This window comes from Chroicocephalus ridibundus, chromosome 1 (assembly GCF_963924245.1).
Source record: "Chroicocephalus ridibundus chromosome 1, bChrRid1.1, whole genome shotgun sequence".
NCBI lineage: Eukaryota > Metazoa > Chordata > Aves > Charadriiformes > Laridae > Chroicocephalus > Chroicocephalus ridibundus.
The window spans coordinates 126,576,181-126,648,269 of NC_086284.1; the positions used below are offsets into that span (position 1 = coordinate 126,576,181).

At 42.7% G+C, this 72,089-nt stretch overlaps 1 protein-coding gene across 1 annotated transcript; it reads right to left on the reverse strand.

Moving 5' to 3' along the window:
- Positions 1 to 19,920: 19,920 nt before the first annotated feature.
- On the reverse strand, positions 19,921 to 48,163 carry DPT (dermatopontin). The gene is made up of 4 exons (XM_063350799.1): positions 47,825 to 48,163; positions 38,058 to 38,183; positions 26,999 to 27,106; positions 19,921 to 21,322 (listed from the first exon to the last, which is right to left on the reverse strand). The coding sequence occupies exons 1-4, from the start codon at positions 48,121 to 48,123 to the stop codon at positions 21,256 to 21,258; spliced, it is 600 nt and encodes a 199-aa protein (XP_063206869.1). The 5' UTR covers positions 48,124 to 48,163; the 3' UTR covers positions 19,921 to 21,255.
- Positions 48,164 to 72,089: the final 23,926 nt, after the last annotated feature.

The following is a 72,089-nucleotide window of genomic DNA, read 5'->3' on the forward strand; positions in this document are numbered from 1 at the left end:
TTCCAACTCTGAAGTTTCTGTGATTCTGTGATTCTATATTAGCCAAGATAGGATAAATCAGGACATTGTTAAAAGGTCCTAGATACGATTGTCAGGGTAGGTAATTTTCAGGTGAAGATACTCACCTTCCTCAGCCCTGACACAGCCTTTACTGACCTAGATTTGCTAGGTAATCAGGCTAGTTCTCTGGCTTCTTCAATGGCTTTCGGCTGGGCGGAGAAGGGTGTGAGAGAGCCATCCTTCTATGGCAGGTGAACGTGGTGCTATTGTAGTTTGCAGACTGGCATTTAGGATGCATTCTGAGTCCTGTGTGCATTGTAGTTTTGAAAAATGGTATAAATATTTACAGACTGTGCTTCCTTCTAACTCTCCAAACGGACTTCTTCATGAGAGAGAAAACTGGATATTATGTGCTTCCCACGCAACCAGCAGGATATAAACTGGGTTTTGACCCTGTGATGATTGAGCCTGTCAGATTCAGAGGTTTGTGGACAGCCATGACATGGCCTTCATTTAAAAAAAGAGCTGCGGAGCTGTGACTGTGTCATATAATGCAGGACTGCAGACTACACTGATCAGTGCTGGTAGAAAGGCTTAATTTGCTGGTAATTGTGTGCTTGAGTTTGCAAAGCCAGCATTTGGGGAAGGAAGGGAGCATTATTTTTGTTTTGAGAGACTCCATCTTTCATCTGGAATTAAAGAAAGGCAATAAATGTTGAATGAGAAAGTACCATATTTAGTGAATCTCTGCTCCGGGACAGAAACAATGGCTTCTGAGTTGATTAGAAATGTTGTATGTGTATTCTCAGTGGTTGTATTCTTATTGCTTAACAGAGGGGTTTACTACAGTTTCAGTATATAACTAAATAGGCAGGTGTGGCTGTGAAGTGTTCAGTGGTTTGGTCAGGCTTCCCCTTAAGTTAGATGATGAGCACAAATGAGCAGGAAAGGTTTTGCTTGGGCAAATAACCCTTGGCCTTCTATGCTTCCCGGGCAGCATCCTTACAATACTGACTTGTGCCCTCTGAGAGGAATTAGATTTAAATCATCAGCTGGTTTCTACAGCCACCAAGCATCACATCAGACTATACCAGATTTTGGCCACTGTGAAACTGGACCACATTTAAATTGGTCATGTGGACCCGAAACGTTATCAGTCGTGTTACAAACCCCGTGAATCGCTCGTCGCCACAGATAGGTTTACCCAGTTCTCTTCTCATCTTTGCAAGTGCTTTCCCTCAGTTTAATTTCAGTTTGTATACCAATAGTAACTGTTACTAATTTCTGTTTTATTTATTTTTCATGCCCTCTTCGTTTTGTTTCATCTCTACTGTAGCTGCTTCTTTATCATTATAAAGTGATCAAGCAGGTTGACACTCTTACAGTAAACTAGAAGATACAAGGGAAAAAATGAGTGCAGAGGTACCACCAAAATTTTGACCCACGGGTAACTCTGCTAACAGTTAGCAGTTTCCAGTTTCGTGAGATCAGTTCTTAACCTGAAAATCATTCTGACCTATTGTTTTATATAAAGATTTATTATGAATAGGGAACAAACTGGGTGACTCTTCCCTTGTGCATCCACAAACACCTACACGCTTTTATAATTTATCTCTTCTTCCCTTTTTTAAACTAGAATAATGAGAGAAAAGCCCAAGTGAGAATTATGGCTTGGCAGAAATTTAGATTAGTTTATGTTGAAATAATTTGATGTTGTTACGATGTAAAAACAGTTCTTTGCTCCTGCATCAGAAAGAGCCATATAAATCATCATCTTTTACCCAATTACTTCCCTAATTTTCTTCCTTGATGAAAGGATGTGACTGATGATTGTCATAAGTTAGTTAAATTTATTTGCAGTGTGCTGAGAGAATGTAATAGGATGCATGGGCAAGTGACAAGGTTTAGTGGCTGACTAAGCCATTAGCTATTTTTAATGACCTGCTTGGCCTGTAACGGTACCTGAGGCAAGAGTAATTGCTTTTCCCCACAGCAGAAGGCTAGGGGCGGCTTCCCCTGCTGAGACCCTGTAAAACAAGGTATTTTAAAAGTCTGTATGATTTTGAGAGGCCATGTGACTGCAACGCAACTTTTCCAGACAGTGATTTTTCCCCATGTGATTAGGCTGAAGCCCACCTTTCACAGCAAGCATTATGGGAAGATATTTCCACAAAATAGATTACCGGTTTGGCTCCCAAAATGTGGGACTGTCAAAATACGGGAGTTCAACATGTGAAAATAAGAAAATATCAGAAAGCTACGCATTCTCTATCTTCATTGTCAACACCTGTAGCTAGAGAGCTGTCTTGGCCACCCAAGAAGGAAGAAGAAAGGATCACAGTGGTCTTCACTGCCAGGTGACTGACCTACTACTATTTGGGAGAACCCCACTGATGAAAAATCTGTACAAATACCTTCTCTGTTGGCTACTTTTTGCAGCTGAGGTGAAATTCCTGCAAAGTTCAGAAAAGAAGATAACAGATCAAAAGTAGCTCATCATTTCTGTTTTGTAAGGATCTTGCTTTTCCTGTTCTTTTCTCTTTTTATTTTGAAGGAAAATGTTTCTGGTGGCAGCATGCGGAGTGTGTGTATTTGACATTGGCCCTGGTAACACTCCCCGTTCTTTAAAACCTAAATCTGCAGTTCATCTGTTCCAGATGTTTCATGTGTTTCTTCATTTAAGAAAGCTATCTGAAACTGCTACCTTGTAAGGTGTCAACTTTGTTTAGTAAAGCTACTTTGATCTGAAATAAGTAGGTAAACTTCTTTGTAGGTGATTAGATTAAGAAGAGGATATAGGATAAGAAGAAAATAATTCCTTCTGTTGCCAGCTGCATGATCTGCTCTGGCTGTTGATAACTAAGCCAGATAGCTGTAATGTCATTAGCAACCAATCTGCTGATCTGCAAGGACAGGTTCAGTTGTGAGCAAGATTTTGTCATTCGGTGCTAATGAAACCAGTTAACAGTTTTCACTGCTATGGTGGGTTTCTTTTAAATTAATGTAATCTTGCTTATTTATTTTATTCAGGTCTATGAAAATTAGGGAGCACTGATTTACTCCTTCCAAAAGCCTCATGGGCTGGAAAAGTGTGAGGAGGTGAGGCTCTTGAGTTTATATGAGTTTACACTGAGTTTACATATTACCTACACACTTTGAAGTGTTATTCTTGCAACCTTTCAAGAAACAAGTATCATCGATGTTATATGTGACATTTTTGAAATAAATTATCTTTGCAACTGAGTATGATGCCACCAAATGTACTAAGCAAAACTATATGCTGGTTGTTCCTAAATGGACTGTGGTCACGCCTTGCACACCCAATAGGAATTAGTCATGGATTGGACTAGGCACAAGTAAATACATGAGAGACAAGAATATGAAAAGGAAGCTCCTGTGTTGAAGAGCTTGTAGCATTCACATGTGAATAAATGCAAAAAGGTAGAGGCTCTGGTACAGTTTAGACACAGGAGTGTATTAGGTTCTGCAGAAAGTGATCTGTTCTTTCACAGAGCTTTTCATTGGGTGCTAGATGGGCTTGTAACTTAAATTTAAATTCAGGAATTGTAGCCAACTTTCAAATCACCCATGTGCTGCCTTTCTCTAAATCCCAGACTTCCTGTAAAATAGAAGAGAGTTAGCAGCAGTTTGACTATTCAGCGTATCATTTGTCTTTGAAAGTGCAAGAGAGACCATCCATTGAAACAGCTGCAACATATCATGTCACACAGCTTCTCTAAGAGATCCCCCCCAGACAATCCAATACCTACCCTCCTCTTTTTGCCACTACTTTTCTGGGAAATAATATACTAGATCAGTTAGATCCAATATCTCATAGAAACTGAAGCACATTGCAAATTGATGAGTAATGAGATTTCTTTTAGTATAAACTCACCTTTAATAGAGACAGGGAATAAATTGTAATTGCAGGCCAGAGCTTTATAGTTGATTGGGAGTTATCAGGCTTTTTTTGAAATATGTCTTTTTATCCCAATAAAGATTTTTAACAGGTGCATTAGCTTTCATTTTGATCTACACGTGTCATAATTTCTTGATGTTTGTTGAAAATGTCCAAATAAAGGAAGAAAAACAGGCCAGAAAGTTGTTTTGTTTCATGAAAGATTGGATCCTTTTTTTTTTTTGTAACAACACAGGCACTGTTGTGTTTGCAGACATGAGAAGGCTCTTCCGTGCTGGTTAGCCAGGGAGGGTGTTTGAATGCTGGAGAGGAAGCTATGAACCTCATACGTGAGTGAGCTTGTTCTGTAGCACTGCTGTGAAAGAAGAGGGAAGTTTTCTCGGGCCTCGGCCTGTCAGCCTGTGACATGAGGGACTTGCAGCAGCCCTGTTGTCTTGCTGCAGTGTGTGCCGGTACAAATGGGTGAGTTCTTCTCTGGAAGAACTGCCAGCCCATGGTGCACAAGATAACAGGGTGTCAGTTTGGGGAATACGTAATCTCTAAACAAGCGCTGTTCCTGGTTGTGTGAACACCAGTGCAGCTCTATACTCTGTTCATAGCTACTATTATACATGTCTTTTTTTTTTTTTTTTGTAGTAATTGATGGACAATTATGGTTGAAAGACCTATAGCTGGGAGGCGAGTGCCTGTTGGGGGATCAGCTGATGGCCTGCTGGCATTACCATCAGATTTGCCCAGCTGCTTTGCTTTTTCTGAAAATTGGACAACATGCTCTGATACTAGGTTACAGGGCAGCACATGAGAACCACCTTCAGGGATATGCCAAGGAGAAACAGGGATGATGTGCACTGTGTGTTGCCTTCATAGTCTTTTTGAAATAAATCCATTATGCAAATAAAGGAAACGTGCCTTAGGGGAGAGCGAGCAGGATTCTTGTCACAGTCTATGGCACTAATTCAGTATGATCCCAGGTAAATCCTTTCCCCTCGCTTAGACTAATTTTCAGGAGCTGTAGAATCAGCCATAGAATAATATTTGCTTCTGTTATCATGCGCTGTTAGTGACTGGGAAATGCTTTGAGGTCTATAGGCAAATGGCACCAGATTTATGAATACAATGTGCTGCATAACATACTGTTGTATTTGAAAGGGGTAGATGAAAAAGGGCTGATTATAGAGCCCTTTGAAGTTTATGTTAAAGTTTTCAAAGATTTCTGTGGGCTCTGGATCAGAAAATCAGTGTGGAGGGAAGGGTGGGAGAGAAAAATCTTATGCAAGGTCATCATCTACTAGTTTTTAAACAAGGAAGCAAGCTGGTGAACTTTTGATTGATTGCCCTTTATGCTGGTCCTCAGAAATAAGGAAGGCGAGGGAAACGTTGTTGAGATCCCATTGATGTGCAGCCAGTTTTGGAACGGATCATGGAAACTCTCTGCATCAGCGCTGTCTGAATTTCTCTGTCTGAATTTCTGTCTGCAAATGATGATCCACACTGATGAACGCACCCATAAAAATGGAAAGAACACTCTATGCTGCAGCCCTGCTCAGCAAATCCTCTCACAAATCGACCCTCCAGCTACTCAGAGTCACATTGCCTGGATTATTTCAAGGGTCAGTGCCCGGGTGAGGAATGTGACATCTTGGATCATTTATGTAACCACCTAATCATGTAACAGGTGAGCAGGGAGCCCGTGTACAGTGTAAACAAATCCCTTTGCCATTTTCCCCCTCATTGTCAGGCAAATTCTGATGAAGAAAACATGCGAAGCTGAAGCCAGGGAATCAAGGCTTGGAGCCTGCTTGGAGCTTCCAGAGGAAGTGCTTCAGTGAGGGCACTTTCCGATGTGTTTCAAGTGAAGACTAAAATATTTCCCCCGCCTCCACTCCCTCGTTCGTTAGTTCACTTCTGTGCCACCTTGGCTGCGTGCCGGAGATACTTGTGCTCTGAGGAAGAGAGAGGATGGTTGACTCCGCAGCACGTGGCTTGGCGCCAGGAGCTGTAGTTTGTGTGGAAATTGTTATTTGGTCCCTGATCAAGTTACGGTGACTTGGTTTCTCTTCTGTGAGCGATGCATTATAGAAGAGGCTGTGTTCATTTGGTACTTCCTGAAGGTGGAGATAGGTGTCTTCATTGCCTCTGCCACAAACTTCTGACCTGGGATCCAGTTAAGCACTGGCTGCAGACAGTGGAAAGGTGCCCCTGACTGCACTTAGTCCGTGATGAGCGTGCACAGCAGCTGATAATCACCAGCTTTTCTCCCCCAGTGAATTTGTGGAAAAGAAGAGCTTCTGCATCCACTTACCATCATCAAAAATGAACATTTATAATGGGCACCTCTTAATTGTTCAAGACCGTCAATTTACTCAGCTGGGACACCCCATAGATTCTGGCATTTGTTTTACATCTTTTGCAGCTTTCTCTCCATTTAAATGCAGCATACCTAGGAAACTCAACCTGATCTTTAAAAAAGAAAGGCATTTCTCAAGGTTTACTAGGGCTCTACTGTAGCTATCATCAGTAAGAATATTTAATAACTAGTTAAACTTTCTTGAGGGAAATACGTATGTGTATGGAGAGGCATTGCTTGATGCCAGATGAATATTTTCAGCCAAGTTTTGTAAGTTGCTTGATTGTTTTACGTGTGCTTTCTCTGGCAAGCACACAGTTACAGGCAGCATTGTGCATATTTTATGGTACATAGTAAATATTTTATTAGCATTATTAGTCAGGTTAAAGGGAAAGAGTAGAGAATTAATAGCTTAGGTTAAGCTGATCTCAGAAGGCATATAACTCTTGTAGCTAATATATTTGCCACATTTCCTAGTTGGTGACCAAATTGTCTTCTATCTGCACAGCACTTTGCCACTCTGCTGGACGGTTTCCCACTGTGCGTGTGGTATTTATAATTAATGTGTCCATTAAATCGGCATCCTTCAATGGGTCTTCATGTTCCCTGGGTTTTCCCTGTGCAATGAGCATCTCATGTCTTGTCTATCTGGGTGTTATTTTTATATTCGAGGAAGATAAAGAACAAAAGAAGCAGCAGTGCTCTGATGCTGAGACAGTCACAGTGGGCAGGAGGTCTTGCTCTGTGTGTGTGCCTCCCTAACTCATTTTATGCTCTGTACATGTATACATCAGAATCATAGCAACTCCTGTAAATTAACACAGCTTCATATGCTGTCACCACACAGACGCTGATCTAAAGCCTGAGGAATTCCTGGGGAGTTGGTTTGTCTGCTGAGATAGTCTTTATTATCTAGGAGAGAGTCAGGAGAAGGAGAGTATCAGAAGCAAGTAGGTGTGTAGGAGGGGTTTCTCCCAGCTAGTCACAAGCAGACAGTACTCACGGAGGCTACACAGGACCAAGGCAGAGGGAGGGAGACTTCTGTCAGACAGAAGTCTTTTGCACCTCTTTAGGAGATCCGGAGGTGGATCTTCTTTGTGTAACACTTATTGAAAGTGCCCATGGAAGTACAGGAATCTCAGAAGGAGAGATACTTCACTGAGAGTCGATGACAAACATAGAGAATTGTGAAAGTTTTCTCATGTCCGGCCCTCTTTGAAACACCCCAAGTACAGGCCTTCAGCACTCAAGCACTTAAAACATCCAAGCTGTTTGCAGGAACTGTCCATATGTTTTACTGCTAAGCAACTGAGATTTTCTTTTTTGCTTCCTTTAGTCTGTGCTAACACGTCTTTACTGGAAACACAGTGGTGAGAGAGTGGAAACAATTTAACAGGATTTGCAAAGAAGGGAATGATGCTGTACTAAACCTGACTCACAGTAAACCCACTAAGCCCCGTGGAAAGCCCTCATTATGGCTTCAGGACCTTAGCTTAGTGTTGAAAAATATGCCCATAATAGCTCAAAAGTGAGGCAATTTCTGCCTTACGGAGGATTTTCCATTGAGAATTCCTGTGCGTGGTCTGACAGCGTCTGATGTACTTAGCCTACTGTATGAAGGCTGCCTCGATCACCACTCTGTGCTGTGCTTTCCATTTGCTCGCTTCTGGACACGGTCCAGTGTCCTTGACGTCCCTCCATTGATTTCAAGTTGCACTGGATTAAGCCCAGCAGTCGCCTAAGCATATGCATTTCATGGTTGTTTGTGGGTTATGTTTTGGAGGTTACAAGGGTACTGACTATTATAAATATCTTTATAGTTTGGCCTTATAAAAATGCAGTGCCTTTACCGTGTTCTCATACCTTTATTATTATCATTATTGTGTTACCCCTTTTAACCACTCTGCGGTTTAAAAGTGGAAAAACCTTCCATTACAAAAACATAGCAGCTTCCTCCACAGAAGAGTATGATTTAATGTCAAGTCATTAGCTGTGGAGCATTTGGACTTGATTTGTGAACATTCACCCTAATCCCCTAGCCAATGCGAGTTCCAGCAGGTGGGTCTTGGTTCACACCGCTCCTCACTTGAAGTTTCTTTAAGCCCTGTAGCCTGTAAAAAGCTGTGCTAACTAGAACAGCGACTATGTCCATATGTTACTAGCTATCTATGGAGGCAAGTTTTGAGAACACAGCGCTAAAAAGGGTTCACATTTTCTTGGCTACTGTATCGAGCAGCTTTATGTCAACATCTTCAAGTTACATCTAGCCTTGACCTTCAGTGTCTGCCTTGGGACTTTCCAGAGTGAGATTCTTTAAATGAACAGTATGAAAATCTTGGAGCCCAGAGTCCAGTTTCTTTTGTGTGGGCTACCACAGGAGATGCACATGCAATTGCAGTATGTTTTTAAAGAGCCAGTTCCGCAAAGTGCCCAGTTAGGTGCCTCGGCATTTCCTTTCAAGCCCCACCCTGCAGCTGTTTCAGTCAGAGATGCCTGTTTTCTATATGTGTATGAACCTTCCAGGAAAATCCTGACTAATTTATGCTGCTGGCCACAAACCCAGCTGCTCAGTTTCAGTTGGCTGCAACCTTAAAACCCAACAGGGTTCTCGGGCATCTTTGACCTGCAAGGCCCAATTGTGTAGGCATTCCCCAGGCCAGCGGTCTGGTTCAGACTGTGCACAAGACAGAAGTGGTTAAGCTTCACTAGGGTGTAGGTTGAACTGGCTTGAGGTCTCTCCACTGCCTGATTTAGAATAAGAATTTGCCTTCAGATTTTCCACTTGCTGGAGAGTATTAGGCTGCCTTGTCTTCTGGCCTACATTCCTTGTTTTGCTGAAGCTCGTCTCCATTGCATGAAAAACTTAATATTTTTTAAAGGAAATTGCTTTTTACAGTTGAAAATGTGAGCGGATCAAGTTACTCTTCTCTTCTTTGGGGGCTCAGTGAATGATAACAGTGTTTGTGCTGTTGTGGGCTTGCACAAGAAGTTATTTTCTTCTGACGTGAGTAGAGGCAGTAGGCAAAACAGACCTAGGTCTGGGAGGAGGTTAAGGGGTGGTTAACTTCGCCCAGTATCATAATCATGGAAGTCTCCCTGTGTTGAACGGGGGCAAAAGCATGTACACACATACGCATGTGAAGTTCACTACTTTCTGTTAGCCTTCCCCACCTGGGAGACCTTTCTTCCTTTATAGGAAGAGCCACATTGTTTAAGGGACTGTATGAGTGCGTGAGAAAGGTTTTCATCCACCAAATCAGCACTAGTAAGAAACTGTAATTAAGCAATAGCATACTGTAGCATCCTTCCCTGATGGAGGGATTTGGTTTTCCCCGTCTGAGTAAAACTGGTATGTTGTTGACTGTTTAAAGCATGCATATGCCAACTTCAGCCACTCTTACTCCTTGGAATGAGAGGTGCAAGGTAAGACAAAATAGAAGAAAAAAGGAAAATAAAAATGATTTATTATGGTGGTTTTGAGTTAGAGAAATCTATTCTTACACCCTGTGAAGAATGTAAAATGAAGTATATGAAATCACTTGGGTTGTAATAACACAACAATGCAAGTGGATCACAGCGTGCACTCTTCCTGAACATAAAATATATGCCTTATACTCTAATATGAAACTGGTAGATCTTGTCAGGGGGAATATGCCTGCCAGCTCCTTAGATCAGTGTCTGTAAAGCCTTTTAATCCAAGCCTCACTTTGATCCTTTAAGAACCTTTTCCCTCCTTGCTGCAGTGAAGGTGTGCGGCGATGGCTGGGGAAAGCGACTTTTGCACCATGTGTGTTACCTACAGCACTTTAACAGTTGGTATCCCACGGATGAGGAGTGCAGCCCTAGTAACTTAGGGGCAGCAGAGTAGCTCCACAGCTCTGTCCTGAAAGACCCTAGCCCAGAAAATAGGTAGCTGGCATGGCTTAAAAAGATGATGCCTGCCTAGACCACTGGTGCGCCTTACCTGCTCAGCAGAGTGATTCCTGAAGGGTGTGGACAGCCAAGTCGAATTAATGACTGTCTCATTGACACCATCTGCATGTGGAAGCTGGCCTATAGCAGCAAAAGGCAAAGTAAGTCGCTGGCCATGTGAGTTGTTGCACACTGCCACTCCCAGAAGAACCAGCCGTATTTGATGGGTTAGAAATGGTCCCCTGAGTGGGGAACTTAGTATTGTTTGGTGCATTGTAATGGTGGTGATCATGCTGACTGGGAAGCTGCCATGCTGCTGTGTTAGTTCTGGAGGGACCTGTAGGGCAGCAGAGCCCTGAGGAGCTGGGCACAATGCTCTTGGCATCGGTGTGCCAGGCAAGCACAAAATGCCAGAGTGTGGAGCCAGAGCTATCACACTGTGATTCATCTGATCTGTTGTATTTAGAGCTGTCTCCCTGCTTTCTCATCACAGTATCTTAAAGCCTCACTGTTGTCATTGCATTTATTTGTGCATGATGCCAATGATGATTGCTCTCCCTTTTTTACATTGAGAGATGAGATGAGATGCAAAGAGACACAGGGCATGTTTCATATGTCTAAGTTACATATGAAACAAAGCACAGTCTTAGTGTTAACCAGCTATCACTGAATTAGGCAAGTCGTGTTAGCTGAAGTATGTGCTTAGATTAATTAGCAGCCTGGGCACAATGAAAGTATTGCATTGAAAATGTGTTAGCATCTCTGTGTGAGGCTTTTAGGAGTATCATCCTGCTAAAAGCTCAGAGTGATCTCCAGCCTTGTTCTGCAATGTGGCGTGGGAGCATAACCCGAGTGACCTACTCTGCTCACATGGAGAGTGGATGGCCAAGCAGAGGAACTGGACTTGAGCCTCTCAAGTCCCTGGCTAGCACTTTAAGCACTGAACACTCTTTCCATGGAGACTATTCACAGTGTGACTGTTCACAGTGACTTATAAGAGGGTTTTTCATGGGACTAATCACATCTCAGTCCTGCTGTGGATGCTTATTCCCAGAACTAGCTTATTTTGTGCAGGTTTCTTTCTTACATCCATTCCTTCCCCTTTTCTTTTTGCTGTGAAACAGTCGCTGGTATGACTCAGACATCTTTTTGCCTTGCACAACGTTCAAGACACAAATTGGAGCATGTTCCTCTAAACAGAATAACGTATTTGTTCCCTCAATTGAAGGACTTAGCAGGAATCAGTTAAAAGCCTTTGCCCAGGTAAAGCCTGGAAGATGACACAGGTGATTCTGCACTTTCAACCTGAAAGCCCCCTAAGAAACGGGCAGTTGTAATTATTTTTTGCTGGAATTATCTTCAGGTTTGTTATCCTGTACCCACACAAGCACTCTTTAAGTTTTTAAGATTTCAGACAATTGACTGCTCCACTAGCAAAGCCTTATAATGAATATTCCTTCTTAATTTGTTTTTAATTGGAGTTTTCGCACTTCATCAGTGTAACATTTAAAGAAAACATTAGCGCTCTTCCTACTGTCAAGTTGACTGCACATGGTTTTAGGGTATGTATTTATTCTCTCCTTCTCCCTTTCAGACCTTATGTTATTTTAGGCACGTGCCTGGCTCTGGTATTCAAATCTATGGCTGAACTTGTTGTGGGGTATGGGGGACCATGTCCATTGTACTAATCTGGTGCTTATAATGAGGCAGATGTCACCTTCTTATACTTTCCCATCCCCTATCAATCTCAATTTCTAAGATTTTTTTTTCATTGTCCGTGTGGAAGTCAGGAAAGTACAGTATCTCATTACAGGTGAGGCATGAAGAACACTGGGGCTTTGTCTGCGTTGTACACTGCAGGGAGTAGCACCTAGCAACACCCAAGCAAATGCTAAGCAAACTAGCTGAGATACAGAAATATACCGAATTATGATGGAATGGGCCATGGTGGGCTAATTTACCTTCCTCCTCTAGAAGAGTGTCAAATAGCATTAGGCTTTGTATCAGGAAGATCCAGGTCTCAGCAGAAAGGAAGAGCCAATAGTAGAAAATAGCCTGTTTTCTGATGACAGCTATCTCTGCAGCACTAGCTATTTTTTATAGTTTTAATTAACACAACAGGAGAAGCATGATAAAATACTTAATGCCAAGCTCAGTCCAACTGGAATTAGACTGCTCTAGCAAGTTAATTTCAAGATGCACCACACTGCAGTCTGCTCTCTGTTATGTCTAAGACCCTTAGTGACAAAGGAAAATTCAGAACCAGCATGAGAGCTGAAGCATGTCTTCCATGGCCCATCCTTCTCAGTCAGGGCGTTTGGCTCTGAAAGCATTTATATCTTGATTTTCTCTAGTTCTGGTCATCACACACTGCTTCATTACCGTCTTGGCTTATTTAGCATGGTCCTCCAAGCAACAGACTCAAGGCTGAGTCTCAATTTTTTAATAGAGCAGGCAGGGGAATAATATATATTAGTCACTTGCTCTTCCTTTCTTTTTGCTTGATCACAAGAGTTAATTCATTGCTGCTGTAAACTTTCATCTCACAAAGATGTAACAACAGCTCATTATCTTTGCAGATATTCATACAGCACATTATGGAAATATGTTATTAGCTTTATTGAATACATATATAGAACTTAAGTGTTGTGGTACAAGTGAATGTATCTGACTTTGTAGAACCAGAGTTGTTTAAATCTAACTCAAGTAATGAGATCAACAGGCACAACAAATGAAGAACAAGTGCACACATACACTGTTCAACTAATTTGATATCCTTCTATGATAAAGTCACCTGCCTAGTGGATGAAGGGAATGTGGTGGACGTAGTGGGGGTGTTGGTTGACAGCAGGCTCGGTATGAGTCAGCAGCATTCCCTGGCAGCCAAGAGGGCAAACCGCATCCTGGGGTGCGTTAAAGCATAACCAGCTGGTCAAAAGAGGCGATTATCCTGCTGAATTTAGCATTGGTGCGGCCTCACCTTGAATACTGTGTGCAGTTCTGGGCCCTATAATTTAAGAAGGATGTGAAGGTACTTGAATGTGCCCAGAGGAGGGCAACAAAGCTGGTGAAAGGGCTGAAGGAATGTCCTGTGAGGAATGGCTAAGGACTTTGGGTTTGTCTAGTTCGGAGAAAAAGGGGCTGAGAGGTGACCTCATTGCTCTCTACAGCTTCCTGAGGAGGGGCAGTAGAGAGGGAGGTGCTGAGCTCTTCTCCCTGGTATCCTCTGACAGGATGAGTGGGAATGGTTGAAAGCTGCACTCCTCTCCTCTCCTCTCCTCTCCTCTCCTCTCCTCTCCTCTCCTCTCCTCTCCTCTCCTCTCCTCTCCTCTCCTCTCCTCTCCTCTCCTCTCCTCTCCTCTCCTCTCCTCTCCTCTCCTCTCCTCTCCTCTCCTCTCCTCTCCTCTCCTCTCCTCAGCTCCTAATGTGTTAAGGTTGTTTTTTAACAACATGTGGAGATGCCACTGGATTGTGTTTAAATATCTGAAATTCCATATGGTGTCAATGATTTCAGTGTTGATGTTAATGGTTTTTGTTGTTTAGTCATTACAATTGTTACTACGGTGTGAGGGGAAAGAGGGTGAAATTGGCATCTCAGATGGCTTGACAGGAGCCAGGTCAAACTAGTTACATTGTGGAGCGGCTTGTGGCACACAGCACTGTTCAGGCAGAGCACAGAGGCTGGATGGAGACGTTGGTGCTGAGATTCCTTGCCCCTGGGCGAGCAGTGTGGCCACATCCTCAACTCACACTGAGCAGGAGAAGTTCTGCTATTGCTGAGGAATCCAACCCATTTGTACTAGCCAGGGGACCAGGTGGCAAATTCAGTACAACAGAGTAAAATAATGACTTCAAGTCATGACATACATTTCTTGCTAGTAATCCCGTGAATGTGCTGTATCTGTATGAAGTGGGTGCAGAGTGCCGGTGCGCTCTCAGTCACCATTTCAGATGAATGCCATGGTGATCTATGTAGTTACTGTAGCTGGTGAACAGCACTTCATTACTCAAAGCCTTTTTTTCTCCTGCCTGCTTTGTTAAATAATGCAGAGAGTAACTGCAAATGATAGCTCAGGTTATTGGCCTGTGAATTCAATATTTGCTGTGCTGCAGTGTTAAGTGCAGAGTCTGTGATGTGTATGTCATAGTTCCCACCTGCAGCAAAGGCAGACGTCAGACAGAGGCACCTGGGAAGTGGGTAATGTTGAACCAGCAGAAGAGCAAACTACCGATCATGCTGCTAAAAAGGTTCAGGTTTAGCATTTCTAAGTGGTAGAGAAGGATGTTTGTATCAATCTTGTCTCATCTAGTTCTCTCCCTCGACTGTAATTAAAGAAATTGGAGTAGGTGACTTTTTCCAACCCGGTGCAGCACATTCAGCAAATAAAATCCTTGGAAAAATCTTTTCTTCATGCTACAGTCCAGTCTGTGAGCTGTAACAAGTGCAAGCCTACTACAATTTATATAACTATTTGATTGCTGATCTTAAGTTTATGGTCACGCGTCAGTTTCTAGCAGAAAAGTTATGGCAACTAGCATTACTATTGCCCTTTGTTGCTTGCCTCAGCAGTACAGCTGTTGGTGAATGAGCCACGGACACTCCTCTATTCTGGACCCCAAAGAGGTCCATCCAGGGAAGGTCAGAAATACGTGGCAGAAAAGTGCCCTGTCTGTTATGTGGTTAAGAGTTTCTCCAAAGCCACCTCAGATTTTTCACCAGTGCAAAATTTACTCTGAATAGGTAAAATCAAGGTAAAGAAAGAAAGGAACTTCCCTTGTAAGATCACAATCAAATTTATTATAGCCCTATTGCTTCACATTTTATTAAACCTGCTCCCCTGCCTGGTGCCAGCTTAGGACTGGGAAAGATATGTGAGCTTTCTCCATGTGAGATGGCTCTATTTCCTTACAAAAGGAATAGTGCAAATCTTATAAAAATTGGTGGACAGGCTTCTACCATTATCAGTGGGCTTTGAACCAGGACTTTGGGCAGAGAGGATGTATATATGAAATTACACTATAATACACTGTTTTAAGTGTTGTCTTTTATCATTTTTATGGTGCTACGTGCAGTTAGTTTGTATGTGACTTGACAGGCCAGGCAGGCAGAGAAGGTTGCTGCCCCAAAATCGTTCAGTGGCTGTAAGGATAATATGAACACGAGAGAGATAGTGAAAGCACAGGAACAGACAGTTGCAGTGCAAAATCATGTGAAACCAGAGGAAGAGAAGCTTTACTGTGAAAATGATAGAGGGGAAGCTAGTTGCTTGTCTCCCCGGTTATAGTACCCTGTCTTGGGGCTACCAAGGTGAGACCCACAAAAGACCATCTTAGATGCTTTACAAGGCCATGTTCCCTGCCTTCCAAATGAAAACAGAAGTAAGGTTTGAGGAGTAAAAAAACACCTGTGAGCTTGCCTGGATGGAAACCAGTGAATGGGAATCACACTCACCCCTGGACGTAGCTGTAGCAGCTGTTAGATTTCAGTGGTAGGCAAAAGCACTTAATTTTGCATGACTTGTGTAATTATGGCAGTGTTTTTGCTGATGAATATATCCATTTCCAAGTCAAAGTTTGTTCACTTTAAGATGGGTCTGAACCCAAGCCAAAGTCTTAAGTAACTTCAAACTTTTAAGTAACTTGAGCAATGTGTTTATCTTAGCTGAAGCAAAACGTTGTATGCAGTCTCACACAACCATTGAAAGCTAGAAGTTCAGTTCTGGGGCTACGTGTTGTGCCAAAGGCCCATTTTCTTTAGTTTGCTGAGAATTTATTTGCTTTTGTTTTTTTCTTGCCTCTTTCTTCATCTGTGATCACACCTCCTCCTTATACTCACACTTCATTGTTATTATTCCTTCTGTTCTCATCTCTCTGTTTTCTTTGGTCAAGGGTTAAGAGCTCCCAACACAGATTAGAAGAATTATATCAACATTATCAGTTGGTTCTGCTTCACTTGGCAAATCCTCTGCTTTTCGAGGATGGCATTTTGATATACTGTGCTGGCTTTTTTCATTGCAAAGTTATTTGGGAAGCTTTCTCCAAATTCTTCAAATTTTGGTGGTATTAAATTATCCTAGTCATCTCAACTCCTAAGATTGAGGAGCATGGATTTATTTTAAGAAATTACATAATGGCATATTCTTTAGGTGGCTTGATGTCTCTCTCTCATTGTTTTCATTTAAGTTCTTGTCATTCCCATTGGTTTTCTCTCAGATAGAGCCATCTCTTGTGCATCTGCGTCTTCTGTGTTCTGCACATTTTGGGCTGATCTTTTTAGGACCAGGTTCTGCAGTGTGATGATTTGTCTGGTTCTGGCAAGACCTGAATAATTTGATCCTGCATGTAAACTAAAGCTCACATCCTGCAAAAATGTAGCTGTCCTTTTTTTTTTTGCATACTGTGATTTATCCTATTGACATGGCTTTAATTCTAAGCTCAGCAAAACTTCTCTTGATTCTTCTTAAATGGTTTAAAGATAACCTAAGGCAGAGTGTGTCCCACTCTTCATGAGGTTAAGTCAGTTTGATTTTTCAAGCAGAATAGAATAGAATAGAATAGAATAGAATAGAATAGACCATTTCAGTTGGAAGGGACCTACAATGATCATCTAGTCCAACTGCCTGACCAATTCAGGGCTTTTGTGTCTGAGGAAGTATGAACAGAATATGCAGTGCCTTGTCCATCCCTGCACACTCCTAGATTGATTCCCTCTAACTCAAGGTCCAGTTTTTCCAGTCTTCCTTGTAGAGGTGCATCGGCTAAGCTAAGATCCTGAAAAGTATTTAGAAGCCTGACTCTTGCTTAAGATTGCAACTCCACTGATTTTGGATACGACTGAAATCAATGCTGTTCACAAGCATTTCACAATCCAGATTCACAATCCAGTTCACAAGCTGGATACGACTGAAATCAATGCTGTTCAGGTATGGAGCTCAGAAAGACAGAGCCAAGCCTTCTGGCTCTGACCCACAAGCACTTGTGCATGTCTTTCATTTTCAGCGTGTGTGCAGCCCTGCTGCCTTTTCTAAACTTCTGGATGCATAGGTCCAGATTACTATGCAGAGCATCAGCCACACACATACTAGTACCCTGAAATAGTGAGGAATAAGGTAGCAGTCCCCTGTGTAACTACTGTGTCTTGAAAAGTAAATCTAGGCACAAGCGATGTTTTATGTTTGATAATGTGTTATTAGCAGAACTCCTCCTGCCTACGGTTCACGCCAACAACTCTGGCACAAAGTGCCGCTACCAGTGGTGTTCATACTCCCTGTTTGAAAACAGTACTATGGCCTTAGATGCAGGCCAGTACAGTAACATGTTGCTGATGTGATAAGCATGCACTTGAAATAAAGTTTAAAACCAGAAAATGATTCAATGGCTATGAGTCAAAGGTCAAATCGATGTAAGTTTTCCTAAGAGCCAACTGATCTTCTGCCAGGTCTTCTGCTTCATCCACAGACTGGTTTCCCTTCAGCTGTGTTGGCATCTCCCAGCCATGACTCTCTGCCAGGTTTATCTCATATTACAAAATCCTGAACACTGGACTGGAAGAGGTTGAAAGGTCTCTCGTGATTTTACAGGAAATGTGCCTCATTTCAACATGGCTATGGGTTTGCTGTTTCTTTTTTTAATTGGTCCTGTATTGCTAAGTCTGATATACTTATCTTTAGTCTCATAGTAATTGATGTCCTGTAAAACTATTCCCAGCTCTCATTGTCAAGTGATTAAACAAGAATCTCAGCCTTCACTTAAAAACCTCATTTCTAGGCTCAGTGTTGTTGATAAGTGATTGAAAAATACCAAAAGTGAAAAATGTTGAAAAATGTTGAAAGTGCTTATATAGTCTGCAAACTGAGAAATCAGAATACACGAAAAAAAGTAGAGCTCTTTTTTTCTACAAAAGTCCCATGGTTTTTAAGTTAGTCCTGAGATTTGGGAGGAAAAGCAGTCAAGTCCTTCTCTTTTTGACTCTTTGGGGTTGATAGGATTGTCTGTGTTTTCTCCAATTACTCAAGCCTCTTCAAGAGGAGTGGATCAAATGGAGGACGTGGGTTTGGCTTAGCACCAGCCTTCACTGAGTGTCAGGTTAAAGGAGACCCACAAAGGGAGTCAGTGTTGGTGTTTCTCTTCCCCAGCCACCCCACCTTTTCTTGTTCACCTTTCTATTTAGAGTTAGAAAAGCTCAAAAGCTTCTCCTTTTTTTTTGAAGTTTGCTGTATTTCCCTTTCTGAATGCGAAGACTACCCTGCCCTAATTTATCTAAAAAAATCACTGACAGCACTGACAGTATGCCATCTGCAGCCCTTGTAGCATGACTGGGGCAATGCTCAGCATTTATGAAAGAGTGCTTTTCTCTCAGATATTTGAATTCAAACCATACTGTTGTTATTTATTAAATAAATAAGACTTTTTTTTCCTGGTGTTTTATTTATTAAAAAATAAGAGGTAATTTAAAATGTTAGGCCTATATGGGACTTCAGATCAGGGGTGACTTATTCCATATAGTACAAGTGTGGGTGGAGTGCTTCTGTGCGACACAATACGTGAGAATCAAGAAGAGCTGTGGGCTTACCCTACCAGGCATCTGCGCTCGGGTACGCTTGGTCTGAATAGGCACAACTCTGTTCATTTCCCTGCAATGGCATCTGATTTGTGTTAGCAGGAGTGAAAGGTGGTTCAGATGCGGTCAGGTGTCCTAAGCAGGTTGAAAGGCTCTCTCTTCCAGAATGGCTTTAGGAAAGTCAAATCAGACTTGATCGGATTTTGAAGACAGTGAACTTCTCCAAGGCAGGCTTTTCATCACCTTGCTCTGTGCTGAGGAATTTGGGCTGGAACCTTATCAGCTTTGGAGCAATGTCTTCCCACACGCAAAGATTACCTAAAGGTTAGCAGTGGATGCTGCAACTTAGATAAAAACTTAGGTAAAAACTAAGTTCAGTTCCTAGCTTTGCTAACTAGCTGTCCTAGGACTTCACAGGAACCACTCTTTCTCTGCCTCAGTTCTGCTTTTTGGGGTTTTTTTTGGTCCACATCCCATTTCTGCCTTTCCCCGAGATACATTCTGTTTCCCACCCACGCCTTTCCTCATCTGAGAATTACTTAACTTTCTGAAGAGGAGTCCTGTGAAATGTATCCTACACAGATGCACTGCTAGGGTGGAGCTGGGAATAGAGCATGGGTGGAAGGAAGTGACTGGGACAAGGACGAGGATGAAAGGTGGCATATGGGACAATATGACACTGCAGTTACAGTGAACAAGAGAGCAGAACTGCTCCTTTCCGGGGCTGATATAAATCAGCCTAAGCTGATCTTGCACTGTCCCCTCAGAGGCCTCCGTGAGCCCATGGTGTGCACACAGCCTAAATAGTCAAGATAAAGTTCTGTGGGAGATGGGTGTCCATCTAGAGCCAGTTTTCCCAGAGATGACCCTTCTGTGCCTAATTATAGTGCGTGGCCTTCTCTATCTACTCCTTGGCATGCGTGCCTTCTCCTCTGGTGCTCTCCTGTTTGGAGCTCTCTTGGCTTCCTTTGTCTACCAGTGTCAGCTAATAAGCTTCTCCAGTTTCCCTAGGCGTCTTGATTGATTTCTCTTTCCCACTTTTATACTAACATGTCCTAGCAGCTGGCTCTCACAGAAACTCCCTAATTACCATCATGGTCTCTGAGGATGAAAGAAGGTTTCTTTGCGTGCAAATTAATAAGCTAGTGTAAGTAAAATCAAGAAACAACAAGGCTACAGCAATGCAAAACCTATTATTCTTTTATTGGACAAGTGCAGTTTTAATGCTCACACTTGAGGGTATGCTAGTAAATATGTTAAAAATGCTTGGAACATGGAAACTGACTGGCTGACACCAGTGTTCCCCATGAAGCTTTACAACCTTAAATTGGTCCACGAGGTCCATCACGGCCCTTGAGCCAGCACTGCTGAAGTCACTGCTAAGTTTACCATTGACTTCATCAGCTGAGAAAATGAGCCCTAAATTCTGGTTTGTTCAAGAGCAAAAATCCTACCTCCGATCTTCCTGAAAGAGACCAATAGTCTGTCTTGTTGAATTACATCTGCACAAGTGCTGTGCAGGCTTGAAGCATGATCAGCTTATTCTTTACAGGGAACGAGATCTGCAAGTTGGAGGAACTGAGGTCACCTAAGCCATTAGCTTTATTTGTCTATTCTAAGCCAAGAATATATTACCAAGGACAGATGGATGTTGTACAGGCACCCATAGTGGAAACACAATCCACCTGAGAATTAGACTCCTGACAAGTGCTGAGAGTGCGAGTGGCCTGACCTACTCCTGGGTTTGCCCAGGGTAGAGCTTCTGGCTTATTATGTCATTAGAAGCTTTTAAGACAATATAAAAGAGACTCTCAATAAAGCTGGAATAGTCTTCTGTTTTTATTGATGGATCTACTCTCATTTTAGTCACGTATTGACATCTTCCAGTGTTGTAAATACCTGGAATTCCTCTGTGCAGGAGGACCTTTGTTGCAATGGAGTTATGCTGGGGGGCTGTAACAGGTAATGTCAGATGCAGTACGTCAGACACCTCCTGATGCCGCTTTCAGCACACTTTCGGCTACTAAATGCTGAGAAGCTGGTAGGGATCACTGGGTTGGTTCCAAGTACAAAGCAGAGACAGGAAAGTCTAGTGGATGTTGGAGAGCTTATAGTATGTTTCCACCTCATTCGGAGTGACTGTGCTGGGAAGCAGTTTATACAAAGTTGCTACGTGCAAGTAAGTTGTATGTGTTCAGAATGGCTATATGTATATATAAAAAAGGCAACTGCATATGCCATAGATTTGTGTATCATAAACATGTATGTCAAAAGCAATTTTATTTGGGGGATACAACTGCCAGTGGAGCTTGAAGGAATCCTCCAGAATCACTGTTGCATGCTTGTGGACTGGCAATTTGTTTAATAGCTCCAGAGGGAAAGAACTGTATTTTCAGCAGACAGCTGATAAGTCTTGGTACCTTTTTTGTGAGCCTAATTGCCCTTCTCCCATAATCACTGACCCTCATCTCACCCTGTCTGTCCCCAAGCTTTCCAAGTTGGGTACACTTGATCTTTTTAAACATTTTGAAACGGGCAGTCATATTCTGTCATCCTGCAGACAATGAATTTCCACTGACGATCCCTGCAAGGGAGACGAGAGAGAGATATTAGCAAGCCAGAATTGCAGAGGGTAAGACTATACAAGTAAGAATAACTTTACATCAGGTATTGTGGCAACAAAAACATCTGTCTGCCATTAGCTGACTTTCCTCTGAGTGCTTTCCGTTTTTATGGGCTGGAAGGAGATTAAATATGTCCGATAGCCCATGGCAGGGGGGTTGGAACTAGATGATCTTTAAGAGCCCTTCCAACTGTAGCCATTCTATGATTCTATTATAGTTATAATTCTTTCACACTGCCTTACAAGGTTAGAAAATCATCTCCCTGAATAATTAGGTCTCTGAGTATCCTTCAGAAAACAATTAGCCTTGATGGTGATCAATCCTAAATTGACTTTAAATCAGTGATCAAGAGAAAAAGGACGGTTCTGTCAAAAATTATTGTCATGTGATATATTGCTCAGGAACGTGTACAAAGTAAAATGTGTGGGTGATTTTCAAGCTATTTCTAAGTGGGGAGTTATCCATACAGCAGAATTCACTGTTCTTTTTTTTTATTTTATCTTCCACTACTAGGTCTTCTAGCTAGTGTCCTTTATTAAAGATGTGAAGGAATCAATAGTGAGAGAAATTAAATTAACTTCTCATCCTTGATCTCCACAAGCCACATGCGAGTCAGAGAAATGTTTAGGAGTGTAAAGAGAGTTTATGCTCTTCCTGGTTTGTGAGTAATTGGATGTCTGTATTCTCTCTCAGGAGAGTGATACAATACCTACTAACAATTTTTAGTACGAAGCATGGCTGAAGCAGCAGGATTCAACAGTGGAGGCCAGTGATTTAGCGACCAATAGCTGCAATAGGCTGCAAATTTCCCCCTTAGCTTATTGTGCATCAAATTTTCCCTTGACAAAAAGGCATGAACTCAGAGGAGCAAATACTGTCCTGCTGTGGAGCAAATGTTCAATTTAGGCTGTTTGGTATTGGCTAACAGGAGTTTAGATCTAAAGTACAGTCCTCGTAGATGGCAGCCATCTTTTAAATTGGTAACAGGTACTACTCAGAGAGGTTTCCGACAGTTTGAATTCTGATGATAGTTATCTCCTAAACCTGAGGCATGGGACAAGTAATGCTGCTGGAGTGGTTCAATAGGAGCTGGCTTTATAAGACACGTGCACAGCCCTGGTTTTCTGGTGGCCAGCTCCAGTGAGGAAACTGGTGCAGAACCTACTGCCTCTTAGGGATGTGACGAGACACCTGAGCCCAGATTTTGGTATTAATTGCTCTTATATGGTTTTATTGGCTGGGTGACTCTATCGTGGAATAAGAATAATTTGACTCTTAAGCTCTGTGTAGGTATAAAGCGTCTAATTTCAGCTTTCATTAACTGAGGTTTTTTAATTGGCAATTTACTATGCTACTTCACCAGTTTATGCTGAGTTTCGTTTGGAATTGGGTCTGTCTCATACTCATCAGCAAATCTGCGTTTAGTTATATAGTGTTTATTTTTGGTTTTCTTTAGGCCTTTGCTAGATGGTTTGTAATTGTAATTGCCTCATAAAACTGTTACCAAAGGTTAATGAAATGCAAGATTCATTTTTAGGTTTATTTTAGAAAGTCCTCATTTGGACTATGTGCGTGCTCTTCAAAGACAGTTATTACTCTTTTGGTCACTGAGCTACCCAGAGAGACACAAAAAAAAAAAAAGACTACAAGATTATATGGGTCAAAATTAAGGTCTGCTAAACTAGCACCCATTGTCAGAAAGACTTTTAGCTCAAAAGCTGAGGTCAAGTAGTTTTTCTAAAACGGAATATTGTAAAGTTAAAAGTCAAGCTATTTCAAATAAATGTATTTTAGTCACCTGAATGAATAACATGCTTTAAAATATTAGAACAGAATTATTTCTGAAGTTGTAATTTAAGCCTGAACTTGCAGAAACTTTAGCATATATGCATGGAGTTGATGGCCAATAGGTTTATGCATTTAGTATCTTGATTTATCTTTTTTTGCATTACTTCTGTTTGAAGCTAAACATATATATTCAACTTTTCAGGATGCAGGCAACTACCTTGCACCATTGGTGCTGTGTGTTTAATTCAGTAGTTATCAGCCTGTTTCTGTTTGTAGATCCCTTACAAGTTTTCCAGTAGAGGTGCAGATCCCTCAGGAATTGCCCTATGTGGAATATTGTAGAATATATATGAACTTGTCTTGTCAGATCCTTAACACCGGTTTATAGCCCCCTCCCCCTCCCAGTTGATAATGTCATGCATTTTCCTTGACTTCGGGAGTCAATATTGAATTGTCACTTTTACTCGCCAGCTGTCATGTGCTGTCAGAATTAAATTTTTGTTTCTATCGGGAAAATATCTTTTATCTTCAAATATTGCTGAATAATCTGTTTCCAATTCAGTTTAAAAATTCTATGAATTCCTATTCATATTGAGTTTGACAAAATCCTCTTTCTTTGGTCATATGAAACTTATTAGGGACCTAAAATACCCTATAATTTAGCTCAGCTGAGCTCGGTAGCTATCTGGCTTGTCCAGCCATTTCAAATATACTTACTGCTAGGGCACCTGGGTGTTGATCTGTCTTTCAATGATGGATGTCTGAGCAGTTAAGAAATTACTGGCTATGCAGATCACCCAAACAAATGGAGCAGAGAACAGTTTTGTAAAAGAAATGAGCTTATGACAGTCTGCATGTGCTATTTTTATACTACGCACTGAAGGGCAAGCTGTGGCACCTACCAAGCACGTCTGGTAATCCCCACATCCCGGTCCAAGCTACTCGCCACAGGTTGGGCTGTGAATGCCCCAGTGGTGCTCTCTGGACTCGAGAGAGCGATCCAACCAGACCACAGCCCTGTAACAAGGCTTCACGAGGGAGCCATGCTGTCATCACTTAGCATGTGTCAGAGCTCAGGCTGAAGCTATTTTGAAGCTCTTTTGAATTTATTTATTTTTTTTTAATTTTGGAAGGTATTTTTCCAGGGGTTTACAATGTGCATGTCTATGTGGGCAGTTTCAGTTGTTTACAACCTGCTTCACATACCCCATGTCTATCTCTGAAACCTGACTGTATCAGTCTGTCTAACAAAAGGTACTGTCTTTCCCTGCAAATACTCCCTTACTTATGTCCGTAGGTCAGCCTGTCTGCATCAGCATTATCACCATGCTCTCAAATGTGCTCCCAGAGATACTTCAAGCCTCTACTAATTCTTTCCAGCTGCTTTTTTCTTGCTTTATAGGCAATTGTTTTCTCCTTTTGACCAATTTAAAATGGGACTGAAAAATGTAAATATTAACCCTTTCTAAAATCTGCTCTCCACAGATGAGTGCTTAAAACCTCTGGTATGAACAGCAGCTCCTTCTTTTATTCCTGATACGCAGGCATGGAAACTTGCAGAGTGATTACAGAAGAGGAGGTGGGGATGCCACCTTTCTAATCTTTCTGCAGCTTTTGCCAGAGGCATCACGTGCTCTCAAATATCTGTGCATCAGCAGTGACCCCAGTGATGCAATGTCTTAGGGAGTAGGAAGGGAGGATGTGATTTCTGCAAGTTTATTCAGAAAGTCTAAAAATACCTAACTGAAGTGATTAGGAAAGCTTAAACTAAAATACCTTCAAAGGCTTTTTTTGTGCCTCTCGTTAGCTCAAGAACATTGCCCATCACAGGCTAAATAGTATGGACACAAGTTTAATATGCTTGAGAATGAAAAGCAGTCTCAAAATCTACAGCATGTTTACATAGACAAGCTGCATGTGTGTGTGCTGCTGGCAGACTGGGACTGGGAATAGCTTTTTTCGCTCCTATCCTGCCTCAACCAGCTGCAAAGAACCACTTAGGATGACAAACTTTGCCAACTTTTGCAAGTATACCACTCAGGAGAGTTACTGCATGAATCTGAATTACGAACAGGCATAGCAGGAATTTTTTTCACTTGTTATGTGAAGCAACACAAGTTGGTTTTAGTCATTCTGGAAGCTGGGGGCCAGGAAGTTCATTGGCACAGAAAAGTTTCCGAGATTGCAGTTCATAAAATGTTTTCTGTATGGTTTTCATCTGCTGCTATTGCAGGTTCATCTGTGGTATCACAGCAGTGGTAGGACAAAGGCGTTGGTGGCTTCTTCCCTTTCCAGGTACTGTGGTGCTATAACCTGTGAAGACCTGTACTCCCGATGTGTATCCCCATGGTGCTGCCTCCACTCCTGGCCAGTCCCTGCACTGCTACCCTGTTCTGAAGGCTGTGTTAAGCCTTCAGCAGTCACAGACAGAAATCTGCTCAGAGGTATCATTTACCTCAACTGCTCTGTTTTCCAGGCTCGCCCTTGTGATTCCTTACTTTACCCTGGTCCGCATTTGATGGTGGCTGGAATACAGCTGCAAGGGAGCACGCTGTCTGCATTATCTCTTCTACTTTCTGCCGTGGCCGTCAGGAACAAGGATTGAGAATAGCACTGGAGAATATTTAAGAGAAAAACCCAAAAGAAGGATGTCCCTTGCAACCTTGTAAATTCTTTATCCAAAGGGATAAGTAGATAACTTTGAGTCAATTAACTGTGATAGTTACGCTTCCGCTTGTAGGAATAATTTGCAGACATGGGTTCCATTTGTTAATAAACAGGCTAATGAATTTTAGCCAGAAAATTACAGTTATGGACCTGCAGCAGTTTGACAGTGTGTTATCATTTCAGGAAAAGTCTTCTTATTTTAGGTAATCTTTTGGCTGAGGGGATCCTCAGTGAAGTCCGGCAAGCTGAGTGCATCACAGTGGCAAAAGCACCTCAGCTCCTTTGAGCATTCTTAGAGACAGCTTGAATTGATGGTGTGTTTAAACTCCTCCTCTCTTCTCTTTCCCCTTCCCCTCTAGCCCGTCTTGGCAATGATAGGCCAGTGCAGCGCTCCTTGCCCTGCTGACTCTGCTGAGTTTGATAACAAATGCTTTAATATACTGGGCTGAGGTGTCTGAGAAAAAACATCAGCAAAGAAATAACTCACAGTCGATGTATTAGAGGTCAGCTTGAGAGGAAAGAATCAAGATCCAACTACAACTTCACTAGCCATAGGGCCTGGTCAAGTAATGACCAGGACTGATCAAGAAAATGTAATGAACTCATTTTCTGGAAAGGCTATAATGTGCACTGCATTGCCTTAATTCCCAGTGTGGCCTCAAATATGTCAGAATTGTGTTGCAATGGATTGGGCAGTTTACAGCATTCAGATTGCAATTTGTATGGTCTTATCTTTGCATGCTGGCACGTTCCCCACTTCTCTGCAAAGAAAAGTGGGCCAAGATAAGTCCCTTATCCCCTCAAAGAACAGCGTGTTCCAGGCTGAGTTTTTACTGGGTTGGTTAGATAAAAGATGCTCTAACTAGAGGTAGGTGAGAAACAATATTGAAGATTGGTTAAGCTTTGTGGAGTTCAGTTTTAGCCAAGCCTACCATTGCCATATTTTTCACTACTTGGATGGACATGGCAGATGATCCCCTTGTGCATGAAGATGCCCTTTTCCTGATACACCACGCTGGACAATTAGCCACATGCACAGTGAACTTTGGTCCTCATAAGTACTAGCCTGATGCTGAGTACCACAGCAGATGATGCGTAGCCATGCACACATCATCTTTGGGAGAAACAGAAAAGGAAAACCATTTTTTTTTAATTGCTAGTGAAACAGATGAAAACCAAACCTGTCCACAGCAGAGAAAGTTGTGGTTGCCCCACGGATGTAATAGTCATAAGTGTACATCATCATGTCCATGTCTTCTCCATAGTGTCCCGGATATTCTGTTGTTAACCTTTACATTAAGGAAAAAGAAGATAAAATAATTCACCATCTCATAGAAAAGTGCAGTTGACTGAATGCAACTCAAAATAGTAGATTTTTCCTGTTTCTTTGAAAGTTCTTGTTTCTTAATAGCGCCACAGATGCAGTCTGACCTATAAGACTGCATTTCTCTTCTGTGCAATTAATTAATGTAGCTATTTGAATAAATTTCAGTAAGTTTAGAAGTGTTAAGAGCAAGTTGGAGTATTATATGCATATACATCTGCAGCTCTGGGATAAAAGCAGCCTGAACAAGAGTGTAAAACCTGTCTTCTACTTATGCCTTTATTGCAGAGAGTTGCTCCGGCCTCTTGTCAGTCTGTTTGGTTTGCTGCTGTAGAGTTCTGTAAATGTTGCCAAGTCAAATAGCTACAAGCATTTATCCATTTATGAATTACATTAAATGAATGTAGCAATTAATCCATTTCTCTCTGTTCTTTCCACTTTCTGCCTAGTTTGTAATGTAAAAATATTGGCCTGGACAATGTTTATGCAGTCTATTTTATCTAAGAAGTTCAAAGTGCTTCTGCATTTATTAGTCAAATTATGGTTACTGCTTCCCTGGGAAATAGGCGAGTAATACTGTACTTGGTTTTATAGACATTTTGCAGATAATGAACAGATGCAGGAAGGGGCTGGGACCTTGACCAATACTTTATGTCAACATTATGTTAGAGGTCAGGAATGGAAACCTGGCACTCAGTCTTTCCCTGTATTACACCATTTTACGTGGGAGTTACTAGTGGAGTTGTGTCAGATTCACTACGAAGCAGCACAGGGAAGAATCAGGTTCCCTGTAAGGGAGGTGCTGGCCCCGTGGAAATGAACAGCTCAACTCCCGTTGATACTAACAGGGTTAAGATGCTGTTACTGAAATCCTGACAATGGTTTTTCAGACTTAATTTAGCCCTGTAGCGGTACTTGAATGATGCTTGAAGGTGATCCTGGCACATCCCAGCCAAGCACTCAAGTGCATGTTTACTTTTTGTTAAATCTGTGGGGGTTGAGCACAAGCTTAAATATTTTACTTCCTAAGAATTTAATTATTGGGATGGTCTTAAGTTTTTAAAATGAAATGCTTTGAGGTTATTTGGAGCCCAAACCAGTAACTGTTGTAATATTCAGAAACTGAAAGTTTACATGAAAACTGAGGGACCTGGAATATTAGGCTGCTATCTCCTAGAGCTACTTACTAAAACAAAAAATCCCCTGGAATCGCCACACTCTCCATATATTTTATATGTATTTTTGATCACTTCATTTACCCTGTTCTTATACTGTTACATCGTCTTTGTAAAAGCAGATGTGACTTAATTGCAGGTCATTTTCAGCTTTTGAAAATGGAAGAAAAACATCATTTAATTGGAACATCATTCCTAACAAATCATTATTCCTTGATGGATGAAAAATGGGACTGAGTGTGAAACTCAAGCATGGCCTTATAAGATCCCTAAGTCTCAACAGTCAATGTCTTTGAATGTATCTTGTTCTGTGTCTCCTGTCCTTTGGCCAGGGTAATCATCAAGCAAATTATTAGTTGTAGTACAAGAACACCCATGCCCAAGTGGTTTTGAGAGGCAGGAGATGAGGCCTGGTCAGAGCTCCCGTTGTCAGAGCTCTGAACAAGGGCCCGTGGATTCGCAGAGCCTTCACAGCGCTGTGCTGATGATAAGAAATGAACAGCAGTATTTCATGGGTCACGCAGACAGCTGCTACAGGCTAGGAGAAATAGAAAAAAACATGTACACTGGCAGTTGTTAGGATGGGTAAATAGGTAGTCTCATCAGTATGCTCTGCAAGTGGGAAAATTAGAGCCACAGTTTTCAGTCCAGCCCCCCTGAAAGTCCAAAGTGAGACCACTGTGGATTTTAAGGGAACTGGCTCTGACCCAAAGAGAATAAATACAAATATTATAAAAAGCTGTTTCTCCTGACTTCTCACCAGTTAGCTGATGTTTTTTCCTAGACCAAAGATTATCACCTGAACGTGTTTCTGTCAAACCATGGCAAACCTAATTTATCTGTGACTTTGATTGAAGGCTGATGTTATAATTTTTTCTTTCAGGATATCTCTCCTTGTGCTCCCAAATATATATTTATTTGTCATTGTCAGACAGCTTACAGCTCAGATTTTAATACTTTTTTACCTAGATAATCTATGACTTGAATCTCTAATACACTTTTATGTCCCCATAAAAGAGCCTTAATGTGAGCATAAGCTGGTTCTTCAGTGTAGCCAACTTGCTGAAAGCCCTCCAGTTTGCAAAGACATGCTTTCAGGGCCACTCCATGCCCAGAGCTGTGATGAGAACTAGAACATCACAAACCCTGACCTCTGCTTCCTCGTCTGTATTTTATCCATTTTCTTTACACAGAAATTAAGGCCTTGAGAAGGACTTTTTTGCATGCCTGAGCCTCCCAACAGTGAAGCCATGGATCTGAATCTGGGAACTTGAGAGTATTTCTGGATCTGTAGCCAGAGGCCAAGAGAAACTGGGGCTACATATATGCTAGTAAATTAAACAACACCAGATAAGGTTTCTGGGCACTTTAACTTGATTGCCTAGACATGTAAATTATTAGGACAATCCCAGGGAGAGTTTTAGCCTAGACCAACTAGCACAGTCTCAGCAGATACCTCAAAGACACAGTTAGTGAGTTAGCAGGTCGGTAGGTACCATTCCTAACAGGCATATTGTGGATACCCTGTTTTGGAGGGTAAGAAAGTTTAATAGTGTGGTTGCTTACTCTGCTAGAGGACAGTCTCCATATTTAGTTTACTAATTTGTAGCCTGCATCTCTGATACCTCATCTTCGAAGATTCCTGGGTCACAGGAGGTTTTTAAAACTTGTGGCATGAAGACTAGCTATGGACCAGGATTTAATTTTGCATCCCCCCATCAGCTGCAGGTTTTGGGGCTTTTTTGGGCTATTATTATGAGAAAACACTAAGGCATGTGTTTATATATGTTCCACCAAATGTGTTTCATAACATCTGTTTGGCATTCAACAAGGAAAATGTTCTGTAATCTTGACCAGCACTATGTGCTGGGCAGATGAGACTGTGCAAAACACAAGGTTAAAAAACTGTTTTCAGCTATACTCAGAGACAAAACTGAAAGTCAGTTCTTTGAACTTGTTTCACAAGCCTTTCAGTTAAAAAGTAAATCTGATGACAAGCTCCTGAATTACTGGGAAGGGTCTCACAGACCTTTTGCAGAGGCAGGCAATGTTATTTTGAAGTGAATGGATGCAGTAGGGAGCCTTCATTTAGCTTCCCTCTCTGTTCTTTCTGCCTGCTGTCATCTCCCCCTCCCTCTCTACTAAGTTCTTCACATAACCATTTGGCCTCTTAAGGCTCCTCCACTAAGAAATGTTTGAAAAGCCAATATATGCAATTACTGAAAGTAAATGATACAGAGACTTGAGCTGCTCTGAAATTTGTCTTGTTACATAGACAGTTGCCTACTGAGTGCTTTTGTTCTGGAGAGAAAAATTATAAATAGTGCTATGACAGCAATGTTCAAGTTCACTTGGGTCTGTGTGGTCTGTCTGTCTATTCAGTTCCCTTTGATGTTTGCTGTACTCGTTTATGAAACTGTTCCCTTAAGCCCATGCATCTCAAGGTCATCCGGATTGCACTGTATTCTTTGGAAGGAAGTGCATTTGGTTGTCCATATAGCAGGGCTCTGTGGTGTTACCCAGCTCTTACCTATTATCCCTGGTTTTGGAATCCTGGGTATAAGTTGCATAAAACGTATCTGCACTGAGAGATGCTGTAGTGTTTAATACATAGGGATATTCAGTACTTGATTTTCTTGTCATGAAGGGGAGAAAGGTTGTTGAACTCAGCCATTAAGGCTCTTCTCAAAGTGGTCTGCCCAGCACAGGACAGTGGTTCCCTCAGCATTTGTTGTAGCTTGGTGTGTAGTGTTATTGTCAAGTGCTTAACTGAAAATATTGAGCATTTTACTCTGTAACGCCTATCAACTGAGTATCAACTGTGAACCACCTACCGTGGTACCATTTGTAAGTCGTGTGGCAGTGTATGGCTTATACCTGAGAGAAGTCATGAAACAAGTGAGAAAGACTTTTTTCCCTAGTTGCTGAAGGTTTGCCTGTCCACGGGAGTCTGGACTCCAAGGAGTCCAAGCCCAGGGGCAAGACCCTTTTGGGAAGAGCCATCCACAAGTAGCCTGCATGAGGGCCCCATAAGCACTTCTGGCATTGATCTCTTAGCAAAGAAGACCAGGCTAGGAGGACAGTGAAAAGCTTGGGAATTGCCAAGTGTTGAGACAAAGTTGCTACTGCCGTTTGAGGTGATCTAAGGCCTCTAAGACCAAGCTGTGGTGCGTGTGGTGCCTGAGAAGCTACATGAGGGAAAGCCGTAGAAGAGAGGCTTGCAAAGCAGCTGTGAGAAGACCTGTGTTATACTGATTGTGGGGCCTAGGCACCAAGTAGTTTGGTGCCAGATGAACTCTGAGGAGACAGAGAATCTGCGTAGGGGCTAGCAGGGTGCACTTAATGGGGTTGTATACTAAACCCAGATATGCACATAGGTGTTCAGTTTGGGGAAGGACTCAGAGGGGAGAAAATGGTAACATGAGATCTTTAGCAAGTGGTAGTGTTTTCAATCCATATGATCTATTTTCAAGAATTAATACAGAAAACAAAGGATTTCTGCTTCAGCTTGCAAATCCACTTCAGGTTAATATCAGGTGTATGATGTTTGGACACAAGAGACTTGGAGCGTTAGTGGCATTGTGGAGAGAGGAAAAAGCAGGTAATTCTACATTAAAGACTGAGAAAGAAGAGCTTGTGAGAAGGGATGTAAATAGTTTGACATGTATGGGGAAGAGCAGAAAAACCTGACAGGAAAAAGTATTTCCATAACGGGTTTTTAGCTGGTAGAGTTAATGTGGGATGGTTTATCTTCTGACTGTTTGCATCGCCCCACCTATCCCTGCAATTTTCTGATGTACTTTACTGTAATCCTATAAATCTTGTTCAGGGCAGGAAAAATATTGAAAAAAGGCATTAAATCTTTAACAGGATTACTGTTATTATTGTTTTAGTCTGAAAGTAGTAATATTGTTTATTTTCCATGGTGAAGAATTACTATGTTAGAGATTAATAGAAAACACAGTTACTCATTTAGCACTGTTTTGTACTACTCTACAGTGATCCTTAGCACTCTTTTAACAATTGACTTTGGAAATGGTTATCATTAGTCTGTTTTTTACCCATAAGAAGATCGAGTCACACCAATGGCCTTACTAGTATTGTACAGCCTTGTCCCTTAGAGAAGTAAATGGGAGCTGTGGGTATGCCTTGCCTTCAGGTATCAAGCAGACAAAAGAAATGAGTCTTTTAAAATATCAAAGACAGTCAGTGGTGGACCTGGTGGTTTCCTGCTTCAACTGTTGAATATACTCATTCCCTGCTAGTAAGTGTGTTGTTTTGGAGTGCCTTACACTTGTCACTTCTTGTGCAACTACAGTGCTAGCAAGATGAATGGCTCCTCTTTAACCTTCATTTTCCTCTTCGCTGCTGAACTCTTCCTCTAAGAATGCCACAGCCAGAAGAAGGAGCTGTTCCATTTCAAGAGGAAAACATAAGCTTTGACATTAACTTTCTGACCTTTGAGGACAAGGAGCGTCCCCTGAGTGGCCTTACTGTTTCAGATGTTATTTAGAAGTGCTTTAAGAATATGTCTCTCCTAAAGGAGAATTTTGTTTCAAGAGCCATGAGCCCGCATGTTACATTCAGTGAACATGGGGATTATATGCTCTTTAATCAATTTCAATTCTACCTCCAGCTGGAAGATAGCAGGCATCCCTTTTTGAAAAGCATACTGTGCTGAAAAGCCAAAGAAGGTCTTAGTAAACTGACTACAGAAATTCCTGCCAATGCTCCCCATTATAGATCCCAGGTTGCTGGGCTGCCAGGGAACTAGAGGTGTCCTGGAGCTGCTCTAGAGATGAGGAGTCCTCTCATGTGGCATGCATGTGCGTTTCGGGATAGAGTTCAGGATCCAGGCTCTGAGATCATGGATTCACCTAGACACATCACCGTCATTTTGTTTCCACTCTGTTGTATTGAAAGCCACAAACTCTCAGAAGGGTGAGGAGCCACAAGGCCAACACAGTGGGACCGCAGTTGTTCTTGGAGGCCTACACAAGCTAGTGCTATACAGTTACAAGGAACAGCAGACAGCTTAGGGCAGCCTATGCCTGTTCCTCAAGAAAGACGTGTCTGAAATAACATTAGCCAGTTTTCCAACATTAAGCAAATGTGTTTCTCCTAAGATGTCTCTGGAAGGTGGTCCTGGAGATTGAACTGTAAGGTTGTATTTCCTGGGATATAAAAAAAATCAGTTAAATACTTCATTAAAAAAAAACCAAACAACCAACAAACCAAAAACCAAACCAAACGGGGGATGGGAATTGAGTTGCCCAGAAGTGCATGTTTCCACCACATCTGTTCTGAGTTCACCTCCTGCATTTATATCTCTGCGGTTGGTAATATCTGAGAAACCTGCATAGGATCTCATCACTCTCAATATAGCTTCGGTGTCAGAAAACAAATAAGTTTTTTAAAGCCCATAACTCTTGGAAAATGTAATTGTTGCCTGGACAATGTTACTGTGACAGAGAGCTGCGAAAGCTCCAGACAGACCTTCTGGCACTTGGACTGCTGGTTGTTTGGAGAGCGGAAACAGTCATAAACAGTCTGTGCAGACTTGGGGCTGCTCTGTGACATGTGTTTGCTTTTGAGAGTATGGAGACAAGCTTTCAGTTTCCTGGCAAAGAGAAAAATCTGAGTTCTAATGGGACGAGTTAATCACACTGTCTCTGTGTCTGCGATGGATTCGCTTCCTTTATGGTTTGAATTGGCGCACAGTTTATTTTACTGTGGTAGCATTCCCTAGCCAGGTAAAATAATGGAGCCTTTCTGCCTCCTGTGAGGAACGTTAATTATTTTCAGTATGGTAAAAATGCGCAGTATTCATGACAAGACTTGGCATGGTGAGGAAGGAAACAAAGTACTTGAAAAAAAATTAAAAATAGCAACTGCAAAACTATGAGGCTGGAAAAGATTATATATTTATTTTCACTATGCGTTTACTGTACAGGTAAACTGCAAATTAGTGGTGGGAAGAGGAGCTGTGAAACAGAACTGCTGGTCTCTAAGAGAAAGCTTATAAATGCTACCAAGCAAAGTCCTTAAGCATGTATTTGTCTTTAACCGTGTTCTTAAGCAAAGTGTTTAAGTGTGGATTTCAGTCAGCATGATGGTGCCATAAATTAGTATTCCAGTAAGTATTAGCAGGATTCAAAAAGCGCAGGAATGTTCCAGCTGTAAAAACAGGTCAAGTTCTAACAAACCATTTGCATGGCTTATATACATGGGGAAACCCTGTCTTTATTCATTGTAGGGAAGACCAACTCCAGGAGGAGCATAGTGCTGAAGAAGAAGAGCCAAGAGAAGCCATGCATAAAGATCAGCTGTCTTACAGCTTTTTTGTTTGCCAGAGAGCCTCGTAGAGAGACAACTGGAAGAGGAAGGGATCAAATACCCAAGGTGAGAGCTAATTTAAAACAAAAGAGTTGTGTTATGCCTCAGTATTATCAGTTTTCTTAAAAACACCTTTCTGGCCATATTTTGTTTTGTAATGAAGGATTCATAGCACATTAATATTCAAGGCTGCTGAGAAATTCTGCGATGTGGATTGTCTTTGAATATAGATTTTCCTATGTGTCATGCATGATCCATGAGGCACCGCAGTCATTACATATTTTCCTGGTATTACTTTTCCACAGTCATATAATAATAGAAGCCTTTGCATGAAATTAAGCTATTTCAACCAAGAAATAGGAGCCAACAGCATGTTAATAGCCATTTCTCCGTAGATAGTTTATTGACAGCTAGTTTCTGGAAGAGAATAAATACCATTATAGGTTGGTGCAGAAACTATAATAAATAATGATACTGTATATGCACATGTATTTTTATTGTGTCTTATATGCATATACATTTTGAGGTCCTACCAATGGTAGTTCAGAACTGCTTTGAAGACTGTTTGGAAAACACAGTCTCTCTGTCAAATGCATCTTAAACAGAGTGTGAGATACAGACCAGAAGTGTGATGCATGAACAACATTTTGTGACAATCACTTGGAAATGCCGATGGAAGTAAAGTTGTGAGTGAGATCTCCCGGGTTTAGGGAATGCGAAGTTTAGTGGCTGTACTCTGAAGTTTAACGATTCAGAAAAGTCACATCTGTAGTAGTAAAAGTGGGTCCAAGGCATGGGGTTTCAGGCTAACACATTGCAGTTCATGTTGTTTATATCTTAGCATAACAACTAGCACTCTTCCAGACACTATCTAGGCAGGGTGAAGGGAATAAAACAGAAAAGAAACCGTTCCCAGCAGACAATAGGCAGGAGAACACTGTTTTGGAGGGGAGAGAGTGTTTCACTGGATGATGTGAGCCCTGCAGCAGAAGTCCTCCTATTTGTGATTGCAGGATAACTGTGACGAAAAGGGACCACAAGAGGTCTCCGGTACAGCCCCCTGCTCAAAGTAAGGTCAGCCATGAGGTTGGACGAGGCTGATCAGGTCTTCATTCAGTTGAATCTTGAAAACCTTCAGGGATGGAGCCTGTATAGCCTCACCAGGCAACCTGCTCTACTGCCTCACTGTTCTCGTAGCAGAAAAGGTTTTCTTTATAACCCTCTGAACAGCAGTCCTGCCCTCAGGCTTGGTGAGAGTGTGCTCTGTTGCCTCCTCCAAGTCACTGATAAAGATGTTAAGCAGGATGGGTCCCAGGGTAGACCTTAGTTACAGTGCTCTGCTCGTAATGGGCACCTGGCAGAGTATAACCCTTTAACCACTACTCTCTGAGCTTGTTAAACCACCAGATTTTTACCCATCCAGTTGTGTGTCCATCCAGACCATAACATCCTAATTTGGATAACGATATGTACAAAGAGCTTTTATTTACCTTGCTAACTCCAAAGTCAGAATGAGAGCTTGAAAGAAATTGGAAGAAATACATTGTAAGGAGGCACTTCAAAGAGTAAGGTCAAACAAGGCTCTCAAGTAGAAGAAACTGTACGAGAGACTGTCCAGGGTAAGAGTGGATATGGAAGTGTCAAGATAGGCCAGTAGCTTGAACGGAACAAATTGGGCACAGGTGCAGTGACTGAGCCTGGTAATGCAGGGTACAAAATGATATTATAATGAACCCATAATCACAAACCATGCACCAGAAACTTTTCACACGCCAGGTGACAGGTCTTCCCAGAGGTTTTAAAGCTTTTCCCTCCCACGTGGGATTTCTACCCTGCTTAAAGGGAGAAATGCTTCACCTGCCTTTGAAATGCTGCCTTTTCTGCATGGAAAGACAGGAACATCTGAACTGTGTAAGACATTCTTTTCCAAGCATAAAAAATGGAGTGATGTCACTATTGGAAATAGAAGGGCAGTATAGGAGTCCATGTGCAGCAGGGATGGAAACGCAAGACATCAGTAACCCCAAACATTTACATTAGGATTTACATTGCTCTGGATGCCAATTTGCAAGGCAGAGAGACAAAGCTGTTCCCAGTTGTCAAGACGACATCTGAGAGAAGCAGAACTGTCAACAACAAAAGAGGTCAGAGAAGATTTCTGTTATCTCTCTGAAAATACATACAATATTAGAGGAGTAAGAGAAATTGGAAGAACTGCTTAAAAGTTACAGTGAGCTTCCCTCAGAGGGAAGAGCCTGGGCAGGTATGTAAATAAACCCCCAGGCAGAGAACATCTGTAGGCTGGAAAGGGGGCAGATGAATGTTCAAAGACTTAGTTACAGAGTTCCTGTCATTTAAAATACTTAAAAATAATAATAAAAAGAAATTATTTTCCTCCTGGCTGCAAGGAGACTGAAGGATGCAAAGCAAGGCCCTGCTGTTGTGTTTGGCCAGTAGCCAGCCAGCCAAGTAAGACCAAAAGGCAAGTAAACAGTTTGTATGCATCTCCATGGGAAGTTTACTTCAAAGCTGAGTTCTGGAAACAAAGATTCAAGCACAGATTTCCCCCCCCTCCCCCCATTTTCTTATTTATTCTTTTTTAAAGTACAGGTGGGTTGTTCTTTTTATCAGTGAGAATAGTTGGATTAGTAGCCCTGGAGCATAAAATAGTGAGTTCTGTTACGCAGAATGGACAGGAGCAATATGAGCTTTCTCACCGTCTGCTACTGTGCTTCTGTCTCAATTTAGAGAAATCACACCTGGGGACATTGAGAAGCTTGGGATGCGGAGCTCATTTTTCCATAGTCTCTGTGAGGTTGCCAGCACCAGTTGTGATACTGCATTTGGGTGAGGCCACCTATTTTTTGGTTTGAACTATGATCCGTAGCTTATTTTGACTTTGGTCTTCAAACAGCCTTGAGAGAGGGATCAAATCGTATGCATTACAAATACAAAAATCCAGCTTGTCAGCCAGAGGATATTCTTTGTGAGGTAACTGGCAGTAGGTTCACTCCTGTAAGTCATTGTGGCAAAACTGCGTGGCATAGAGATGCTCCTATTCCTGTAAATCTGCTGGATTTATAGTGAGAGCTATACCACCACCTTTGAAATGTTGTTCCACTTTGGAGACTTCTGTCACGGTTTCCAGCATAGCTAGGCTGTTGCTGGTACCCAGACCTGTTCATTTAGGGCTAGCTACTGTGTTGTGCTCTTCAGCATAACTGTGCCCTCATCCTTAGCCATGGGTCCTCAAGAATCCTGTTATCAGGAAAAAATTTGCTTAGCCCCATAAAACACAGTTAACTTTTTCTCAGACAAGGTTTTTGATGGGCCAGTCATCCAGAGATGTTTATAGGGACTGCTGGGGAAAAGAGGCTAAGAGGTTTGGTTTCAGCTTGAACTCACCAGCATGAATACGGGCATCTCCGGCTATAGCGGCAGCAGTAAAATTGCCATTCGCGGTCAAGCACAGATGGAAAATACTGACTCTGGAAACCAGCCACCAGCCCATTGTTTGAGCAGGTTTGATACCTAAGAAAGAGGAGAAAGAAGAGAACACATAAGGAAAACATGATATTAGATCCCTGATAGTTTCAAGCATTTCTAAAAACAGAATTAAACATTTTGGTTCAGGGTGGAAGCTAAGGACTTGGCTTTGTATAGAGAAGCACTGTATGCACTTGCTTTGTATTGAGTAACCATTTTGTATAAGAAAGCAGCAGTAGTTAACTAATAATGTCTTAATATTTGTGTGTCATTTAAAACTATTTAAACTGGTTTTAAGTATTTAATCATTCCAGTATGCTAATCAGGTAAGAAGATTGTTCTGGTGTTGACATTCTTAATTGTTTACAAATCGTAAGACTGACTTCAAAATAGTCCGTTAGTACTTTTATCTCTGACTGTTGGTATTTGGGCATTTAGGGTTCACTGGAGTAATTTTTTCAACTGCTTTTCTACAAAAAAGAAGCCTTAGAAACTCTTTTGTAAGAGAAGTTCAGCAATTCATTTTATTCTATTTCTTTCTCAATTACCTGTCTCCAGGAGAAGGCACTCTTAATTCAAAATATTATAGGTGTGTGATGAAATCATGATTTGATAACAATCACATGAGGAAAACTGAGACTCAGATGTTATGAAATTATAAGACTCACATCAATTTTATGACTGGATTTTCAAAAGAAAAATCTGATGCTTCATGCTTTCTGCGTACTCAGGACTTCTGTCACACACGTAAATCACTACCTTCAAGAAGAACAGACATGGTCTCTAAGCATGCAGATATATGCTTCTCTTTCTGCACACCCTACAAGCATCTGGACACTGATACCCAAAGCAATTCAAGTGATAATCAGTTTGAATAGCTTGCTTCTTGAGGACTAAAGACAAGGAGAGTGTGAAAACAGACAGCTCATTAACTCAGCTGTTGAGTGCTCATTCTCTCAAGCACCCTTCTAGCGTCATTGTTTCCCTATTGGATAAAATTACAGGAATTCAGCTTCTTCCATTTCCTTTTCTTTCTTTTTCCTTCATCAAGGAAAACTGGCAACCTAGAGCTGTAGCAAAACCTTCCTTGTGATACCATAAAATCAAATACATTGATGTATGCAAAAGGCACTTTCAAAAGTAGCTTTATGATTAGAAAATAAAAAAAAAAAATTCCCTAGTTTCATTCAATGACCTCATAGTTTATTTTAGTGAGCCTGGAGTTCCCAGGAGGGAAAACACATCGTCCAGCAGAGTTTGGTGTTTCGAAAGTCATTCAGTTGCGCATACAGGTGTTAGTGCTTGCAAAGCATAAGGCTCAGAAGCTGAAAAACTGACCAATTTTGACCAGTGCAGGGATGAATTCCTCTCCCCAACTTTCAGCTTCATCCTTTGAAGCAGGGGTCTCTTATGTGTGTCCCTTCCACCGTCTTTCGTTGTTGAGACAAGATTATTTACATTTGTTTGTATCCCCGCATCTCCCACGTTGCTGGGGCCACACATACTTGCTGTGTTTTGTGAGACTCTTCTGAGGACCTTCAGAGTTAAGCAGTGATGGGGACTCTGAGTTGCTATGGTATCACACCAAGTAAGGCAGTTTGGCTCACGCTCAGAGGATTTCAGCAGGACTTTGATAGGAAGTTGCTCTGTTTTTTGGCACATAGGCCATGGGAACATATGGCTAAGACTCTGTGTAAACATATTGGATAGCTGCAGATGATTGGTGTTACCCTGATGGAAGAAAGGTTGATACACAGAAATATAGGGAATGGTTGTACCTGTTGCAAGATGAGCACTTTTCTGCATTAATCTGTGTAAAGTAGAACCAAACCTGTGTCTCTTCATCTTCTTCTGCCTCTCCCCTTTCCCAGTTACATGTGTTTCTACTGCTTGAGTCCTTGTGCCCCTGGAAGATTTTCTAGCTCTTTTGCATGGGTGCAATAACAGGAGCATTTAATTCCTCCTTTTCCTTTGCACTTCCTCTCAGAGGCTTGGCATTCCCCTGCAATTTCCCATTCCCACCTATCGGCATCTGATATTCCTTCCCATAGTTGTCTCTGCAGGAGGTTCTTCCTTCCCTTTTCTCTCCCCACCTGCTCACATTCAGTCTGGGAAGTTCTGTATCTTTCCCACTCTCTTTCCTCTACAACAGTTTTTATTTTCTTGACACCTTCACTAATACACTCCAGTTTTGATGAAAAGATTAATCTTGAGAGAGACATCATTGATGGACCCTTCTCTCTATGGTGGATTGAAAAAAATCTAGCTAACATAACACTCTCATGTTTATATGCGTACATATTTGGGAACCAAACTTTAGGAAGGTTTGGTTATTTTTGATCCTGATTCTATCTTCTCATTAAAAGTTTGTTTAAATAAAAGTAATATTTGGAGTTGCCTTAAGAATTTCTTAGATGGAGAGTATAACTGAACATAAGTCATGTCTTATAATTAAAATTGCCATTTTATTTTAAAAACATTCAAAGTAAAATTTGAAATATACTTTTAAGCTCATGTTCACTTCTCCCTCTCTACTTCTGTCTCACGCACAAAATCCTGCAATTTGTTTTTCAAGCTCAATATTGGGTTCAGAGAAAGAAAGATAATAGTGACGTTGAAGAATTTTTCATTATCTTTGAGATAACACAAGATTTTTTCACCTGATCTTTCTAATTTTCAAGTCAAAGCCAGATATTTCTCCAAAATTGAAGGGATGCTCTCAGAAATTGGAATGCTTATTTGTGAGCTCATATAAAATCTTTTCTTCTCTTTCCTTTTCCCAGTTGGCTTCTTTCCTACAAGCAGAAAGTAGTTCTTCAAGGGAAACAAACAACCCCTCCCCGCACACCTTTTTAGTCAGATGCTTTATGCACTAATCTGAAAACAACACTTAATATGTGAGGATTTCTTCCTTCTCTGTTGAATTCATTACTGCTGTCACAGCAAATCCTTCAAACCAGTATGGTGAATAAAAACTTTGATTTATGGCCAAGTAAAAAAGATGCCTTTTTCAGTAGACCCACTCTGTAGCACTTTTGTTATAGAGGATAATTCAGCATTTGGAACTAATGTTACTGGGTTCTCCTGACTCATGAAATCCTGACATTGCTAAGAAGAGAGGAAGATAGATACCTTTTAGGTGAATGCATAAGAGCATGAGAAACCAGCTGGGACTGTGTGGGATTAAACTTGGCAAAGGATAGGTTGTTTTGTTTTTCTAGTTGGCTCAAGTTGCAATACATGAAGAGTTGCCTTTTGGATCTGGTACTGGGAGAAGACGAGGTGAGCTGGCTGGTAGATGGAGGAGTGGGAAGATTGGTGATGGTGAGGGTCAGGTGCTGTTGAATGGGAAGTTGCCCTTCCCTTCCCTCATTTACATCTGTTCGAAATGACTGCAGTATTTCATAGAAACTAAGTAAACTACGCAGCCTTATACTGGGTGGAGTTTTGTGTAGTGACAGGTGTACGCTAGCTGAGACTTTCCACATCCTGCTGCAATTGCTGTGGAAAGCCCCTCCTTTGCTGACCCTTTTTCTGATCTGTTTAATGGGTGTTGTAGAGCTGAGTTCTATCAGGATAAGCAACCAAAGTGTGCATCCGTGTTGTTGGTTTAGTTCAGCTCGGGACTGCTTTCTGTGTTCACCAGTGAGCATTTTATTTGTGAGACCAAACTAAGGCTGGTCTGAAACAAACTCACTCAAAATGCATATGTGGATTTTGTGCCCATGCACGAGCTGTTTTGTCCTACAGATACACTTAAATTGTGCTACATTATTTGCAAACATTTATATAGCCTCAGTGACCAAGTGTGTACCTCATTGACTCAAAGTTGCCTGCCACACTGGAGGCAAATACGGCTTGCAACGGCGTGATTGTTTTGTGCAATGTCACCAATTGTAGTGACATAAGCTTGACAATGGATTTGCCTACATAATTACGCCTACGTCTTATTTTTGCTCTTTGCTAGACAAAGCCCCAGAGTGCTCTGCCCCATCTAATGCTGGTGCTGTGTTGTAAACCTGTCTCCGAGGTCCCTCAGAAACATCAGGAATTAGCCTGAGCAGCGTGTTGTCCTGAGGATGACAACCCAAAGAGGAAGCCTGTTCACTATAAATCCTCTCAGGGAAGCCCAAGTCAAGATGCACCGGGTGGTGCTGTTAGAGCCTACATTGAGCCCCTGCCACACCAACCAGTCACACTCCCTGAAGCTCTATGGAAATGTGCAGAGTCTGACACACAGCTCAGTAGTCACTGGGTCATGCTGCATTAAGGGCGATTTGTTCCTTATAACAGGGTAACCTGGCAGTGTCATTCTACGTACCTCAAAAAAATCCTACTGTTTTGCTGTAGACCAGATGGCTCCTGTAAATTAATTACTTTAAAGCCATCTCTCTGGAGCCTGTCAGAGGAGAATGGATCTATATATTATGGAGATATGCCAGACATGGCAAACTGACCTAAGAGAAATAATGCCGCGTGCTTTCATCTGCAGTCCTTCCTGGAGTGCCTACGGACAGCGGTGGCCTAAACTCCCGCAGCAAGACCATGGTTAGAGAGTGGGAGGCATTTTTTAATGGGACAATGGATGCATTTTTCCTGGAGTGTTGTTTCAACAAAACCTGTTACTTTCAATATCCAAAACTTAATTTCCTTTTGGTACGGATGTGAAGGGGAGGCCCTGTCCTGCTCTCCTGAGTTGTTTTTGTGGAGTTTCCTCCTCTGTGTAGTTTGGTTAGTCGCATGATGAAAGCTGATTTAATGCTCAGTCTGTTACACATGAGTGGGGAGAGATAACTGGCTGAGGGCAGGCTCAGGACACTGGAAGCACTGGCACTCAGACGAAGGGAATGACTTTTCCATGTTTGATCAGGCTGTGCCAGTCTCCAATGGCCACTTCTATGAGGAGTCTCCCCTATCTGTTGTGGGGTGGCAAAACGTGTCATCGTGACTTCCACATGCCAAAGAAAAAAAAAGCTATCTTTTTCTTTCATTTGGGGGTAAGTTATGACTTACTTTCTCCTCCCTGCCAAAGGGAAGGCAAGGCCCTAATCACTCTGTGGATTTCTTCCTGACAGGTGCTGATGAGGCCTCCCTGTCTACAGAAACACCCCTCTTCTCACATGCTCCCACTGGACTCAGTCAATTACAGCTATTCTAAGAGCTTGCACACTATCCCTTTAACGTAAACCTAGGACTTTGAAGAAAATTAACTTGTTTGTGTAGACAGCTCAAATGGGAATATTTCGAAAGGGCAGCTTGACTATTGGGTTTGGGTAATACAGCCTCAGATTTGAGACTTGTGATTGGTCAGGGACTGAGAACAAAAGCAGTTCCTTGTAGATGTGCCAGCGCCTGAACAGGAGGCTCCTGCAGACACTTCCTTTGCTATTGTCTTTGCACCCAGTTTGTGGGAAACAGAGTTGTGTGCCTACTTAAAGGATCTGCGTGCGGGTGTTTGTGCACTTAAAGAGAAGGCAAAGGAGAGAGAGAATGGGAGTGGGGAGGGAGAATCTAGATATTTGTTTTTTCCAAGTCCCATACAAACACTTTTTCAGAAGTCTAAACAAGGAAAAGAGGCAATAAACAGGCATTAAATATCACTCGGCTGGAAATGTTTCTGCTTTTTGCCTTATGGGTAACTGGGAGTATATTAGGGAGATGGCGTGGTTCCATCCGTATTATGTGGTGTAAACCAAATATTTTCTCCTGGAAGGAAGAGTTGCTTGTCTTTCACTTGCAAGCTTTTGTTCATTTGTTTGTTTGATCCCTGTTCTTTGGGACTTTCAGGCAAGAAAAATAGTTTTTCTTGAGAACCTTGTTAAAAGACTGATCTGTAGAGACAACTCTGTAGTATTCAGTGAAGTGTGAAGAACAGTCTCACCTGCAACTACTCAGACCTTACCGTTTCTTAGGTGGTGAAATATTTACCCAAGGTCAAACTTCCTCCAGAACAAATGGAGCTAAAAACATAAGCTTTATTCTGTCTGAAAAGGCAGAATTCCTTGAGATGTTGCAGCATATAAATAATCAGAAGGCGTGTATAAAATCAGGGGATGTCCTGAAGACTTATCACTGCTCCAGACAGGAGTATTTCCAAATCATCCAGGAACAAATTCTGCTGCCAGTATTGAACAGCATCTTGGTTAGCAGATAGTCTTTGCAGAGGCAGTAGAGCCAGGAGTAAGGTGTGAGACAGATTCCACAAAGCCTTTGTAACTTTAAATATATACACAGATTAATGAAGGTGAAAAGGCGTCACTGTTCATCTCACCTGATCTCTTGCCAAAATTTTCTCTATGAGTCTTGTAACATGTTTGCAGGTTTCTCATGTCCATTCAGCAAAACATAAAAGAAAATGCTCTCTTCATAATTGCATGTACCCGTATGCTTAACTTCAGGGGTATGTTTATTAAAGAAAGCACTTGTTGTTAGATGTATTCTGAAGTGCCAGTAGGTAATTCTAGGCAACTGTCAGAGGCGATTGGTTTTCATGAGTCTGCTTCTGGAGAGAGAAGGGGTGCCCCAGAGGGCAGTTTTTAGAGTACCTGTTTCTCTCCATTGACATTGAAAGGGGGCAGAGGTCATAAATTAGGCATCGTGATTAGATGCCTAATGTGGATCTGTGTCATTGCCCTCATTCTGTTGAATAATTTTTTCATAGCTGTAAGATGCAAGTCTTACAAGTTTAATCCTAGAAGTGCAGATAATACCTAGTGTTAGTGTATAAAACAAACTATAACAAAACCAGCTCTGCCAGCGGTTCCCAGCTGCCCTCCAGTCCCCCCAACTCTCCCATTCCTATGGTCCCCACATTCATTTTCGCCTTTTCCCTCCAAGTGATAATGGACAAATAAAATAATGAGTTAGATACTCTTTATGCTCTCTGCTTTATATTCCCACTTCATTTTCTCTCTAAAGCTTTTCTTGGTTTGTTTTCTTTTCTAAAGAAAACTCTCTTGGGTTTGTCTCTGTTGTGCAGCTGCACAACAGTGAGGAATGGTGATTTGTGAAAAGCCATAGACATCATTTGTCAGAGGTCATTTTTTTGGTGTTTCTGCCAGACTGGAGTTTCTGGGACACAGCTGAGAAACTGGAGGGAGTTCAGAGGGGAGCTGTGTGTATGATCAGCACTTGCTTATGAGTGTTGGGATATAGAACTTCCAAAAGAGAACTAGAAGAACGGAGATGTGTTCATCCTAAAAGGAAAAGCATGGGTGAAGGTGTGCAGGTGAGGGAAAGGCATAGCTGCTACCTATTAATAAGTTAAAGAGATTTTACAAAGAATGCAGTGTGCTTGTTCTCATAACTCAGTGAATGTAGAGCAAAGAATAAAAAGCCTCAATTACAGCAGAGGAAATGTAACTTAAATTTTAGGAAAAACTTGGCAGCTTTGTAGTTATTGGTGGTACAAGCCATTGAATCTCCCTGGATGTGATGTGCAAGGTGAGACAAAATACCCTGTGAGGCAGAGCCAAAGAAGGAATATTAAAGTCCATCCTACAAGGGTGGGGAATGGACTAGTGAGTCCAGCAGAGTGCTGTGTTGCTTGCCAGCAGATTGGATCGTCAGGAGATCAGCAGGGAAACAGAGGTGGCCAAACAGGAACTAATGGTACAGATTGTGGTCCCACTTGATTACTGAGTGAATCTCTTTAGAACTGGGGATGGCTCCAAATAGCACTGAGCTGGGCATGGGAGAGAGAGAAAAGAGAGGCAGCTATGAGAAGTAAGGCTGTCAAGAGAGGTGTGGGACTGTCAAATCCATGGCTACCTCTGTGCCGTCACATTAATTTGAGGTTTGAGTTTGCACTCAAGACACTCCAGGCTGTCTGCCTGCTGCCCCACACTTTCACTCCAGTCTGGGATGAGCCTGCTGGGTTCTTGGGCAGTAGCGTCTGGGCGCAGTGAAGGATATGCTGTCTTACAGCAAGCCTCTCTTCATGAAGCGCTGTAGGTACAACCGGCCCTGGGTGCAGAAAACTGCAGAACACAACCAGGCACAGCTAGCTAAGACATATGGAAATAGCTCAAGTAATTAGGAGCCCAGATTCACCTTTGCAAAGAGGTGTGTGTTCCGTAATCACTTTGGTGTATTCCTCCCTCCCCCAGAAACAGATAGAAGGTGGGCTAGGGAAGAAATAACTAAAATAACTCCAAAAGCCAGAAGAGTGAAACAGAGTTAAACACATTAAAGAGGGGCTGGAAAAGAAAGCCATTTTGAGAAAAGATAGGGTTGGCAGTTGGAAAAAATGTAGGCAAGAAAGGGGACAAAGTGGAAAGATTTTTTTAAGAGATGAAGGAAATAAGAGTCAGATAATACACCACGGATGTAGTCATGCTAAGCATATGGAGCATGGTGATGAATGTGGCCCCACGGTTAGATAGCAGAAGAAAATGTTCTGTATAGACTTACACAGTATCCTGTTTGTGAGAAGTGAACTTGAGCAATTGCTGCCTGGGATTTTTAGAAAGAGAATAATCATTTTATTTTGAACAATAGAAAGGTCTGATTAAAAATTAGACTATGCAATAAGTAGAAATTGCATCAATGTATGAAAAATGAAGAAGTCACGCAGTATTATCACAGTGTATTCTTTCTGCCTGTTTTGCAGCCCTCCCCCTTTCTCTTCAGTTCTTATTCCAAAATTAAGTATAGGGTCAATCTTCTTTTCCTTAGCAATTGCATCAGCCATAGGAATGTATCACGTGGTAAGTGAAAGAGTATGAATAATTCAGAACAAAATTTTGAATCATTTAAAAAGCAGAAGCTTCACATTTCATTGTTAGCCTGTTCCCATATAACATGAAATCTGCAAAAATCACATTGCAATTTCTGGAGCAAAACCATTTAAAGTATTTGAAAATATTCTTGCATTCATTTCATTCTATCCAAAGAATATTTCAAACTCAGAGTTATCCAAAACTGTGTTTCATGTTTCATGAAAAAAATCAGAAGATAACTAAATACTGGGTATGTGCTGCATAAACATGAAACACCATACGTATTTCCAGAAATTATTGTGGCTATTTGCCTCTAAGGCTGTTGGAAAATGTAACATTTAGTTAACCAAAACTGACTGTATTAGGGAATTAACATGATCTTCTGCTATCATTATCGTGTATATATATGTCACCATCATCGCTCACTAGTGTGGATTTTTGGCTTCTGAAATACCAGCACAACTAGAAAACAGCCTTTGGCTGGGCCTAAGCCAAAAAGCTTAGCAACAAAAACACAAAGAGAAAAGCCAGTGCAATACAGAGAAGAATTTCTTTTTTTCTAGTGATAAGAGCAGGAGATCAGAGTGAGGAGTTTTACAATTTGTTCCCCAGTTTAGTTACTGATTAGTGTGTGACCTTTCAAGAGGGACTTTATCCTCTTCTGGCTGAAGGTTCATGCTCATTTTACTCATCTGTGAAACAACAATAGCAAGACCGAATCACTTTGCAGCTGAGGTTGTGAGTGACCAAACGACATAGCATTTCTAAAGCACACTAAGACCGTCCAGCAAGAAATTGCTCCAAGGAAGGAAAATGCGATGCTGATCACCTCACATGCATGCACCATGATAATGAGTCTCAGGCAGTTGTTCAGGGCAGCGAAGCCCCTGGTTATGATGGCATTAATACACGTTTGCATTGCTCTGACCGTAGTATTAGCACCCACATTCCACAGGGGTATCCTACCATTCAGTTCCCGCCCTGTTGATCTCTTCCCACCAGCACTCTGTCGGCTCACCGAGGCTCTGGGCCGCTGGCATGCAGGCGTAGTTCCACAGTCTGTCCGAACCTTCCTTCTTGCTGAAAACACTCCTGACGGCCACAATCACCTGCCCATGTGGGCACTGGAAGTTGAAACCCTGGCGGTACACGTTAACCCATTCATCATTATCTCCGTAGTTATAGGGGCCATAGTAATAGTCACCGTACTGGCCCCATGCCACGGTCACCAGAGGCAGGAATGCACAGAGAAGAATGAGGTCCATCCTGAGGATGTTCCTGGCTTAGAAATGCCCCACTGGTTTGTTGCGCTGGCCCTTTTATATCGCTTCTCACATTTGGCTTCCAGATGTTATGCTTCCAGATCCAAGTGCAATGTGTCATTGCTTAGCAAACCTTCTCTGAGTTACAGACACGTCCAATTACTTTTAAGGTGGAATTCTGCAAGTACAGTAAGTCTGCAAGCCGTAAGAGCAGGGGCTTCCCACCACCACAAACCATCTGTGATCCCTTGCTGCAGAGCTACTGTATAGAGCCAGATACACATTGTAGTACAACTGTCACAGACATCCCACTTTTATCCGCAAGGAAGCAGTTACATTTGAAAACTACTTTGTTTTAAATTAAAGCTCTATTTGAAGCTACCATTTTCCATCATTAGTAACATGCAACAAAATGCGATCATGTGTGTGTCTCCCTACCCTCTTTTCCCTAAATATGCATGACATGATTTTGCCAGTCCCTAGAAAGAAGGGAACTGGGCAAGGGGGGCGGAATTCACTGCTCCCGTTGTGAAAAATCCTTTAGACATTTTGGGTAGGCTTGGTTGGAGGGGAGGTGGAGCTGGAATGACTGAGACTCCGTCTTGGCATGGAAACAGCCCACCCTGAGAAGCAGGGCATCGGCGTCTTCCATGCAGAACTGATTTTGCTATGACTGTGTGTGAGCACTGTAAAACTGTGGACTTGGCAGATGTTTTGATGTGAGAATAAAGCACATAAGCAAGTTACAATGAGATAAGCTTCATGCGTCACCACAGCCTATTGAAATCTTTGAGCAAGGCCCTTTAAGCTACCTTGCATTTATCGTGGGCTAGAAACATGCGGCTGCTGCTGAGGAACTGCTGCGCTGCGAATTCAAAACCTGGCTTGCCACTTGGAAATGTGTTTATATGCCACATCCTCAGATAATTTCTTTGTAAGGAAGCCACCTTGTTCAGAAGAGAGTGGAGCGGTATGCTTTACTTAACTGTGTACTTGAGCCACACAAAACTGGGGGACGTGAGCATGTTTTAGTAAGCAAGAGAGACCAAAGTCAGTCTAACATAGTCGACAGATGCATATATTGCCTATGCTGTGTTACTAGTGAAATGTGTGACCCTTGGATTGGCTCCAAATTCAGATCCTGCCTCTTCCAGTGAAATCACTGCAAAGGTCCAGAGACTGTTTCTTGCTGCAACTTTCTCCTCCACTTTTTCACTGCCCCTCTTCCCCTTTTGGGCCATGCGCCTCCCCCTCCTCCCCCGCCACCCCCCACCCCGCAAAAAAACAAACTAGTGTGTATGAGCTTTTATTCTGTTGGTGATGGGTTCTGATCTGTGATGGGTAACAGTGCACTTGCTCTTCTGTAGGGATCTCCAAAGCCATCACGCCTGGTCATTGCTTTGCAGGAGCATAAGCATCCCAGGAGGTGGGTGCCTTTTATTAAACAGCCTTAGATCTCAAAAGTTGCCTTCAGCCTCCTCAACCAGGCACTTTTGTGCCTTTATCTAATGGCTTTTTTTTTTATAGCAGAGCCTTGTTTGACAAGACTGTAAGTGGGGGTTGAGCTCCTTGCCAGGAGCACAGTGTAGCAATATCTCAGTTGTCCGTGTTCACAGCCGGCGCAGATCCACATGAACCTGGCAGCTGAGGGCTGCTGATGTAGCTCAGTGCCTCACCGCCAGCTGTAGCAACCCCAGATGCCTGGGGAAGAGGGTTATGGAGACAGTACAGAACAGCCCTTTCCTTGGAGCTGCCCTCCTCTAGATCTTAGGTAACAGCAGGGGATACAGGCAGACAAAGTCTGAAGAGAGAGGAGATTTAAGATTAAAACACCCATAGTTGTCCAATGGGCACCAGAGTGCAGACTTGAACTGCACAATCTCACATGAGTTTTTCAGCTAATTCAATGGCTTATATTTTTTCCGCTCTTAACTTCCTTAGACACGTAGTCAACATCTGGGAGCACTGCGCACTGCTGTATGTGCCTGAGAGGCATTCTGGAAGATGTTTTAGCAGGAAGCACCACATTATCATATATATATATATATATATGAGATCCTCACCTCACATAACCCTATATAAGCACCATTGCTTGGAAGGAAGTCCTCACATAACCCACACAAAATCAGGGGCAAGAGGGGATAAGAAGGGGGAGGATGGGCCTATGGAAGGGGGCAGTCTTCCTTTGCCTGCCTTTGACATGCGTGTGAAGCTTCAAGGTGTCTGCTGTCACTTCCTACATACAGTCTACCCTGCCTGATTCCTGTTAGTGCATAGGGTGGCACTTCCATGCTGCATGGTGATCAAGAAGTGATTTGGCTGGGGCAAAGAGCTGTTCAGGGAAGATAGCGAACACAAGAGATGTGGAACTACAGTGCCCTGTGGCAGTCGTGGCAGTACAGACGTGTTCTGACCAGGGGCTGCCTGAACATCTACAGTTCTAAATTTCTGGATCCAATGCTTTCTGGGAACTTTTCGTATTAAACTTCATGCTTCCTTCTGATGCTGAATAAAAACAGAAGAGAGCAGAATTTCTTACAGGAGGGACATGATGGTTTTCAGTCACCATGAAGAAGGGTGGTATTTGTGAGTGGGAGGAACTGTGATGTGAAAATTCCTGTAGGGGTTAAAAAAAGAGAATAGTGTACATACATACATGAATTTTGTTTCTGAGTAATGCTCATTCAGCTCTGCAGTTCACAGCTGCTTGGTTCATGGAGCAAAGCTGAGGCTACAGGTGACTTGTTTCGCTAACACTATTGCTTCAACCCAGTTAATTCCACTGATGTTGCCAGTGCTGAGAGTTGCAGTTTTAGCTGTGTTTCCATTTACTCACTGGCATATTAACCACTGTGCCTTACTCTGTTCTGAGCAGTGGATCAAACATAGCAGTTGAAAAGACTGCTAGAAGGCCTGCAAACCAGTCTGCAGCTTAATGACTTTGGTTTGCTTCAGCTAGAGTTTGCAGTAGGAGAAAACTCAACAATATTTAAAAATCAGTCCCTCTCTGAAATTACTTACCCTTTAATTTGTCTTAAAAAAATGTCAGCTGCATGCCTTGCTCATCCAATCTTTGAAAAAGCAGAAAGTGTCAATGAAGTAGCAAATATGAGGTGCTGGGTCCAACCTTTCATTATCAGTTCCTTGCCGTGGAATCTACTACATTGGCTGGTAATTTTGTTCCCTATCACATCTTAAAAATGCTTCATTTAATCCATACAGACGAGTATTTAATTTCTGTCTTGCCCAGTGATGGCAGATGAAAATGATTATTCTCAATACCCCCACCTCTGGCCTAACTTCGAAGTAGTTCTGCTTTGAGCACAGTTTGGACTAGAGGCCTTAGGAGAGATGTCCCTTCCAACCTGAATTATTCTGTGTTTCTCTCCTGCTGCAGATACTAGATGCAGCATTACTTAGTGCTGCGGGCATTATTGGTGTGTTGGAGCCATTAGGAGAAATGCTGCAGTATTCTCTTACCATGCCATGTTACAGCCGTGAAATGCAGAGAGATTGCAGTGCTTTGAACCAACGTCATAGGCGCAGTAGTACTGTTGAAATGAATAACAGTAGCCAGCTTAATGGGTTTTATTTTAGCATCCAAGCTCTAAACTAAAACAGGGGAAAGAACAGAAAAGCTTTATTTATTATTTGGTAAACACAGAGACACTAGGCTGCAATAAGAATAGCAAGGGTCCAGACTTGGTCAGTGACAGATAGAGCTAGACCTGTGTCTGCAAAACTGGGTTGCATGAAAGTAATATTGTGCGGTTTTTTTGGAGTAGCCATGCTGCTGAAGTTCCTGCGTCTGCAAAGGTCTGACTCATGGGCAACTAGTTTTGTGCCCCACTCTGAGGGCAGAAGAAGCATATAAGGATGTTATCTCACAGCACTTCATCCTTTAGATGTACAAGAGTGATTCCGTCTGAAATTGGTCAGGACTGCAGCCAGAAGTGAAGCTTTGCATTTTGTGCTGGTGAAGGAGGCTGAGTGTGTATCCCCTGAGCACTGAAGTCCTCCGTACACAAAACAGGTCTGGCAGAAGCAGTGACAGTAGCAGCAGCAATATATGTCTGCTTCCAAGCTAATGCAACCACATCATGGCATTTCACAGTGAGAAGAAAGTGTTTTTCATGTCAGCTCATTGCATCAGTGAGGCACATTCTGAACACATTTTCCGTATTTTATTGCACAGTGTTTCAGAGTGATGCTGGCAGTTCTGATAAGGCAGAGTGGCTTGGATGAGTCAGGGAGGCTGCATGATCTGGGAGCTGTAAACTGAATAAATTGAATTTGGTTCCTCATTACTTTTCCGTACCATCTTTGCAGCGTGACTTTTTAAATTTTTTTTTAAATAAGCTTCCTGCATTGTCAGTTTTTATAAAAGTGAGAGGATTTGGGGTGCCTTTATTATGTTTTTGAAATGAGGTTACAGAAGCCTTGGTTATGTGGAGAAGGATGAAGCTGCTAGAAATCTGTGGTTCAGAAGGTACAAGATTATGTACAAGATTATGCTTGTCAGCCTTTTAGCTCAAAGTTATTACCTTCTTTCAGAGCAACGTATATGGTGAAGGCTGAAGTTCATTTGTCAAGGCTTCCGTACTGCTTGTGACATTTTTTCTAGCACCTTTCACTTGAAGTTCTCAAAGTACTTTGATTAAGTTCAATCAATTTCTTGAAAAGTAGGAAAGGTTAAAACCCCCTTCTTTTACATGGTAAGTCCAGTGATCTGCCCAATGTCCACCAGTACCTCAGGGCTACAAACAGATTTTAAACTCTAGCATCTAGACTGTTGGCATCAGACTCCACCGTGGTAAAGCACATCTTTTCCCAGCCCCGTCTTCTTGCCGCTTCCCTACAGAGATGCCGGTTTAGCTTCTACTTTGCATAGCTCTTTCTTTGTAAAAGGGAAGCTACTACTTAAGATCCTGTGATACTAGACTATATTCCAAAGCTCTTTTCTCCTTGGAAGTAGCTGTAGAAAATTCTGATACGATAACCACCTGGAATGTTGCTGTGGAGAAAAAAAGTGCTAGCTGCAGTGCTATTTTTCCAAGGTTATCATAAGCCTTTTGGATTACTTTTGTGATAGCTTCCTGCCTGCATGCGTAGTATTAAATCATGCGTTAAGTAATAGAAGCAAACAAGAAATGCGAAACTTAAGTCATAAAGTCTCTGAGGAAAGAAAAAACTGAAACAAATTTTCCTGGTCTGGGGAACCAGTTAGATGCCATGATAAATCTTTTTCCACCTGCAACTCTGAAATCTAATATTTTGAAAATGTAGTTTTCAAGTAATCAGTGAACAACTGATCACCATTCCTAGATCAGATTACCCCGAAAACCCGGGTATAAAAGTGACAGTCACAAACCCTTGTGACAAACCTTTCCCTGCTCACACAAATCTTTGAGCAGGAAAACGGTGGAGAGAGGAATAGAGCTAAATTGTGAAAGGGGAGACATGCTTATCAGCTGCAGGGTTTGTGCAGACAACCTAGAATGTCTACACAGAATAGTCTGCCATTAAATAACCCAGGAGCCTATTGCCATCATCACTGACTTCCACAGATCAAATGGATTTACTAGAGGATATTTAACCAGTTCTGATACAGCCATTCCTCAAATCTGGGCGTGAGGAACTGTGTAATTTGACTATTACATATAGTAAGAAGTCATGCAGAGCTTACGAACAGAAAATGACGCATTTTTTGCTCTCTAGTAGTGAAAAAGTTACGTGATTCCTGCTTTCATCTCCTGCATGGTTTAATCATAGTAATACAGGTTTTTGTCAGAGCAGTGATATAACTGTTCCTCCCCACTTTGCACATCAGGCCGTAAAAGTTGCCCTGTTCTGGTAACTCTTACCATTTGTGCTAATAAATTCATTTCCTGAAGTTGTTGCAAATTACAGAGTTGTTGTAATTACAGTGACTCTTCCAGGATCATTACAATGAGGAAAAGCCAATTTGATGAGTGTTTGCAATTGCAGTTTCAAATGTCAGGACAGGGCATGGTATTTTTCCAATTACATGTCACTGCTAAAAGCTAGGTGTTTTTTCCTAGCACTCTTCGCTAAAAAAGGTCTTTTCTTTTTTGCTGTAGCTGTTGTTGTTATCTCTCTTTCATTTAGCATGTATGCTTAAAATCCATAACAGGTCTTTAGCTACAGTCCTGTATTAAGCCTAGTCAGGCAGGGTGCAGTGTTTGAAGGCGAAGCTGCCAAAAAGAAAAGAAAAAAAGCCTTAAGGCTACAGGAAATTCAGGTGGCATTGATTCAGGAGAGAGCCAAATGTTTCAGGCTGATTCAGTGCTGAACGTCCTCACAGATTTAGCAGGCAGCATTTCACCAGGACCTTTTTATACACAAGCTGAGTAACTGAATCCCCCTTTTAATCAAAGATCTCCTAATCTTTTTTTAATATAATAGATTTATATTTAGTCTTTGGGCTAAATTCAAGCTTGGCTGTCTCTGTGCTGTCGAGAAGTTGATGGTTCCTACTGGATATAGCTGGAGAGCTTTCTTGGAAGAGCAGTCATCACCAGATCATCAGAGGCAGAAATGTTCTAAAACTTTATATGAGTCCTTCAGAAAGAGATTTCTTCTTCAGTGGGCTTGTTGGACATTTGAGTGAATTGGTACTGAACATAATGCATAAGGAGTTTTGAATAGGTCTATGAAAAATTACCTTCTTCCTCTCTCAACTTAAGTTTGGCCTCAAAATGTGTAGCTTCAGCTGATTCTTGAAGCACTGAAGAAGTCTGTTGTGATAAAATGGGTAGGAAAAAGTGTTGAATTCTAATGCAGAAAAAGTTAGGAAAAGCAGTCAAAGTATTTTTGATGTAATCTTCATAATCTGAGAAGAGATATAAAAGAGGTGCAAGTTCTATTTTGTTTATTTTGTAAGTCTCACACAAAGTTTGTTTCCATGTATGGCTCAGTTGCTTTTTCTTTTGATTTAATCCATGGGAAACTTTTTAGAAAAGGCCACAGCAGCCAGCTGTAGCATTTTCAAAATCCATGGACTACTGGCCTGTGGCTTAATATGGGCCACCCTTTTCCAGGGGTGTGACTGTAGCCATCCAACTGAACAGCATTAAAAGGTCGGTCAGCTGTGATCCTTGTCATGGAAACCAACCATTGTGGATGGTGAGCAGGTTTCTCCTTCACAGAATTTTGGTATCATTAGAAAGTTCTCACATGGCTTTCTCTAGCATAGACCATGACCTACAGATCATAACATCACTGAGAAATGCTGGAGAGGAAAATCTGAACTAATCACTCATAATAACTCTGCACAGACCCACGGGGTAAGTCTGAGGTCAGGGCTGAATTGATCTTTGATGTGAGAATGGCAGTAGCTGTAATTCACTTGCTGGTCATGGGAATGGGACTAAGCCAAAACCAGTTTTCTCTGAGCTAGATAAGGGTGAGAATGGGTGAGAGTGTGTCTTAGGAGCGTCTCAGTTTTCCAAGGACCCTACCTCTGCATGATCATTCAGGCCAGTGCAAAGCAAATGCTGAGTAGGAACACCCAGAGCTTGTGATGTTTTAAACCGGTTTCGTCCTTTCTTTGTGCAGGCTTCTTTGTGTCAAATAAAGTCTTACTAGTTCCGAATGATATTACTTTAACAGCCACTAAAGCCAGGTGCTATCTGGCAGCCCACTTTACATGGGAAATGAAAAGAGATGCTTAGTTGGTCCCTCTTGGCCATATGGTTTGTGAGTTTGAATAGCTGGAGTGACAGCGTAGCCATTGAAATGCAGCTCCCGGCCCAGCTCCCTGTGCCCTTTGTCCATTTGCATTCTAGTCATGAGAATGATTTATCTTTTCTTTAATTTTTTGCTTTTGTGGTGTTGCAGATGGTGAGGGGAAGAAGGAGGGAGAAAGAAGGAGAAAATTAAGGGAAGGGGCTTCTGCGCCCTGTCACTGAAATTCATTGCGATCTGACCTTCTGGATTTTCAGCCCTCCTCAGCCATACAGTACTCCTCATGTGACTGTCACCTCACATTATTGCAATTAGCAAGTGCCAGCCCCAGAGATTTGACAGTGGAAATGAAAAAGTCTGAGAAACTCTTTGCCAATTTAAAATTAACCCTGTCACTGCAGGACAGATCGTCCTGCTTCTTAGCATTCGCACTGAGACAATCCCATGCTCCTGCTGTTGCAATCCAGCTGCCTTGTTTCACCCTGCTTTGATCTCCTCGTGTCCTCCCGGCTCCCAGGGCTGCTTCACCCTCTTTCCTCCCCACAGGCCACCCTTTTTTGCTGGCTGTGAGATGTGAAGCTGCTAATGAGAGCGCTCAAGCCAACAGTCCTGGAGTCCACGTGGGTGGATGATAAACTTGGCTTTCCGTGGCTGTGCCAAATGAAGTCTTTCTGCCCAGCCTCAGAAAAGACCCTGCTGCTCTGTTCACATCTCTCTTCTCCTTCCTTCTCTGCCTGGGACTTCTCCTCCCCCTGTGCAAGCACCGCAGGCTACAAAACCACCTGGGTCCCTGTGCGTTTACGTGGCCATTGGTTCATGCTGCTGGCTAAGACTTGCCGTCTTCGCTGCTGTGGATACCTCAGCCAGGTGGATGAAAGCTAGGTCAGATCTGCCTCCTCATGCTACAAGTTCCTCACCTTTGTAAAGGGATTATAGACTTTCTCCAAGTGTGACTGGCAACTGCTGTTGTCAAGGCCCTCGTTACATGGCATTTACAAATCTCGCTTCATTATCTTGTACGCAGGGGGTGGCTGGAGGTCATCCTTGTTGCTACTCTGTTCAGGTAATTAGGAGCAGCTCCTGCTCACCTGCTGTGCAGAGGTGACAGCACAGTGGCAGCTCAAAGGAAGGTTGCCTTGCCCCAGGAAATATCTGGGGATTCAAACAAAAAAATGGAATATGGAGGGTGCAACAATGTCTGACACCAAGTCTCTGTAGTCATTGTATCTGTTCGAACAAATAGACCACAGTCACGTAACAAAGATCCTGATAGTCCTGCAGTCCAACAGGGTGGTGAACTATTTCAGTGCATTGCTCAGGGCAGGTTTGACGCTGCCCCGACTCAGGTACCATTCTGATAGAGTTCGCATGCAACCAAAAATATATTTGCTTGACCTATTCTGCACCCTCCTGTATAGCTACAGGTTTTTTTACTTCCAAGATCATAAAAGCTGGTACCCCTAGTCCTTTAGGATAAGGCCATACCCTGTTCTGCAGTAGTTCCACGCTGCTGTAATTAGTACCAATCCATGATGTGCTTCCCCCCACCCCTACCCCCTGCTTGTTGTTGCAAGCAGTTACAATGATCACTATTGCTGCCAATTGCCTACTTCTTAGTTCAGCTTCTCTGTGAGGCTCGAGCAGATCAGACCCTCCTCGTTACCACAAGAAACGTAACTGAGAGCCCCTGAAACACGATTTCAGCATCTGGTCTTTACGTGTTTGAGCCATGAAGTTCCTGAGCCTGCTCTCAGCTTCCAAACACACAGAGTTGCACCACGCAGCTTATGCTTTATGCCCATCCACATGGCAGGCCATTTTTTCTAAGAGCACTTTTGTATTTTGTTGGTGTGCCTGACACCGTGCTAGATCCCAGCAGTAACTCTGTTCACCAAGAAGTAGGAAAATGCCTACATAGCTATTACTGTGTTTAGCTTTTCTAATCACATCAAATTCTGATGGCTTGTCAACTACATCCACAGACTAATGCATCCTTTCCTTTGCTTTGTGCTATGCTCTAGGTTATTTTATTGCATTGAGAACCCCGACAGCTTTATTAGGGCAGCAGACTCCCCATTTCTCTTTTCATCTTGAGCATATTTACAGCCACTGCTCATCAACAGAGAACACTGTGGGTCTGTGGAAGGCTAGCCTGGAGACTGCATAACCTTGGTATTATTATTAGCTTTATATGGATAAATGAAGAGAAAATAGTTGCCAGTAAATGCAGATAGACATGGGAAGAAGGCAGAAGAATCAGAACTCTAAAAAATCTCTGGAAACAAAGTTATGTGTTTGGGTTGTTCATAAGATGAGTCATTAGAAAAGCAGGCATGACAGGCACTAGTGGAATAGTTTGTGCTTGTATTTTGTGACTGCCTTCAAGGGAATATGACACGATTAAGAAAAAATCCTGTTCACTACTGAAATGCCTGTCTAAATTTTACATCCATGCAGTGCAATGCAAAGTGTCAGCACCCGTTGGTTCTGGAGCTCATGATTTAGGTGAACTAGAAATGTGTGTGGATAAGTCTTGCACTGCTAGGTTAAGCTGCCTCTGTAGCCATACCCAGTGAAGTTTTCTGGTGAAGCATGGAAAATGGAAGGGTTTGTCTTCAGTAGCCATCAAATACTTGGCAACAGCTGAAGGAAATAAGGGCCAGAAGTTGCTGTTCTACCAACCATGGGCAGGAACACCTCACTTTCCTCATGTTGTAATGGGCACAGCATAGTTCAGGCTGGAAGGCACCTCCGGAGGTTTCTGATTCAACTTTTTGTTCAAATCAGGGTTGGCTGAAAGTCTGACCAGGTTGCTCACAGCTTTATCCAGTCTTGAAAACCTTTAAGGGTAAAGAATGCGCAACCTCTCATTTTTCCACCAGCAAACAGAAAGTATAAGTTACAGTGTAATATCTTTGTGACCAGAGGAACTTGGGACAGAATCAAAGCTGCTGTTATTCTGCTACTTGTGCACTCCTCTGCTCTGTACCTGTATTTATTACTATCCCCTTCAAGGTGTTATGCTGAAAACAGTATATTTTTAACTTTTGGAGGCATGTCCTGCATCTGGGACCTTAGAATATTTAGCAGCGCAGATGCATGCCACACATGCAGGAAAAGTCGAAGACTGTTTCTCAGCGTATATGGGGCACATTTGCCAGCTCTCACCTGGTTATTTTTATGAAGGATGCAAACCCCCGCAGCTAAAAAGAGTGCAGCAATGTTCTTTTATGTCAGCAATGGGCTAAACCAATTGCCTGGGGAACTGTCACTGTCCCTAGCCCAGTAGCGTTGCAACTCTACAGATGTCCTGGCAATCTTGCACCCAATAAAAGAACAGTGCTAACTGCTTGAAACTCTTTTTATATCTTCCTTCCAACAATATTTTTGTGTGTTTAAACCTAAGTTTCAGAATCTCAGCGGTTCAGCAGGAGGTGCTGATTTAGTAAATCCTGGAGTCCTGGGTTAATAAATCCTGACACACTGGGTTGAGTCACAGCTCGAGCTGGCTCTGCCACTAGACTGTTCTGTATCCTTTAGCAAATTACTTTGCCGCTTCATGTTCCTATTTGGCCTTCTGCTCATTTTTGGTCTTTCTGGCCTGATGCTGTAAGCTCAGTTGTTAAGTTACTGTCTCTTACTATGGATTTGACAATCGATGTCTTGCAAGCCCAAGAAATGCCCATATTCCCCAGCTATTAAGTATTTGTTTCTTGCTTCTTGCTCTCTGACTTTTTACAGGAAAACTCACAAGAGTTTCTGTGTTGTCCTATTGTGGAAAAAGGTGGGGAAAAAAGCTTTCAACTATTCAGCAGAAAACCCAGCAGTTATAAGGACTACTATGAGCCTGTCTCTCTAGATACATGATTTCCTGTCATTGAATGAATTTGACATTTACGTCTGCTTTGATTTCTTCCAAGAGCCTTGTCTCTTTTTCCCACTTAAAGTGCTGTTGTACTCGGAAAATTGTTGTTAATATTGGCACCATGGGGGCTCCATATTTCTTATGTCAAATTTACTCAGAGCACAAACATGTGGATCGAGAGCAAGAAACTTCCTGGCTTTTGTGGCCTTTGGGCCATGGTGGAAAAGGCCTTTGCTGACTCAAAACCCTGCAAACTCAGATCTCAGAGTCTGCCTGAACTGTGCAGAAGTGATGGAGGGTGATGAAGGAGAGCATGACGCACAGCGCCGAGAATAGTCTGTGCAAGAAAAGCAGAGACAGCAGGCTTCTCTCCCTTGCCCGGCTCTTGCTGCTACGGAGGATTTATGACGTTGTAATAGGCTTTGCTGTGAGTTGAATATGAATAGCGCTTCTCCCGGACTGTGGTACAATCAGCATTTTTGCTGCATTGGCTTCATTGCTTTGCTTCAGTACTCCAGTGAGCTGACTGGCAAAGTCCAAAGCTGCGTGCTAAGATCCCTGTAGCACTGCAGGCAAAATAATGCCCAAGCTGCAGGAATAAGGAAATAATGTACCTCGTAAGTGCCCTTCACTTAGTCAGAGATTGCCTGGGGAGCAGCGAAAAACCTGGAGAGGGTGTTGCCAAAAATGCCTTCTTTGCTGTCATCCACTGCAGAGAAAATAATTTGCATATAGTTACTGCTCTACCAATTACCTGATACAGTCTCTGCCCTCCGCAGCAGAGAATTGCTGGCTGCCTTCGTACATAACAGACAGATTCAGATTCCCATAAACATGAAGCTGGGATGATGGGATTGCTTATCATTTCACCAAGATGAAGCCTAATTAGAAAAAGCAATTTCATTGCAGTATGTACATCTCTTACCAGCTTTCTCTATCCATTGTTGTCTCTTGCTTACAGTCTAACTATGAGACTCTCGAGCAAGGATCATTCACAGTGCTGAACACAATGGGATCCTGATCTTCCTTCATTAGTCACTATCACCATCACATCGGCGTTTATTTGTTTTCACTGTCTGTTCTTTCAGTAGGAAGCTCTGCTGGGAACCATAGTGGTAATAAGGATAGAGCACTGCTTTTCTCAGCCGTGCCTCCTTTTAAGAATACAAATGGCTTAGCTCTTTATGGCACCCAAAATGACATTTTTTTCACAGGTACTGGTGATTATTTTGAGTTGGCTTTTCCTTTTTATGCCTATGTGGTGCTTTTTTACACTGTAATATTTTGTAGCTTTCTAGCACTTTCCATTTAAGGATCTTGAGGCATTTATACCTATGAGGTACAGAAATGTTATATCTATTTTACAGGTGTGGGAAAATGAGGAAAAGTGTGGTAAGGTTAACTTTTCATCAAGGTAATGCACTGAGTTTATAGCAAAACTGGCAATTTAAAAAAACAGGTCACTACCATTTCTTCCCCTGTTTTTAGCCATTCCCTTCCTTTGTGCCTTATGTCCCTCCTGTCTTCTTTTCCACTACCATTTTGCCACAGTCTCATCCTCTCTTTTCAGCAGGTCTTATCCCTAAAAGTGGGGTTTGTTTTCCAGATTTGTGAATCTGGATCTGATCCCCAACCACTCCTTTCGTGTATGCATATGCCATACAGTACTCACACGATCCCGTCCTGCTTCTCTTTTATGTGCTAACAGCTAGGAATTTCCACAGTAAACGGCCAGCTATTTCAGGGGCTTTGAACACTGGCAGTAATTCTCATCTCTCCTGCTTTTTTCCTGTGCCCCATTACAGTGCTGGCATTTAACTTTGTATTATAGGCCATTAGTATTTTGCTTTATAAAGAGGTAATTCTGAAGTGTTCTGGAGCCCGCAGTGTGTGTAGACTTGGAGAGCGGTGTTGCCTGGGCTGTTCTGAACTCAGTGTCTGCCATATGACTATCTGCAGTAGTATGTGGGGATGAGGGCCATTTTTTCCCAGCCTGTATTTCAACGGATATTCCTAATACAAATATTCTTTCTGTTATTCCCACATTGCAAAAAAAGCCCAACCCAAATGCTTCCTGGATGAAATTTTCAGTGTTTGCCCTGCAGCGCATCCCCAAAACACAATAATCTATGTATGATGCAGCTGGATAAAGGGAAGTGTTTAGGGTTTGAGTGGGTTTTTTGGGTTGTTTGGGGTTTTTTACCCTTCCCAAAAAATAACATAACTTCTGCACATGGTTATTTCAAAAAGCTCTGGGCAATGTACTCTGTGAAGTAAGAATAGCCAGTTCAAAGTTCTGATTTCTATTGATTTGGGCACTCTTTGTATTTTAGGCCGTGTGTAAATTGCTCTTCTGGATAGATTTGTTATCTTGTTTTTAATACATTGAAACAACGGGCAGCTGACAAGGAGGAGGGGAGTCTTTTTGCCAATGTAAGGGCAACAAGGAAGCTGTCTGCCAATTTGAATACGAGAAGAACATTTTTTTTCCCTTTCCACTCCTCTACTCTTTTCTAGTGCTCCTACTCCTTCACTTTTGCTCCTGGATAGAGGTAGGAATTCAGTCTCCAAACTGAATCAATTCTTGCTCCTTTCACTCTAAGGCTGTCAGCAGAGCAGAGTTATGTGTCATAACAGTGTTTTTCTGTTGTGGGTAGCCCTTCTCTGTGCGCTCTCTTCTCTATCCAGGGTTGATATAAGCAGGCTTATAGCCCCTTTCCCCTTTAGCCTGCTCAATGCAACGTGCACACTGCAGATCACTAAGGCTGAGATTATTTGGCTGTACATATCTTCCCTAAAATGACTTCAACCCATCCCTCTCCTAAAAGCACCGCCAGATCTCTGAAACCATGTCTTTCATCTGTGTGTGCTCAGAGGAAAAATTCTTGATTTTAAAGATCTGTTTTTCTTCTCACTTGTTTTACATCACCAGTTATCTGTATGAACAAGGCAAGGCAAAACAGCCATAAGAAAGAGTAGCCCCACGCTGATAAGCTAGCTACCAGCTGATCCAACTTTGCAGCATGTTCTGTTTAGCTCTACCCAAGAAAAGCATCAGTGACTGGAGTAACAACATGGATGGGAGAGCCTCGAGGGATTCAGCCAATACCAAGTGGATCGACAGCCTCATGTTAGTTGCTCTGGTACTGGTGGAAATGGTAGTTTTCAGGCGGGACAAAAAATGAGCTCCCTGCTATGCTATATTCCACGAGAGTAGAGGCTGTCACAGCCTTATTCTAAACACATGATTACTCATTCATACATGTCTGTGCCACTTCTTACTAGATGCTAGTTACGTTCTGCCTTACTCAGATTTTCCCAAGCACTCTTTATTTGCAAAAGCAGTCCTCCCTACTTTCTGCCCTGGACTGCTGCTAAATAAGTAGGTGTTTTACTGTGTTGGGGGGAAATTTGCCCTGTATGTTGAGCAGAGAATATACTGGAAACAGGCAATGTCAGCTCTGCTAATTGATGGAATGATGAAACTTATCCCAGTTGCTTAAATAGCGTCATTCATATGTATTAAACTATAGCCTAATGGTGGAGTATTAATCTGGAGAGAGGAACTTCTCATCCGGTTGCAAATCCGTGTATGGTTGGCGAAACAGCACCTAAAGTCGGCCTCTTGTTCCCCCTTAAAGTTTTAAGTGCAATTCAGCTTTTGAAGCTAAACCACTCTGCTGGAGGACTGCCCGGCCTTGCTTTGGCTTGCCTCTTTCTCTGGATTCCCGCCACATAAGAGATGTTAGCTACTTCGGTTGTGTTTTAGAAACATGGAAAATACGGCTCATGTAAGCTTAAATTAATGGATTGCTGAACTCTCCAGGCTGATGTTGTCTTTTGCATTCTGCATTTCATGCTCAAGAAGGCAATTTGTTTTTGCCCTTGTCTAAACCTCGCCCCTGTTGTTTGTTTGCAAAGAGAACTCTTTTGCAGAGGTGGCAGGGTTTGCCGAGAGTAGGAAGGGAAAAGGGCTTGCCATGTAGATGTGAAGTTTTCTGTACCTTGCTGGAGCTTTGCAGCAGGGTCTTGTTTCACTGCTTTCTGATGTCCTCTTTTGCCGTACTTTTGACTGATTTCTGTTAATGCTTAATCACCAGTCAGCAACGCTTGAGGTATCTCATGGCTTGTTGAGGTCCACTGACTATCGCCACGTAACCCACAGCAGCCTTGGTTTTGTAACATCAGAGTGACAAGAAAATTGTCTAACAAACAGAAGCACTTCTTACTGCAGCTTTTGAACAGCCAGACACCACAACTCTTATCCCATTGTAGGTAAAGATATGCTCATGAGGTAACAGGTGTGCAAAAAGTTATTTTTTTAGTAAAATATCATATATATTTATATATCCCTCCCTATTTATATATCCCCCTCCGTATATATATATATTTATATATCCCTTCAAAATTAGGGACTGTCAGTGATTATCTGCAGTGCAGATATTAAAGTGGGCCGTTTTCATGTGAGGCCCTTGGGCATATGCTAAGTTTCTCTCCATACTACAAGGCATGGGCTCCCCACATCCCTAAGGCTTACCTGCACAAATATGGTTAGGCTAAGGTAATGTGTGGCTTCACTGTTTCAGTTCTCCCCTCCTTTCTTCAGATGTGGCTTCCTGCCAAAGGTATGGCAATATCATCTTGGCATCAGATTGGCTCCAGGGAGAGAGGGTTGGCTTAAGAGCTACAGAGATGGCTTGTGAGACAGTTCATTTTTCATTTGGCCTTTGCATACTTCAAGTGCTTCAGCCGTTCCTTGTTTGTGGGGCAGTAGCAAACTTCTCAAGTGGATGTTAAGATGTGAACACAGGGAAGAGTGGTGAAGTGCGCGGCTCCTATCCCATGCTGTGGCCCTAATTGTTCTGAAGAATTACGTACTTTGTCAAGTCCCATTTGTAGTTCCTCTCTTGATTCAGCCTATTTTCCACCAGAGGGGAGGGAAGGTGAACTGCTTAATTTGCATAGCTCTTGGAGGCAAAAATTTTCAGAAAAATTAGGGCCTTGACATGGTGATTTTATATGCATGTGGATGTCTTGTCAGCCCATGGTCATCCCACAGTTACAGCATTTCCCTGAATGAGTAGCTAAGGCCTATATGTGCGGAGTGTATGAAGTGCTTTTGATTTCTGATGAGATGAAATGCCCTTAAAATAAACCCTGGCCCCACGGAAATCAACAGCAAAGCTCCCACTGACATCTGTGGGGCCAAAGTATTGCAAAACTTGGCCTTCTAGAAATGGCTGGAGTCTAGATGGGCCAGATTTTTCTAAACTGCCAGTAGGCTGCTATACAGAAGGATCTTTTTTCTTAGCTTAGTTTGCTGTGAAAATACATTTTGCTTTAGAAACAGTCTTCCCGTGGTGACCAGGTCAGGAGGGGATCACAACCACCATAAGAGTCTACAGCTATACAGGATGAGGCCATAACACTTTTCTTTGGGCAGCGTGGGGTCTCATGGAAAAATCCTGGAGCATCTCTCTGACAAGACTAGGGAGAAACCCAATTCCGGATCTTGGATGCATCTACCCTGCTGTTTTTTCAGGGTTCAGATTCCAAGCTGGAACTGTGATCCCAATAGAGGCGAATGGTCATTCTCTCCTTATAGAAGATCTGAAATTGCTGACTGGCATCTGCCTGACCTCTGAGTTTTTCCCACTACTGTATTTTGTGGCATCAGCCCGCCTCACCAGCAGTACTAGGCCAAAGGAGACCCAGAAACCTCCCTGTCAATGACAAAGGAGTTGGGCTTTCTTCCCGGACACATCATTCCCACCCACAGCCAAGCTCTGAGATGAAGTTGGCCTAGGAGGATTGCTCAGATGTGCAGGTCATGAGGAGGAGAAAGCATGTAACCTTGGAGTGAGTCAGCCTCGGTACCTCTGTGAGGCTGACATTTGAAGATGAAGAGAGAGAAGGAAAGGCAGGCCATGAGTGCGGGTGTCGATACACTTGTGTGTGTACACGTGTGAGCAAATCTGTGGGTAAGAAGCTGAAAGCAGAACCGCTGCTGCGCTTGTCAGGCAACAGGGGTAGCTGGACTGGCCCTGAGGAGGGCAGGAAAGTGTAAAGGCAACTTCAGACCTGAAAAGTGCCATCATGGGAACTGGACTGGATTGACACCATGCCATTCCATTAACTTCTGTGCCATGTAGCCACAGTGACCACAGCCATATTTAACCCAAGGTTTTCCTCTTCTTCCAGGGGACAATAGGGACCAGAAAAGTACTGCATACCTTAGCTAGCTTTGCAATTGTGCTGTAGCTCTTGTTCAGTCGAGGGCCTCTGAACCGAGTTTCTCACTGCAGTATGACCAGCGGTTGTTCGATACCCACTGCACAGGGCTGCGCGGGATTTGCTTGTGTGAGCGAGGGGAAAAGGTTAAAAGGTTCACTCTGTGCGGGGTAGCACCAACAGAAATTAGAGGAAAACTTGTGCAAAAGAAGGAGGTGGAACTAAAACTGGCAGCCTAAAGCCAAAAAAAAGTGTATTAGGAATTACATTAGTCATGGTTAATAACAGGATCAAGACGAGTCATATGGACAAAGGGCAGCAATGGGACAGTTTCTACTACAAATATCCCTGTAGCTGTTGCACAGGTCAAAAAAGACCTTCAACATTAATTCCTAGGAACAATAACATGGAGGCCTGCCGCTCCTCGTGATTATAGCAGTATGAATCATGAGCGAATCCGTTTAATTCCATGCAGTTGTCCTGACATAGAGAAAAGGAGCATGAAGACACATAAATCCATCAGCCAGGAAAGGGACAGTCCTGAAGACTTAAAGATATATTGAAATGACTGGCACTAGAGGCAGTAAGAGTTCAATTTCTTCCCACAGCACTATTCAGCCAACCTTGACCTTTGGGCAGAATTACTATGTGAGGACTACTCTGCCACTGTATCCGTTTTGGCTCCTGGCTGCTCTGCACCATCAGCCAGCAGGAGGGCTGGTGTGAAGTGCCTGGCATCAGGGTACCCAGCAAGGTGCCCTGCTCTTGTCCCAGCACGGGCCAAAGGGTACCTGTGGCAGGATGAATAGCTCTGAAGGAACAGTCAGCAGCAGGGACTGGTGAAGCCCTTTCCTTGCTAACCCTGAGGACGGGCAAGGACTCGCAAGGATTTGCACTGTTTAGTTTTGTTGTTTGTTCCCGTTTCTCAGTGCTGGATAAATGGCTGCGGAAGCTGAGGTTATTTCTAACCTCTTGGGCAAAACTTTACTCTCACTTTCTAGCTGGTCAGATTGCTGCTTTCTTTTCACAGTGTTGCGCGTGGCAAGTCTGGCTGGACAGTGCAGCCCAGCGCAGCACCATGTGTCCACAGAGCATCCAGGGGCAAGCCTAGGACAGCAAACAGCTGGTTCTGCTTCCATGTGCAACATGTTGTGCCCACTGCAAGGAGAGGATTTGGGATGCTTGGAGCTACTTTTCGATACAGATGACAAAGATGATACCTTCTCCTCCCCCAAATGTACATTGTCCTAGGCTGTAGCTTTGCTTAATTTCCTAGGAGCCCAGACCTTGGTGGAAACCTGTTGGCACTGTGGTATTATGACCCTCCATGACACTGATTAGCCTTCATTGGCCTAGTTCTCCACTGACTCTGGCCTCCTATCAACAGCTTCAGGGAGACTCGGATGTAAGGTGTCCCCTTTTATTCCTCTGCTTGTAGGAAGAGTTGTTGGTTGGCTTAGAGGACAGGCAAAGATATGAAATTCCTACTTGCTCTCCATTTCCGGTCTCCACATCCTCCTCTGACCAGATTAGGAGATGTCTATATTTCAGGTATATTTATACAGTTTTAATTGAGAATGTCTGCTAGTATTTTCTGGTTGACTGCACTCATTTTAGAGACCAATCTTATAATTTTGTCATTCATTGTGGCCTTCTGTTCCCTCTAGTGGTGGCTGGGCTCTCTGTAAGCCATAGCTCTGTAGGGAGTTTGTTTTAGGTCTGAGCCTACTTTCAGGATCTAATTTACCCTCAACCTGTATTGTTCACCACGGACATTCACTAAGAGGGCTAGGAGATATTTAATCCAAGCCCTGGAGTTTGGGTATAGTCCTTTTGCAGGCCTGAAGTTCACACAACCTGGTGTGTCAAGCACCAGTCCACCAGCAGGTGTCCCAGAAGCCCATTGGTTTGTCACCACAGTAGGCACAGAATCTCTCATATCTGGACTTGGATCTTCTGAAGGGCAGTGTGGATGCTGTGCCACAAGCAATACATAGCCAAACCACAAGCACAACGTACAAAAGGAAGGCATGTGGATTGTGGCACTGGGTGGGCTTGGGGCACGGTCTTCACCTCACCACATAGACACACTCCTTTCTGGGGCTGAGGAGCCTGCTGTTGCCTTGGTGACTGGAGCCGGCTCTATTAGCACAACCAGGAGAGGCTAATCCAGTATAGTCCAGAGGATTAAGAACGAGTCCCTGCAGCACAGCGTGAGAAGGGGTCATTTCAAGGATGACGTGAGGCAGATATCGTATTTTCTGTCATGTTTAGCCAACACAGGAGTACTGGATTGAGACAGTTGGCTGTTTATCATTCCCCTGTGCTGCAAAGACAGCATTATCTTTCATATATTCCAGAAGCCCTTCGTCTTTGAAAGGCACAAGAACTTCATTGGGGACTACCACTTCTCTATCAGCAGTACCATCAACAGACAGTAGTTTCTCTGGCTCTTGCAATCGAAATGAAACCCCCATCTAAAGGAAAAACAGTAACAGTGTTGTATTAGTCCCTGACAAAACCACAGGAGTATGTGCTAGCACCATCTAGCCAGCATCCCCATCATTGCATCACCAGTTACCTCTTTCTCCCCTTTTTTTTTTCATCTTCCAGCTGATGCAAGTAGTTGTCCTCTATTTTCAGCTACAGCTCTTATTTACTGCATCATATCCTTTGTGCTCGGGCATTATTGCACATCCTCCCCACTCCCCATTGTCTTTCAGAGAGAGGCTGCAAACTTGTGGGCAAAGCCATTGACTATGTCCCAGTACTTGGGAGTGAGGAGGAAGGGTGATATCCCAAACCTCAGACCCTCTGACAAGGGTGAAACAGGAGTATTCTTGTGCTCTGCTTACACTAAGTGCCTGAAACGCTGTGAAAATGGCTACAGGGCACGCGTTGAAGCAGCTCCTGGGGAAGCTCCCGCTTGACACAAGGCACAGTCCATGAGCCCCAAAAAGCAGCAGGGAGCTGCAAAGTCACCTTTGCTACCTGCTGCCTCCAGGTGGGATAGCCCCAGACTTGGGTCAGCTGGACCCAACTGTCTCATTTCAAGACCACGTGTCCAAAGCAGCAGGGGAAGGGCCAGATGAGCAGCAAGCTATCACCTGAGGCAAGTAATAGCCATAGACCAGGCAGTGCTGTGGGGCCAGACATCCTCGCACGCCATGTAAGCAGGACACTGTTCTGTGCTGTGAAGGCTGTCCTAGCAGCCCATTCTGTCTTGAAGCTTGCACAGCTCCCGAGCTCATCTCCTGGCCTCCTTTTTCAGAGTATTTTGTGCCTGGGCGGTGACATGGAGGTCATACAGCAGCGTGTGAGTGAGGGCGGGATATCCCTGCAAGCCCTCGGTCCTCATCCCCAGCGTGTGAAGGTCACTGGCTCCTGGGTAAATTTCCATCGGATGCGGCACTCTCCTGTTGCGACTCAGCATTTCTGACATCCGACTGCAGCTTCTCTTTCTCATTTTATCATTTTCTTGGTAAGGGGAACTAACAGCCGTTACTAGAGTGATTTGGCCACTGTCCAACAGTGTGTATATTACTCACACATTTCCCTGCTAGCAAAAGGCTTTTCTTTTTTCACTGTCTGGTTGCAGCCTCTTCCTATCTTCATCATTAGATAGCTCGGAAGGTCAGTGCTAAAAGAGAAATCTCAGAGGCTTTTTTTACAACCCAGAGTAAAGGAGGGCTGGGGGGGAGGGGAAGGGCAAGAGGGAAGGGAGGGTATGCCCAACGGAATCTACTCTTCACTAGGATTGTCTCTGATACAGCTGAAAACACGATCTTGGAAAAATGGGATATTTATAGAAACTGTACTGCCCCAGTTGGGTAAATCTCAAGGTCATCTGATGATCACTGCAAAAGGAATGGCCAGATACTGCTGCTGTTGCCCGGCGTCACGAGACTGTAAGACCTTCAGTTCAGCACTGAAATCTGCATACAAAATGGGATCCTGTTCCCTCTCCCTAACAACCATCTCTCCTGAAACCGCATTAAAGAAATACACAGCCCAGCAGTGAGGCTGCTCAAAATGCCTGCATGGCTTTTTTTTTTTCTTCCTATGAGAACATTAAGCTATTAACTCTAATTCCCTCAGAGGTAGCGGTCTGCAACTCATTTCACATATAGGGCATCTCAGGAGTTTGCCTGAACAAGCCAAGGACCAAGTGCTGGCCTGAAGCCAGTTCTTTCATTTTTGAGCCCTTCCCATCCCTTGAGGAAATTCTGCATGGAGGTGCTGGATGCCAGAGTCCCCAGAGGAGCAGAGAATTCATGTTTTCACTACATCTGTTCTATTTCTGCACAAAGGCAAGTCCTGACTTCATCATCGGGTGAGCACAATCCTTCCACTGCCCTCACGCCCCCAAAAGTACTAGCTGTCAAAGAAATCTGTGGTACAGGGAAAGGTGAGAGCAAGGTCATGACTGCAGCTATTTCACTCTGGCCCAAACAACTGTCCGGGTCTAAAGAGTGAGGGGTCTTCACTAGAGAGAGTGGGGTCAAGGAGGCACTGTCCCGAGGCCGCTACCCAATTCTGAAAGTTTAAAACACTCTCCCCTTCCAAAACATTAAAGGCAAACTAAATGTGACCTCTAGGCAGCCTTCCTGAATTGCCTTTCCTGAGCACAGAGCAACATTTTCCCTAATATTTTCTGTTTCTGACATATCTTTTCTCTCAGTGGGGATGCTTGCAAGAGCCTTTAAGTTTTGTGTACAGGATTAATAGGGTAAATTAGAGTAATTATTCATATCTTCAAACATTTATTCTGCTCTGAACCAAAATACTTGATTTCAGTGACAGTGTTGTAGCCAACAGAAGGCAATGCAAAGCAGTGATAAAAGCCACAAAAAAGTCAGACTGTGCCACAGTGGTCTATGATGAATGTGAGAATAATCGTGTGGCAACTGCAACAAGGAGCACACGAAGCATACAGCAAAGGTGAATGCTCACAAGAGTACACTGCATGAAGGGTACATTTTTGCTGTTGCATGACCTTGGGTCAGATTAAGCCAGGCCAAGCAAATACAAGTGTCTCAAGCTGTGCTGGAGCATGTCCTTTGAAAAGGTGTGCTCACTCAGGTGAGGCTGTAGGACTTCTGCAGTCACCGCCCAGGTCCTCAGCCCTGCAGTACCCTGGGGATACATTTTCTTCTGGGTAGCTGGAAGCTGGTTGTCTCCATAGAAATACTAGAAATATTGCCTGCCCGTGAGACTGCATTGCAGGTGGATTTAAACCTGGTATATACTGTCTTAGAGAGGGTTTATTTCTGATGTGGAAGTGGTGAGTAGGTAACTGACCAAGAATACGCAGCCCAAGGGAAGTTATGGAAAAGCACTGGAAGACTAGCAGTTTTGAACACTGTGGCTAACAACCTGAGTCCAAGCCAAGTTGAATGGCTCGTTAAACTCAGGCGATAGGCTTTTGTGGGTCAAGGGGAAATGGATAAGGAAAAACGCTGTGGAAAAGCTTAACTTAATGCTGCAGATGAAGGTGAACACTGAATGTGAACAAGCAGTGCTGCACAAAAAGGTGTACAAATACAAAAGGGAGATAGTCCAAAGCATTTGGCATACAAATTCCCAGATCGAACCTCCGTGCTCTGGTTTAAAGGTGTATCCTATGGGAAAAGCAGTGGTTGCTTGCCTCTCAGAAGAGTAGAGGCTATAGGGGGTATGAGTTCCTGGTCTAGGATGGTCCGTCTTGCTAGGACTTGTGTGAAATTGAATCCACTCTAGAGGATTCATACCAGAAAGGCTGCAGCTAATACACATGACATTCTCAAGGATTAGAAAGATGATTTTTCATGGGCCAGATTACTTTAGAGACATTGGCACTATCATATCAAGGTGAATCCTATTATCCATCCAGGAGTATATATGACAAATATGAGAGCACCACTGGAGCATGAAATGTAGAGGCAGCTTGCTTACATGGGAGGAGATGGTTAAAGGCATGAGTGGGAGAGAAGCCTGACTTGTTAAACTTTAAGAGTTTAGGGCAGAGATTGTCTCTGTCTTGTGTTCAGTGTTGTCTTTGTCATATTTTGGAGAATGTAGGGTTGGCTTCTACTTAGTGAGGCCCAGCTCAAGGAGGCAAATAGTGCGTGAAGCACCCAAAATTCATCTTCTTGTAAAAACCCTACACTGTTTCCTGGTAGATGTT

Coding starts and splice junctions, on each gene's coding strand:
- DPT (XM_063350799.1), bottom strand. CDS start 48,123: ATGGACCTCATTCTTCTCTGTGCATTCCTGCCTCTGGTGACCGTGGCA. Junction 27,107..38,057: donor AGATGCCCGTATTCATGCTG/GTGAGTTCAAGC, acceptor CTTAATGTAAAG/GTTAACAACAGAATATCCGG. Junction 21,323..26,998: donor ACTTTCTCTGCTGTGGACAG/GTTTGGTTTTCA, acceptor TCTCCCTTGCAG/GGATCGTCAGTGGAAATTCA.